General features: G+C 37.4%; 3 protein-coding genes across 3 annotated transcripts; 1 reads left to right on the top strand and 2 right to left on the bottom strand.

The window, feature by feature from the left end:
• Positions 1–13,849: 13,849 nt before the first annotated feature.
• LOC115995968 lies at positions 13,850–16,429 on the top strand. Its single transcript, XM_031235112.1, has 4 exons — positions 13,850–14,590; positions 15,597–15,718; positions 15,814–15,929; positions 15,996–16,429. Exons 1-4 carry the CDS (start codon positions 13,850–13,852, stop codon positions 16,427–16,429), a joined length of 1,413 nt encoding a protein of 470 aa, XP_031090972.1.
• Positions 16,430–23,104: 6,675 nt separating this feature from the next.
• Positions 23,105–25,103, bottom strand: LOC115997305. Its single transcript, XM_031236841.1, has 2 exons — positions 24,991–25,103; positions 23,105–24,074 (listed from the first exon to the last, which is right to left on the bottom strand). Exon 2 carries the CDS (start codon positions 24,014–24,016, stop codon positions 23,276–23,278), a length of 741 nt encoding a protein of 246 aa, XP_031092701.1. The 5' UTR covers positions 24,017–24,074; positions 24,991–25,103; the 3' UTR covers positions 23,105–23,275.
• A 20,064-nt stretch (positions 25,104–45,167) lies between these two features.
• LOC115997559 (novel plant SNARE 11-like) lies at positions 45,168–54,483 on the bottom strand. The gene is made up of 10 exons (XM_031237140.1): positions 54,348–54,483; positions 54,077–54,169; positions 50,834–50,927; positions 48,342–48,379; positions 47,660–47,748; positions 47,206–47,285; positions 46,529–46,585; positions 46,157–46,249; positions 45,989–46,063; positions 45,168–45,579 (listed from the first exon to the last, which is right to left on the bottom strand). Exons 1-10 carry the CDS (start codon positions 54,422–54,424, stop codon positions 45,490–45,492), a joined length of 786 nt encoding a protein of 261 aa, XP_031093000.1. The 5' UTR covers positions 54,425–54,483; the 3' UTR covers positions 45,168–45,489.
• Positions 54,484–67,102: the final 12,619 nt, after the last annotated feature.

Genomic DNA, 67,102 nt, shown 5'->3' with positions numbered 1-67,102 from the left:
TTTAAAAAAAAAAAAAAAAGCTATTTAGTCTTCATTCTTCCCGAGTCTTCCCCACTCTTCCCAACCATTTTTCACCTTCCCTTACAATTCTTTAACAATTTCCGAATTCCCTTTCCCTTAAATAATTTAATCCCTTCCCAATTCCCATTACTATTTTTCCTGATTCCCCATCCCCTTTACATTAATTATTTAATTCTTTCTCATTTCCCCACTTCCCCACTTACCTTTCCCCTATAACTTTCTCATTTCCCTTTACAACTTTTATTATTTTAATCATTGATTTCTCATTCCCAAACCACAAACTCATCTACTGACTATTCATCTTCTTCTTTTTTTTTTTTGAAGAAAGTCAAGAAACTAACTACTCATCTTAATTTGCAAGCTGCAGTCGCTAGTCATACCTGAACTGTTTGTGTTAAAACTTTATTTTTTATTAGAAAGTGCTAAAACTTTAATATATATATATATATTTACATATATTTGCTACAAATTTTTACTTTTAAAAAAATGTAAAATAATATTTTTTATTATGGCGGGCCCCCGTGGGTACCCGCGGGGGCCCGTGGGGGGCGGGGCGGGTGGGCATTTATTAGGCCCGTTTTTAGGCGCGCTTTGACGGGTTTTGGCGGGCCGGGCCCCGCCGGCCCGTTTTGACAGCTCTAGATAAAACACCCTAAAATGTGCCTGAAATAAGGGTATCTCGGAGTCTTATCAAATTTTTCACACTTTGTTTCTTGCTTGTCCTCAAGCAAGACATTTGACTCTCTAAGCTTATAAGTCTCCGAGATACTCTCTCATGCAAAACAAAGCTTTTGACAAGTCAAAATAATGGTGTCTAAGACTGTTGAAACGGGGGAAATCATTTGTGTTATCTACAAAGGATTTTGGTCAGATGTCAGCAACTCAAGAAATATTTTCGGAAAGTAAAAACCTTTCGTAGATAAAACAAATAAAACAAGGGATCACACTTCTCGCACCATACGCAAGCATGCATTTCCAAAGTTTTGGTTCACCTTCTTATTTAAATAGGGCCTCTAGCCGATCCTACTAGTGGGAACGATGTGCACTAGCTAATCAACTTTCCATCTTTATACGCCAAAGCCCAACGTAAATGTAAATGAGGGTAGGGGCATGGATCACTCACCGCTTTTGGCTTAGCGCGGTTCCTCTTTCTTCTCACTTCTTAGGATAACGTCATTGAGCCACCCGACTTCACATGGAACTCCATGCTTTTTCGAAGGTCAGTGCAATGGGTTACTCGAATCCTAGCGAAGCGGCTCACCTTAGCTCTATTTTCTCAATTCTTGGGGTCTTTTTATGTGAACAATCGACTCCAGATAAAGCTTTTTGCTTACCGAAGACTATGGTTTGGACACAACCCAACGAATTGGCTTACCTCAATTTTAAACTCTTTGGTGATTGGCCCGAATTGGCTTACCTCAATTTTAAACTCTTTGGTGATTGGCCTTTATTGGCTTACCTCAATTTTAAACTCTTTGGTGATTGGCCTTTTGCCTTTTCGATGTCTCCTCGTGTCAACCCCTCATGCCTTTTTCTATTTATGATCAAGGGTTTTGTTTTCTCATTAAGCTTACCATTAGGCTCACCTTTTGCCCATGCCCTACCAAGGTTAGTTCAATTCCGGGCCTTGCTAGTTTTATCTTTCTAAAATTAAAGAGTGCACACTCCCACTTCGAAAGATCCTTGACTAAGGTCCTACGTAAATAAGAGGTGAACATCGTGCAAGCAGGCAAGAATATAAACTTATTTGGCTCTAAACACTCTCATGGGTGTGAAAAGTAACTTCCTCAAAGATATTTCGAGAGTAAAAATTTTTGGGCATCCAGTCAAAATTCTCCCTAGATAATACAAATAATAACTCTCTTTTCAACACTGCAAATGCACCCGCTTATCATTCCCAAGAGCTTCAACTTCTAATACTAAGCATGTAAGCATGTAAAACACGAAGTGCGTCCTTTCCACACTTTAAAGTAAACATCGTCCTCGATGTTTCCATACGTACAAGATAAAGGAATGAAATAGGGATTCTAAGGGTAGACAAATAAAGATCCTTTTCATCACTTTGGAGATTGCTCTGGGATAAAGGGTATGCATCAAACTATCCTATTAATCATGGTAAACTCTAGTATACCCATACACAAAGCTATAAAGAAAATATTTCCACACTTTAAAGATCAAAACGGGGTTTAAAATTAGAAAAGGGATAAGAGGATAAACCAAGTATGCATCCCTCTTTCCACACTTTAGCTTCCAGCATAGGCCTGGTCCCGTTATAGATACTCTATAAGAAATGGAGACATAACATACAAAAAGGGTTTTCGGAGTGCTATTCAATTATTATAAGCTGATAAAAATATAAAAGCAATAAAAATAACAAAAACTTAGATAATAAAGCATATAAATAAGTAGAATTATTCAAATAGAAATGCAGAAAAGTAAAGCAGTTGGAAATTAAATAACATAAAGCAATAAAGATAAGTAAAGCAAAGTAAAGAAATAAAGAAAATAAAAGGCGGAACCCCGCGCATAGGGATCCTATTGTTCAAATGGGGCTAGCAACCATAGTAACCAAAGTCAAGGAACTCAGTATCAAGTGTCAATGGGTCAGGATCGAGAAAAATCGAAGGAAGGTATCACTCATCACCGAAGGGATGGAATTGCCTGTCGAATCTAGCTTCAAGAGCGGCAATTCTCCTATCATTTTCTTCCACCGCCCTTCTCATGCGGTTGAGGTCTTCGGTGTGGACATCCTGTCTCGTGGAGATGGATGTGAAGTGGCCTTCTTGCCATGTATGCTGCTCACGCCAGTAGTTCATCTGTTCGTCATAGAGCTGCCTATGAAAATTCTGAGTTGTGTCCCAATCCATTGGAGTAGGGGCTTGCTCCTGTGCAGCATTCTCCTCCTCATTCTCTTCCTCGTCCTCATCATCATCCTCATTAGAAGCCTCTAGATCAGGTGCATCATCACCTCCAAGCTTTAGTTCAGCGGCAAAAAACTCACCCACGGAGAAAGAAATTGTGCAACCCTCAGATCTCTCCCCCATCAACCGGTTCAGTAGGCCCAACCCGATGCACAGTTTAGTAACAAAAGGTCCAATAAACACAGTCTGAACCTTAGGCTTTTGCTGGGTTTGGAGCCACTTTCTAGCTTGAATGCCCATGTTGATGCCAACATCATTCTCCATGCACCACATGTAGAATAGATCTTGCTTGTATACCTTGTTGCGGTTTGTGGTTCTTCCTGAGAGATTTATAACGAAGGCTAATCCGATAGCCTTCAGAGCATTGCGGGTGATGAGCTTTGCCTTCAAGTTTGAAGAGTTGTATGGGGCATTGTTTGTGATGCTTCTCCAATATCGTCTAGCAACTTCGTCTGAATCAAAATCTTCCTTGAAATCTCTGAAATATGGCATGGACACGCTCACTGCATCATGAAAACCGAGTGTAACACCCAAAGTGTTGACAGACATACTGTAATGGTTGCCGAAAAGAGTGAATGAAATAGACTCTCTTGCATTGTTGGCTTCCCTTCTGATTTCCAAGGTCGCCAAGAATTCATAAGTGACAGGCGCATAGGTGGGTCCTCTCCACTCAAACAGATAGCGGAGCTGTGGGTGCCTAAGAAGCCTATTTACTTCGGCCAAACAACCAAATTCTCTTAAGACATTATCTTCGAAGTGACGGCCAACAGAAAGCTGCTTTCCTTTATAGTTATTCACTGTTTCGAGTTGGACGGGTGTCAAGTGCCGTAGTGACCTTGACCCCGGCTCCTGCGGAGCTGTAGCTTGTTGTCGTGTCCTTGATCGACTTGATTCTCCTACATCATGCTTTGATTTCTTCGCAATTTTCTTCGAGCGTCCCATCCTACAAATTATAGAAATTAACATTCATGGTAATTGGCTTTGAATAAGTCACCATTATTTTTGTGTAAAATTCCTTGTCAAGTGAATAAGTCACCATTATTTTTGTGTAAAATTCCTTGTCAAGATAATAAGTCACCATTATTTTTGTGTAAAATTCCTTGTCAAGATAATGGATTTCAAACATATAGGGCTAAGAATTTTTCGAAAATTTCACCATAGTTTCCCTATATTTTGGACAATTCTAGCATAAGAATATCAACAATATGATTCCACTATCACACACATGCATAAAATCATCATAAGATATATCGATTTAATAGTCAAATAAGAAGTCAACTACAAAAGTCAAGAATTTTCAAAAAGTCAACTTCATCTTCTTCCCCAAATTCAAAATTAGGGTTTGAAATTGAAAATTCAATTTGGGCAATGTAGCATGTGAAAAGTCAATTTGATGGCATATAATAGTTATACAACAAGTTTATTCATCAATTCTAGCATCAATTTCATAATTTCAACAAGAAATCTAACAAACCCATTTGTTCATCAATGGTGTTCACACTTGAAGTTCAAAAATATATAACAATCCATCAATGTAACCATCAATAATGAAAGAAAACATCAAAGGATAGTTCTATGAAGCATTATAAACCAATTTAAACTTTCAAAACATTCAAAATCATGCAAGGCAAAGTAGAATAAATTTCTCATTCAAGCTCTTCCAAACTCATGAATATTCAAGGATAAAGAGTTAAAAAGATGAGAAATTACCTTGATGTTGATGTATTTGATCTTCTTTGATGGTAAAAAGTAAGAGATATGTTCAAACCTTGAGTTTGGTTCTTCCTTGCGTGGAGAAGAGAAGAGAAAAGTGGTGTTTTGGGGCAAAATGGCGTGGAGTGGCCGAACAAGGGTTTTAAACCCGTAGGGGGCTTCCACGCCGGTCACACGCGTGTGACCGTGCGTGGGAGCTCTCTGTCTCGCTCCCACGCTTGGCTACACGCGTGTGAGCGTGCGTGGGAGGCTACTGCCTCGTTCCCACGCACGGCTACACACGTGTGAGCCTCGTGTAGGTCCTCTGCATTATTTTCTCCCGATTTTTGGCCTTGCCTTCCATACCTATGTCCAAAATTAGCCTTTCCAAAGCAATTTTCAGTCCCAACTCCTACAAGTTAGTCCTCAAAACATGGTTCCAAAATGATTGTAGCAATTTATTAGAACAAAAGCATTAAAAATGAAAGCATAGAAATAATGTAAAAACATATTATTAAAACCTTGGGTTGCCTCCCAAGAAGCGCCACGGTTTACGTCATTGGCTAGACGCATTATACCTTGGTTTGAATTCAGCCATATTCCTTGGTGGTGGGTAAGAAGCATTTTGGTACCCACGTGTTCTTCCATGTAAGCTTATCATTTTTCCACTTTGGTTTTGGTTTCATTTTGGCTTTGACCTTTGTCCTTTCATCCTCATCAGGTTCTTCTTTCGCACTTTCTTTTCCATCATTTGTGGCTTGTCCATCGAATCTCAGGGTAATTTCACCTGAACTAACATCTATTCGTGCACGACAGGTAGCCAGAAATGGTCTTCCAAGAATTAAGGATTCATGGGGATCATCATCACCCATCTTACAAACAATAAAATCGACAGGCACAAGAAATTTTCCTATTCTTACTAGAACATCTTCCGCTAAGCCTTCAGGATACCGTGTGGTTCCGTCAGCTAAACGTAGAGTCAACCTCGTCGGTTTTAAGCATGGTAAGTTCAATTTCTCAAAGAGATTTGAAGACATGACATTAATAGAAGCACCAAGATCAGCAAGAGCGTTTCTAGGTTCCATGTTCTGTATAGAACAAGGAATCAACAAAGCTCCAGGGTCACCCTTCTTTCTGGGGTTTCCCTCAGTCAAGCAAGCCGAAGATTCTTGGCTTAAACAAGTAAAATTATCACAAATGTCATTCTCAAACAACTCACGGCATTCTTTGTTATTGAAAAATTTTCGGATAAAAGCATTAATTGTACCTTCTCGAGCCGTTTCTTTCTCTTTTGAACTTTTGATGTTGTCTCGTGGTAGCTCTTTTTCTTTCAGGCATTCTTCCAAAGTGGCTTTCTCCTTGTGTTCTTTCATTGATATGGTGCATGAACCGTTCACATTCTTCAATTCGAGATTGGGACTACAAGAGGTAGTATTGTTCCTTTGGTCATCTACCTTACATTGACATGTTTCACAAATAGCATCCATTGGATCACATTTCACATGTGTTTCTTCTTTGGCATCAATGGCGTTGACTCTCTCTTTCGGATTGTTTTCAGTATTACTCGGGAGTTGTCCGTAGTGGCGATCTGACATCATCTTAAACATTTGAGAAATTTGATTCTCAATTGTTTTAAGTGTGGCCTTAGACTCTTGTCGAATACTAGAAATTTCTTGTCTAATCTCTTGAATAATTTCTTGTTTCAGATTTGCCCGATCATTTTTCAGTTCCATGATCGTCCTTGTAAGTCTTTCATCTACTTCACGGATATCATCCCTCCTTTGTTGAGCAAAATCAAGTTGAGAGTCGTATTGTGGCCTGAACTGGGTCATTTGATTTCCATTTCCTTGGTTTTGATTGTACATCAGTATGTTCTTGTCATTCTGTCCACATGCAGGCTTGTTTCCATAGTTGTATTGTCTTTGCGCTTGATATCCATCATTGTTGCTATTGTTCCAACCTTCTCCCTGTTTCCAATTGTTGTTTGATCTTTGGTTTTGTCCATAAGCATTGAAATTGGAGTTCCTTTGATAATCTACCGCCTCAACTTGTTCAGATGCAGACGTAGAAGTGCAAATATTGGTGACATGAGGTCCTCCACAGATATTACAATAAAGTGTCAATGCCATGCAAGGCTTGGGCTTTCCTTCCATTTTTTCTACCATAGCCTGTAGCTTTTTGATTTCGTGATTCATTGCTTCGATTTTGGCCTCGCTCGCCACTCGATTATCAACTTCATAAAGTCCTCCATGATCTCCTCTTCGTTCATACCAACAGGATGTGTTTTTGGATATTCTCTCGATTAGTTCCTCAACTTCTTGCAAAAAGCTAGGGAGACAAAGGCACCGCTGGAGGATGAGTCAAGCGACATTTTCCCTTCATCTGTCAACCCTCCATAGAATGAGCTAATCATGTTCTAAACTTTGAATCTTCGCCAAGCCTCTCCCAAACTTTCAAGTCTTCCTTGTTTGAACTCTTGTATCATCCTTCTAATCCTCATAGTTTTTGTAATGGGAAAGAACTCGTTCATGAATTCACAATGCAATTGTTGCCACGTTCTGAAATGATTGTCGTCTTGGCTTTCCAACCATCGTGCTGCCTCTCCTATAACTGAAAATGGGAATAATTTGAGTCGAATTATTTCCTCGCTAACGCCTTCTTGTCTGTACATCCCACATGCTCGTATAAACCTTGTGATGTGTGCGTTGGGATCTTCAGATGGTAATCCCGAATATTGACTATTTTGAACCAGTGTGAGAATAGTTGGATGCACGTGAAAGTTGACATTCTCCATTGGAGGTACATAGATCGAGTTGTGCATGTTAAAATCCGGAGTCATGTAATCTGCAATTGATCTTTGTGGTTCTTGAGGATTTCCATAATATTCCTCTTCACGATTGTTCTCTTGGTTATTTGCTCTGTTAGCTTGTGGTTCTTCAATGATTGGTTCTTCATGGTGAATCGGTACTTGTGGATTAATTGGAACTGGGGGTGGATTTGGTATTGTTGTGCCTCTTCCTTGTGGATTTCTTGTTGCGCTTGATGAAGCCATTAGTGATCCTTGGGTATTTTTCCTTCTAGTTGCTCTATTAATTTCAAGGATGTAGGGTAGTAAACCTTGATTTCCTTTTGCTCGCGTGTGCATTCGCCTAGTAAAATTATCAATGAAACGAAAATTTCCACAATTGACTAGAAGTAGTCAATTGGGTTAGTAGCAAAAACAAGTAAAAACAAAACAAAATTAAATGGAATGGATTAACATTTCTCAAATCTAACATTCATGCAATCAAAGTAAACAAAAACATATGACAACCTATTGCCCTCCCCGGCAACGGCGCCATTTTGACATTGGAGTTTTATGAGTAGGGTTGAGATGTCAAAAGATATTTATGATAAAACGGAAAGTCTGTGACTCCCCGAGTGTCGATCTCGAAGGAGGGACGTGGAGGTGTGTCAAACGTTCTGAAGTTTACTTGATTGGATCATGCATAGGATTCGAGTGTGGTGAAAGGTGGATTTGTGAGTGAGAGTAATTCATTGGTTGGTTTGAGTGCAAGAGAGTAGTAAAGTAAACTAAAAGTGATTTTGTGAATATGTAAAAGGGGTAGGGATTGGATAGTGTTCATGAATATTGCATAGTGCAGTCTCTAAGGTCAAGGATTAGGATTGCTAGGATATTGTCTATTCAAGAGTGTGTTGTCTTAGTCCTTTTCCACCTTGTGTACTAAGGCTTCTTTGACTTAGGAATGCCTTCAAGCATCCAAAGTTCTAAGAGGAATTTTATCAAACACTTAAGCTACACACTATCCTACTATTCTTAAGAAGTCCATAGGAACTTTGATTGTGTCAAGCTTCAAATCCTAACTCTAATCAAAGACATGAAAGAGTCAAGAGCTCAATCTCTCATCTAGATTGGCCAAATCCAAACAAGATCTCATCAAAACAACAATCAAAAGACAAGAATAGATAATCCATCAACACAAACTCATAGATCCAAGATATAGAAATAAGATCATCACAAAAGCAATATTCAATCACACAATCCAAATCCCTAGACTAAATTAGCTACTCATAATATGAAATGCAAGCAAAAGCTAATTTAATCCAAGAACAAGATAGCTAAAATTATAGAAATGAAATAGAGATCACCTAGAGAGAAGAAGATCTTCAATCCAAGCTTGTTGTCTTCTACAATGGAGATTGATCTAATCTAGAAAACTAAGAAAAATGGAGAAAGTTCTCCAAAGGAAAAACTAAGAAAAGGAAAAGTAATTTTCTGGGCTCCCCCTTCTGAAAATTCATCAAAGGGGTTTAAATAGTCTCCGAAATGACAACCCTAGCTGAAATTCGCGCATCATCGTCTCCACGCCTCTCACACGCGTGTGAGCGTGCGTGGGAAGCTTCTGGAAAGTTTTCACGCCAGCTCACACGCGTGTGGCCTTCTAGATTTGTCCTCCGGGGCTCCGCTCTTGCCTGGTTTGCTCTTTAAGCTCATCTTTTGGTCCTATTTGCTCCCGAGGCTCCTGTTTTACTTCTTTTAAGCTAAAATAGCTTTTGTGCATCAGTTAGTGATTTTCAAGCATTTACGCACATAATTTACCAAGTAAGGATGCTATAGACGCGATAAAACACCCTAAAATGTGCCTGAAATAAGGGTATCTCGGAGTCTTATCAATGTCACAGCCGCCACAAGACTTAAGGAATTCCCTAGATATCCAGCTTGGCCCATTCTGGCTCACTTCCCCGGTCTCCGACAACCGCTCCGTGTAGGGAATTAAAGTCATCCTGCTCTGAGTTTATTCCGACTTATTTGGTGGTCGGCACCGTATCAAGCATAAGCAGCCTGTACACACACCCACCTTTTTGTCTATTGCATGGGGTTTTCCATGATCGCTGTGTATGCATGGAAACTACGAAACTTGGTTGTTGTAATCCTCGCATAATCTTCCCCAACTAATTATCACACTAGGGGAGATCATATATTTTTTTTGAGAGGATGGGGTGACCGAAAATTTTCAAGAGGTGCCACTTTACCCGACCAGGCCATCCCGATTTATTGTTCAGTTACAAACTTCTCCTCTTCGCCAGCTACCACCCAGCTCAAACAGAGAAATGAATTGGTGAAAGCATCTCCAAGCTTTCTCTGTTCCAAGAACCAACGCGAATACCTGCTGCTACTTAAGGGTTTACGTTCCGATCATGCAAGGTTGGACAACTTACACTAAAAAACACTCCTGATTCACCCGAGCATGTGCATTTCGCTGTCTATATTGTCTACTTAGCGATACAGTGAAATTGTGCTGTAGGCGGATACAGACATTTACCCTAGGGTACCGTGTCACCTTGGGGGATTCAATTGCATGCATGTTACTAAAATTCAGCTTGGCAGCAAAATCTAACGGCAAAGCTTATAGAGATTGGTATTGTAAGAGGTGATTCGTCACCAAAGAATCCCGGGCAGTCATAGAGCCACGAAAATATTCCATCACTGCTCCCATCCGCCGCCGAATTTCCCGATCCTATGGTCGAAGACAAGCATAACCTTGGCTCATAGTGATCTGAAACTCAACAGAGGCAGGCTCATAGCCTGATGCGCTCAAAGCTCCCAGACTATCCCGATCAGGTGTGCTCAAAGTCGTCATCACCAAGTGACAATTCTAGTCATTATGGTTATGTAAAGCTGACCACTCTCTCCTTATCTCAAGTGGCCGACCAGAGTACAACCAACAGAGGAGAAGATTTTGTGCCCATGGCTCCTTATCCCTGTATTACCACCTGTAATGTAATCTCCTCTAGCTCTGATCTTCCCCAGTTAAGTGGGTTAACCAGGAGAATCCCTGCCACCTATCAACGGGAAAATCCTCGGGCAGTAGTTTCATAATCTCCGTCGAGCACCGAGATCTACGCGGATCTAGAATGAGAGTTGCCCTCACCACTCCATCAGCATTGAGCCCGGCCACCTTTACATTTGTTCTCACTATTTAAGCTCCCAAGTAGATTTCTAGAACCATCACCGAGCCTGCCTCTTATTGCGGACCGATATGGATTGATAGCCCGAGCTTAGACCGTTTCATGAGATTTGGGGTAGGCAAGTTGTCTTGCAGTTTTCGCTGTCTATATCCTTCCTGATTTTGTTGAGCAAAAGGTCAATGGCTACTGGAATTCGGAGGGTATGATTCACCAAGCCGCAAGCCAGTGTCAGTACTTGCCGACGCTTAAGAGTTCACGTTCAGATGATCATCGTTGCGCCTTCTCATCTAACCAATGACAAGGACGAACGCTGGTGGTCGGCAGTCTTCCGGAGGCATGTAGATGTGCGTCGGTCTCGATCAATCGACCATATCCGAGGTAGTGGCCTAAATCCAAATATACGTGCTCGCTCATTAATTAAGGCTGGCCGATTCACTTCGACTTGCAGCGCAATGTCATCTACAATCCAGATAGACCGCTTCCGGGCATGTAGCAAGCTCTGAACAAGTCTCCAGACCTCCTCCTTGGCGATCCCTTGCAAATGGAAGTTAAGACTGCGTGCAACGTATTCCGATAGCTAGTTAAGTGAAACGACGATTTCCGAGTTTTACAACGAGTATTTCCTCAGGCAATTCACCTTTTACCTCGTCCTTAATTGGAGAGATGAGTAAGCAGATCCTATATTCCTATGTACTACTTCCCGAGCTTGCGGTTGGAGCCAAATATTGCTTTGATTCCCGAAGAATGAACGTCGACCATCAACCACGGCGGACCTGGTTCAGTTCTGATCCGGTGATTTGAAATCAGAAAGCTCTGCTTCAACAAACCTGCAGCCTCTTGATCATGTGGTCATCGCAAGAAGGGACATTCTCTACATAACTCATGTGTTCTGAACAGAGTCGTAGGCCTATTATTCAAATTTTTTAATTTGTAAATTATAATAGTAGCTTCAAATTGTAAAATGTATTAGCTTAAGTTGTAGGCTAATATATAGAAATCTGTAATAGCAAAATAAATTGCACTAAGTCCGGTTAGGTTGGCCCGTCCACCACCAGCATTATAAGTCCGGGATTGAATCCCAGCATAAGTCCTACGAAGTAGGCATTTAAATCTGGCGAAGTCGGCATTACCACCCGAGACCATATCTCCGCATCACGCCATACAGTAAAAAAGACAAGAGCCTCCAGACCTCCAAGCACAGAAGATAAAAGACAAAGAGCTCCGGGCCAATGTGATAACAAGATTTAGAGACAAAGACCTCCGGACCGCTATAATCAGATGACAAAGACCTTCCTGATCGGCTAGATTAACGCCATGAGCATAAATCCCCGATCCCATGGATCGGGTCCAATCAAAGCGCTCCCAGTGGGCCTAAAACCCCTGATCCCACGGGTCGGGACTGATCGAGGTGCTCGTCATGAGCATAAATTCCCGATCCCACGGATCGGGTCCGACCAAAGCGCTCCCAGTGGACCTAAAACCCCCGATCCCACAGGTCGGGACTGATCGAGGTGCTCGCCATGAGCATAAATTCCCGATCCCACGGATCGGGTCCGATCAAAGCGCCCCCAGTGGGCCTAAAAACCCTGATCCCATGGGTCGGGACTGATCGAGGTGCTCGCCAGGAGCATAATTCCTGATCCCCTAGACTAGTTCCAATCGAGGTACTCGCTAGGGGCCTAAAATTCTTGATAAAATCCGGACCCGCCACGGGCCTTATGTTTGACTACTTGGGCAATTATAAAAATCGATCGCTTGAACGGTAGCATTCAATCCCTCTAATCATGTTAGATGTTCGATCCCTTGATCGTAAAGTTTAAACCTTGTGAATCCCCCAACGTCCTAAAAGTTAGGCAAATCCACCATCGATACTCTAAAAATGGTCCGATGCATCGGCACCGTGAACTCGATCAAGTCATTCCCCGATCACCATCAAAAGTGAAAACGCACTCGGGAGACCATTGTATCTATTCCCTTATGCTGGCAATTCTTACAACATAGGGAATGGGGGGCTACTAGTAGAATTATAGGGCAATTCCTTTGTCCTATGGAGCTCACTTAAGCAACTCCCGACCGCAATGCGCTTCCCGAGAAAAGTGACCTCAGTAACTCTAGCACACCATAGCATACTTCCCGAGCATATTGACCTTCACAGGCCCCGTTAGACTTTCGGGTCTCCCAGCGTCCCCCCACTTGGGATTCTCAGGTCGTAAACCGAGCATAAAAGGGGAAAAATGCACCGTTCGAATAACTTCAGGTTTCAAAACCCAGTCATAATGATTAAGTGTGGTGATCAGATCCAACCAAGCGCGATCGGTTAAGAGCGATGTTGTGACCAAGTAGTCTAGATCAAGGGTTTAACCGAGTTTAAAACAATTATGACCAATTAGCCCGTGTAAAGGGCATTGGGGAAAAGCGATCCCACCAATGATCGGTGAGATCAATAGAGGTCTTTGGACTGTGATTAAATCCAATCCCTCGATTGGTAAGACTTGATCGTTGGATCTCATTTAAAAATCCAATCTCCAGATTGGTGAAACTTGACCCCTAGATCGATAAAATTCGATCTCTCAATCGTAACGCAAATCAGATCTCTCGATCGGTAGAATTCGGACGACCCTTGAAGTCCGAAAGACTGTGCTTAAGGTTGTGCTCTTTTCCTTAGCTAAGATTTTTTTCCACTGGGTTTTTTCTTAGCCTAAGGTTTTTAACGAGGCAATCAGCGTAAGTCACAAACTGTGCAGTCAGGTTTTCTAGACCGAGCCCTTCCTCATGCGCTCAACGTCAGGGCACGGACTGGGGGGACTACTTGATATGGAATATGCCCTGGGATTACTGCTATACGTATTTAAGATATTTATACAGTATCAGGTACGGGTTAGGTGCCTATATAAAGGACCATAACCCTCCATGGTGGAGGACTTTTGGCTCATCTACCTTCTTTCTAAAAGATGGAATTATAAAGGCTTTTGGAAGGGAATTTCCCGGATTTTTTCCTCGATTCTTCACATATTTCTGTACATATTCTATACCTACGGGATATACGGAATAATTTAGTCCATCACTCTTCATATTTAAGTGGTTTTATTTATAGCACTTCACCGTACGATTGCTTCCACTGTGCATTTCAAGTTGAATTTATTCATTTGAATTATATTTGTTAAAGTGTTATAATATTTTAAATTTTTAGAAAAGTCTATTCACCCCCCCCCCTAGACTTTTCCACCCTATCGGGACCAACACAAATGATGCAAAGCCCCAAGCAAGGTGTGCAAGCAGTTACTCAACCCTCACATCAAGGTCTTTACATGCCTAACCCTTACTCTTTGCCACAATCACCTTGTAATTCACCGGGACCTCAAAGCATAGCTATGGTTGCTTGTTGTGCTATTTATGGAGAAAACCATGCCTCCCAATCGTGTCAATTGTTGGATCCAAGTGGCCAAGGCTCATCTTCAAATATGGAACAAGTTGATGCAATCGGGTATACTAGGCCCCAATGCCAAGGTTTTCAAAGTTATGGTCAACAACCACGGAATCAATATGGTACTTCATGGAACAACCAAGGAAGAAACCTAACCCCGGGCTTTCAAGGGAACCAAGGAAATAGGAGTGGTAATCAAGGAAACCAATCATGGAGAGGTAACCAAAATCAAGGCCAATGGAACAATCAAAGTGGTCAAGGGTATGGAAACAATCAAAACCACCAAGGGATATCTCAAGCAACACAAGATCCGAATATGAAAACCTCCATGAGCATGATAATGAATCAAATGAGCAAGTTGCAAACCGAAGTGGAAGGTCTTCGAGCTCAACAACAAGGTGGAGGTACCCAAGGTTCTAACCAAGCCTCTTCTTCTTCTGGTGGTAAACTACCGGCCAATACCGAAAATTCAAGGAATCATGTGAATGCCATAACCACTAGAAGTGGGAAAGCCTTGAAAGATCCACCTTACCCAGGGCCGTTTCAGTCAAAATGGGGTCCTGTGCAATATTATAATTTGGTCCCTCTTATATATATATATATATATATATATAATTGTTTAAAAATTATGTCAAAAACATAAAATGTTCAAAAATAATATACCTAATATCTCACTTAAAAACTATCATGCGTTGGTCATGCTTAGATGCAAAATCATACACCAAACTTTGATATCAACCTTTTACAAAATATCATTTTCAATTGCAATTGAAGCTAATCCATTGACTCTCTCTTACAATGTAAGATACTTGATCGCAAGTAAAATTTCAACAATTTCAACATTGAAAATCTTTTTTTTTGTCAAGGCAGTAGTCAATTATTCTTTTCTTTTTACGCTTCTCGAACCCAAACCAGATAGATATTTTCTAGAAAATGTAATTATAAATCCTATTGATACAAAAAAAAAATTATATAAAATGATAGATATATGAAAATCTTATTGATGTTAGTTGTTCAATAAATAGTTAAAAATAGATAAAAATTATCAAATTATGTATTACCGCAATTAATTGATGCTTTGTAATTTTAATGTTTGAGATTTAAAGAGTTGAAGAGATGCCAAAATAAAATTTGCAAACTTGTTTGAAAACCAAAGTTATCAAAAAATTGTGGACTACTTTTGATCTTCAAATAACTTGCCAAATAACTTGCCCTTACATATGCAAAAGTTATGAACTTATTCCAATTTATCTCTATGCCACCATTCCATAATCATACCCAAATTGCCCAGCCTAATTCTAATCACATTCAAATTGCCCTGCCTATTTCTAATCATACTCAAATGAACAACTTCCATTCTTATTTATATCTGATACTTTCAAGTGATTGGGCCCCAATTTTCATGTAAAATTTTTACATAAAAAATACTACTATATCTAATATACATATATTCATTTCTTTTTATAGTTGGGTCCCCCAAATTTTAGGGGCCCTGTGCAGTGGCACTGGGAAAACATGCCTAAGGTCGGCCCTAACCTTATCCATCCAATGATCAAGTACTTGAGAAGGAAGTTGAGAAAAATGAAAGTGACCAAGGGAAAGGAGAAGTGGAAGTAGAAAACATTCTTGAAAGTAACAATGAGGAGGAGCATCTTATTCAAAGAGACAAGGCAAAAGAAAATGCTCCAATGTAAGGAAGAGAACAATACAAGCAAGAAGAGTGCACCAAAAGGCAAGAAGATAGATGACTTAGTTATTCCTTGTAACTTATTACCATTTTCACAGAGATTGTGGAGATCAAAGGAGATTGGGAGAGAGAACAAGTTCAGAGATATCAATGCCTTTTGTGGATGCAGTGACTCAAATTCCTTCATACAAGAAGTTCTTAAAGGATATTCTGAGTAACAAGAAAAGATTATAGAAGAGTGCAGTTGTAGATCTAAGTGAGGGGGCTTTGACATGTGCAGTTCTCCAACATAAATTGCCTCCTAAGTTGAAAGATCTAGGTAGCTTCACCATTCTTTGTATCATTGGTGGCTTTGTGGTGGGTAGTGTTTTGTGTGATCTTGGAGCCAATGTTAGCCTTATGCCATACTCCCTTTGCAAGAGGCTCAACCTTGGTGAGCCCAAGCCTACCACAATGACTCTCCATATGGCTGATCGCTCTGTTAAGCACCCGGTGGGAGTTCTTGAAGATATCCCGGTCATGATTGACCAATATTTTATTCCTGGAGACTTCGTGATCCTAGATATAGAGGAAGATACCAAGGTCCCCATTATCCTTGGTAGGCCTTTCCTAGCTACCGCCAGAGCCATAATTGATGTGAAAAGAGGAAAGCTAGTGATGGAGGTGACCGAGCATAAAATCGAGTTTGACATCTTCAAAATGGCCAAGCACTAACCCTCCTACTTAGACGAGTGCAATATGGTGGAGGTGATGGAAGAATGCGTTGAAGAGATGAGGATAACAAGTTTGAGGAGATAGAAGAACCCCTTGCCACATTTGAACCAATTGGGGATGAACATGCTCCTAAGGTAGAACTCAAGCCTTTGCCTCCCAATCTCCAATATGTTTTTCTTGACTCTAGTTCTTTTTACCCCGTGATTGTTAACTCTTCCTTGCAAAATAACGAAATGGAAAAATTGCTTGATGTGCTCAAAAAACATAGAAGGGTGATTGGGTATTCAATTGGGGACCTCATTGGCATTGATCCAAAATATTGCATGCATAGGACCTATCTAGAGGACAATGTCAAGCCCACCAAGGAACCTCTAAGGAAGTTAAACCCCAACTTGAAAGATGTGGTCAAAAAGGAAATATTAAAATTGTTAGAGGCCAACATCATCTACCCTATTTCAGATAGAAAATGGGTTAGTCCCATCCAAGTTGTACAGAAAAAAAGCGGGATAACGGTCATTGAAAACGAAAATAATGAATTAATTCCTACTAGACTTGTGATTGGGCACCGGATGTTCATTGATTATAGAAAGCTAAACACGTCTACTTGGAAGGACCACTACCCTCTCCCCTTCATTGACCAACTACTTGAGAGAATGTCAAACAAAAAATATTTTTTCTTTTTAGATGGTTTTTCAGGGTATTTTCAGATTTACATTCACCTCGATGACCAAGAGATGACTACGTTCACATTCCAACATGGCACCTTTGCATTTAAAAGGATGTCATTTGGTTTGTGTAACGCGCCGGCTACATTCTAAAGGTGTATGATGGCAATTTTCTCCGAGCTAGTGGAGGAGATCATGGAAGTGCTCATGGATGACTTCTCCGTCTACGGGAAGTCATTCGATGAATGCTTAACAAATCTTGATAAAGTCTTAAGCAGGTGCCAAGAGGTGAACCTTGTGCTTAATTGGGAAAAGTGCCATTTCATGGCCACCGAGGACATTGTTCTTTGGCACAATGTGTCCGAAAGAGGGATAGAAGTTAATCCAGCCAAAGTTGAAGTGATTGCTAAGTTGTCACCACCGACTACCGTGAATGGAGTGAGGAGTTTCCTAGTGCATGCCGGTTTTCACAGGAGATTCATCAAGGATTTTTCCAAGCATGCAAAGCCACTCACATGCTTACTTGCCAAAGATGTTCCATTCCATTTTGATGACTCCCGCGTGGTGGCATTTGATAGGCAAAAGGAGGCTCTTTGCCCCGACTGGACCTTGCCGTTTGAGCTAATGTGCGATGCCAGTGATTATGCAGTTGGCCCAGTATTGTGCCAAAAAAGAGACAATGCTATTATGTGATCCATTATGAGAGCCATACGCTGGATGAAGCCTAAGTGAATTATTCAACAACTGAGAAAGAGTTCCTAGCGGTGGTGTTTGCCATAGACAAGTTTAGATCTTACTTGATTGGGAGCAAGGTGATTGTGCATATCGATCATGCGGCATTAAGGTACCTATCCCAAAAGAAAGATGTCAAACCAAGATTGATTCTTTGGGTCCTCCTCCTTCAAGAGTTCGATTTAGAGATTAGAGATAAAAAGGGTTCCGAGAATGTGGTGGCGGATCATTTGTCAAAACTAGAGGGCCGAAAAGAAGAAGAGATACCCATTGATGATTCTTTCAGAGGGAAAACACTTTTCATCTTGAGTGAGCTTGGGAAAGATTATGTGCCGTGGTTTGCCAATATTGTGAACTACCTTGTGAGCGGCTACAACCCCAAAGATTTTAACTACAACAAAAGGAAAAGGTCCTTACATGATGTGAGGGATTACTTTTGGGATGAACCTCTATTGTTCAAGAGATGTGTTGATGGAATTGTGAGGAGGTGCATCCCTGAAGAGGAGTTTGTAAGTGTGTTGACCCATTGCCATTCTTCGCCCTACGGGGGGCATATGAGTGCCGACCGCACCGCATTGAAAGTTCTACAGCCAGGGTTGTTTTAGCCGGGCCTATTTGCTACAGCTAAGGAATTTGTGCGCACATGTGACAATTGCCAAAGAACCGGCACAATTTGTAGACAGCATGAGATGCCGCAGAAAGGGATTCTTGAAGTTGAGATTTTCGATGTGTGGGGGATGGATTTCATGGGTCCATTTCCCTCCTCATTTGGAAATGAATACATCCTTGTTGCGGTAGATTATGTGTCGAAGTGGATAGAAGTAGTGGCAACTCCAAGGAATGATGCTAAGACCGTGTTCAAGTTTGTCAAAAGGAATATTTTCTCATGTTTCGGCATGCCTAGGGCCTTCATAACCGATAATGGAACTCATTTATGCAACAAGCTCTTGGAAAAAGTCCTACTCAAGTATGGGATTCACCACCGACTCTCTACACCCTACCACTCTCAAACATGTGGGCAAGTAGAGTTGGTAAACCGAGAAATCAAGTCAATTCTAGAAAAAGTGGTGAGTCCTACAAGGAAGGATTGGTCTCTCAAATTAGATGATGCGTTATGGGCTCTTAGGACCGCTTTTAAGACCCCAATTGGTGTATCTCCTTTCAAGCTTGTGTTCGAGAAATCATGTTATTTGCCCGTTGAATACAAACACAAGGTTTATTGGGCGGTTTCAAGGTTGGATCTAGATGACAAATTAGCAAGGGAAAAGAGGTTAAGAACTAAAGGTATCAACTCCCCCACACTAGAACTCTTGCTTGTCCTCAAGCAAAGACAAAGAATAATCACAACCAACCCAGTGGGGTAGTTCAAGTGGCAAGTGAGCTCTCTTTGTGGGGAGGAATTTCAGGAGAACCCGGGTTCAATTCCTACAAGTGACGATTCCCCCTGGGCCAGCTCCCGTGCCTCTCGGAGCGAACGTGGGTGGACCCCGGACCGTTAAACGGACAGAGAGAAAGACCCTAATCACAACCAAGCAATGAACATTTATTTCACTTCCTTCCTGTACAACCAAACATCCACAAGCAACTCATGATAACCCAACCAAGCATCCACAAGGCCAACATGATTCTTGTAGCAAGTTGGGTTGTCATGAGTTGCTTGTGGATGTTTAGTTGTACATGAAGGAAGTGAAACAAATGTTCATTGCTTGGTTGTGATTATTTTTTGTCTTTAATTGAGAACAAGTAAAAGTTCTAATGTGGGGGAGTTGATACCTTTAGTTCTTAACCTTTTTTTACCGCATATTTTGACCATTTTTTTCTAACAAAGTGTTTTAACTTGAGTGGAATCTATGACTTGTTTGTGTGGTTTGGTCTTCTTAGATAAAGTGAGTCACAACGAGCCAATAGGAAGCTTCTTGGAACATATCGGAGCAATTTTTGAAGCCAAGATCTCACTCAAGGAGGATAGGGCGGAACGCGAAGCGGAAGGAAAAGAAGGCAAGAAGACTTCGCACGGCCGTGTGAGTGGCCATTTGGCCCCGAAAGATTCCTGCTCAGCAACGGCACCACACGGCCATGTACACGGCCGTGTGGGAGGTCGTGGATTTCGTCCTCTACACAATATAAAAGTTGTTTTTCTGCATTTTGTGTCCAAGTTCGAACCCTAGATAGCTTATACTAGTTTTCTCTCATTTCCATAGATCAATATAGCCTAGCCTAGCTTAGATTTACATTACTTTCATATTTTTGAGCTTTGTATTGAAGATTTGGAGTGGATCTCACCAACTTCTTCCTTTCATTCAATAGCAAAATGGTTTATTTCTTCATCTCTCTTCTTTACATTTATTGCTCATTTATGATTTCCTTACTTGGAATTGCAATGTTTATCTTCCAAATGAGTGAGTAGTCTTTTATTTGGGTTAGATTAGGGGGTTATTGCTTCTATTGATGCTAGATATGTGATTATTGCATAAATGAGATGAACAACCCACCTAGGGTTCTTGAGTTTGAGTTGGGTCTTATTTCTATCTTGCAATAGTTGATAGGTAGGAATTGTAATTTGTATTTGGAAAGTTTTTCATCTCAATGGGAATTAGATGGAAGACTTGAGCCTTCCCAATCTCAAACCCATTTTCCCTTCTATGGAAACAGGGGTAGATTGGGGCTTACATTAGCTTTTGGTCTTCAAGAATTTTGTTTGATACACCACGGAAGTGGGCAACCCTTGTTCTAATCCTTGTTGAGACTTGGATTTCTTTGTGCTTGCCTCAAGACCCAAGGTAAAATGTTCTTCTCCCAAACTTAAGTGTTAAAGCATTGATAGAGTAATACCGCTAATTTAACCCATCTTTTCCCATTAATATTTCCTAGATTTAATCTTGTTTTTCCCTAGTATCCAAAATTACCAAAATTATCATAGTTTGTATATCCTCGATCCAAAATGATTTACTTGAATCCTTATGGATTCCAATACCTTGGTGTCTAGAGTATAGGTAACCGCTCTTTACGCACCATAGTCTCAATCTCCAGTGGAACGACATTACACCCGTTTTCTTATCACTCTAGACACTACATCACTTTTTCACTTTCTCATCACTTTTTCACTTTCTCAAATACAGGGATAAGCTCTTTCTACTTGTTAGCACTGTTGCAAAAATCGCCGCCTAGGAGCTAGGCGCTCCTAGACCGAGGCGAATTGCTCCCTAGGCGTCCGCCTAGGTGGCCGGCCGCCTAGCGCCTAACTCGACCGACTGGGCCGAGTTATCGGCCGACTAGGCCGAATTTAACCGAGTTAACTCGGCCAACTCGGCAGAGTTAGCCGAGTTAACTCGAGCGAGTTGGCCTTGTTAATTTTATTATTATATTTATATATATTTAAATTTATTTATTTATATAAGTAAGAGAAGTAAGAGAGAGAGAGAGAGATATATATATATATATATATATAATATGATATAATATATTATATACACCCACACACATGAATTAATTTTTTTGTTTTTATAGGTTGACGCCTAGAACTGCCTAGGCGCCGCCTAGACCGCTTAGGCGCTAGGCGCTAGTTTACCGCCCGACTAGCGCCTAGCGCCTACTGCAACCATGCTTGTTAGACATTAAGGTGTATTCATGTTGAGACTTGAGAGAAAAAAAAAAGTCAATCTGAAGGTCTCTACACAATAGCTCCAAGAATCCTTTTTCTCCCCTTCAACTATGGCATAGGCAATAGGGAATAGAGATTCATTCCCATCAATACCAATTGCAGTAAGTATCATCCCCTTGCTTTGTCCTTAATATGACAACCATCTAGCCCAATAACCTTTCTACAATACTTGAAACCATCTCTATAAGCCTCCCAACACATATACATTCTATGAAATCTCTTATTTCCTCCCTCATACTCTAAATCAGATAACTTAACAAGACAAGTGGACCTTGGATTTGTTTTTTGTATCTCTAAACAGTAACTCTATATTCTGTTGAAGTTATAAAACCATGCACCTTAAGCACTAAATGTATGCACCTTAAGGTCTAATTTCACGCAAGTAAGGATTGAGAGGTTTAATTCACAGTGATGCACCTTATGCTTTGAAATCACGCACCTTAAGCACTGAATCTACGCACCTTAAGGTCTGACTTCACGCACCTAAGACTTAGCAGTTGTAATTCACAGTGATGCACCCTAAACTTTAAATCTACACACCTTAAGGTCTAACTTCACGCACCTAAGGCTTAGTAGTTGTAATTGTTAACTCTTTTTTTAAGTCAGTCTATAATGAAATTAATGCACATTAAGCTTTCAATCTTTGCACTTTACAAGTATTTCATTGTATTTCTTTATAACTATAGGTTCCCGTCGCAAAAGATCAAGGAAATCAGATGTGGTCCCTGTTGAAGAGGGTCCTAGTTAGGTTGCAGTTGTAGGTTGAATGGGCAAAAGCAAAGAAACAACGCATTAATCGGAGTGATTTGTCAATGGTTAAATCAAGGTCGTCAATGCATCAATTTTTGTATGTTGTTCAAGACATGAATCAAGCTCAAAGACATGTAACTCCTTAAGTCCATTTAACGCTTAAGGTGTGGCAATGTAAGAGTGATATAATTTAAGCTGTAAATTCTTTAGATCATATATTTAAACCTTAAGGTGTGTATATTTACTTTCTAAGGTGAATATTATTCTTAATACTAATGTTATGTGTTCAGAAACTTGTTTAAAACAGCGATAACAATTGAATGAAGAAAAATAGCCTTGATCGAATATTTCCATCGTAGGACAATCGTCGTTGTTCTTCAATTTAATAACTTGTTTGAAACGTCAATAGAATGATGAAAATAGTATACTTTATAGGCAATAATGGAGATTAGAAATTAATAAAGATTAGAAAGCAATGGAGATTATGAATCCATAAAGATTTAGGAAAGATAGGTGCGCAGAGAAACTATCGAAGGTTGTTATAACAAAAGGACAAAAAAAAAAAATCTTAATTAACCGTTCATGTTAAATTGGCGTAATGGATATTGTCCGTTAGATCAACACTTAACTAGGGCTTAAATTTAATCGAAGCAATGGATACTGTCGTTAGATCAACACTTAACTAGGGCTCAAATTTAATTGGAGCTATGCTTTGCATGGGAGCACCCATATATATATATTGAACATAAAATTTTGTAGATCGATAAAGTTAGCATTCATTTATATATAGGGACTTCATAACCTTTTATATTCATTACTCTTAAACAATAATATTATTCAAATAAAGTCACAGTGAATATAAATATCTGTGCAAAAATTTGTGAGAATCTAAGCATTACTTCTCGAAAATCTAGTCTTCTCAGATTTGAGTGTTCAACTGCATCTATACAAGTCTTAGCAAGAATCAGGCTCCCAAGTCTTTGATCAAATGAGACTTGGTTCCCATAAAACAATTGCAATTCTCCACAGAGGCATACTCTAAGAGCTTTCACTTTGATCATTCAAACTGGAACCATCTCTCATTTCCTTAGGAATACCATTCTCGTCACTGAACACATCATATTGGCTTCTGATGGTGATGTTCTGTGTCGCTGCACTATTTTCTTCTCCTTCTTGATCTATAGCCGGTTCATCTTTATCTTGCGAAACATCTTTCCCATCACTTCCCCTGTAAGATGTCACAGTTTCAAGTAAATTTTCAGATACTTTGCTAGTAGAAGACCCTTGGTCGTTTTTGTTAGTCTCATCTGAGTATGCTATTTCAACTCTTTTGCCATCTTCGTCGTTTTTGTTAGTCTCATCTGAGTATGCTATTTCACCTCTTTTAGCACTTTGCAAATTGCCCTTATTGCTAGAAGACCCTTGGTTGTTTTTGTTAGTCTCATCTGAGTATGCTATTTCACCTCTTTTGCCACCACCCTGCAAATCAACCTGAATGTTCTCCCCTTCCCCTTCTGTGCTGCTCGACGACTCTCCTTCCCCGTTACTCATGTCTAAGTTTTCTCCTCCAACATTCAACTGCCCTGCAGTCTGTTTGCGCCCTAAACTATGTACACCTTCATCCACACTGATTTTGGTTCTCACACTACCATGCTGCGGTTGTGTTATTTGATACACCAACCAGATGCAAACAACCAACCCCACTAGAAACTGAGGAACACACCCAGTCTTTAGTCCATTAGGTCTCAGGTTTCGACTACTAGCTACTATGTTCATCATGGTGTAGAACACTTTCTCCGAGCTAGAACACGAAATTTCACACTTTACAACCTGAAATCTGTTTATGCAACGGACAATGCAGACTGAATTTAGATACTCCAACTTCCACAATTTGTTCTTATGTAGCATTTAATAGTATTATTGAACACAAGGAATTCCCAGAAAAAGCATTTGAAGAACAAAACATTCATTTAATAAAGTTTTTTAAATAATTTGTTAGAACAAGATTAATTATGTTTACTGAACTTTCATCATAGCTAACAATACTTTCTCCATGCTAGAACATGAGCTTTTTTTTGTCACTCAGACTAGTCCCCATTCGCACCGGGCCGACCCAATTAATTAAGGGACAAAGTGATAGTCAGATTGGTTTTTACATACAAGAGGGGGTTCGAACTCCCGACCTCTCTCAAGGATAAGAGTGTCATGATTTAGATACACCATCTTCGACAGTTTGTTCTTATGTAGCATTTAATAGTATTATTGAACACAAGGAATTCCCAGAAAAAGCATTTGAAGAACCAAACATATTCATTTAACAAAGTTTTTTAAATAATTTATTGGAACAAGATTAATCTAAGCTGGAATCGCAAAACAAATTGATCATCAAACTCAATTACATTTAATTCAATCAAATATAATAAAATATAAGTTGATTCATTCCTCTGGTCTATATAACAGAAAGGATCACAGAACAGACAATTTTTCACTAATACATCACCCAATTTTAATATTTTATAAATATTATCCAGAACAAATCAAGGAAAACAAAAGAAAAAAAAATTAAAAATTTATCAAAGATTTCATAATCATAAAGAGGCTTTGAAAATTGGCAATTGCAGTAAATAATCATGAGCATATGAAACCATAAAGATTAGGGGATGATTAATCCCATGACGCATTAAACTTCTGAATCAGTCAAAACTTCTTAAAACGATCAAATGAATTAACGAGGAAGAAATCCAAGAATTTACCTTTAAAAGTTAGGCTAATCTTCTTGATTCTTTACTTGTAAGAACTGATCAATCTTTGAAAAACTGGTTTTGTTTCTTCACATTTCTTTTTCATTTGAGCAGTCTCTTTTATTACACTCTGCCTGTCTTTGACTCAAACGTTACTTTTTTACTTCATTGAGGAAGAAAATGTTGTGGCGGTTGGTTATAATGGCTGAATTTACCATCGTACCCTTCCTGAAAATATCGGGTTCCGTTGCAACGGTGTGTAACGTGGCGCCTGCTTTTGAATAAGAAAGTGAGTGAGGGTATTTTCGAAAGAATCGAATTCTTTCGCCGTCATTTCCATACATCAACAGCATATTCATTTTTTTCTCAAAAAAAAAACAGCATATTCATTTTGGGCTTCTTGTAGTGCGCCTGATTATTTGGCTTTGGCTGACTATAAAAGTTAGCAATGATTTAATATCAACAATATCCTCGGAGTATTAAAATTTTTTTAAATTGATCATCGTTTTTTAATTTGGACGAAATATACTCTTAATTATCAAATTTATTCCATTATTAGTCCTTCCGAACCTATCTTTAATTAAACGTTAAGAGCATGGGTAAAAGCGACCATTTATAGCGTTGGTTCACTACCCCAGCTCTGTCGTTGTCGCCACCAACTCCTTCTCCGCCGAGGACGACCGCTGTTCCAGCCCTTACAGCGCTGCCTCTTCTAAGGACATCCACCCTTTGTACGTGGGCAAGTCTCGCAGCCGATACCTAGTCGGCTTCGACATTATTGACCACCCTGTGTTCCGGGAATTGGCGGAGCGCTCCAGCAGCTACTCCGACGAGTCTATCGCTATCAGATGCGAAGTGGTGTTGTTCGAACACTTGTTGTGGATTCTTGAAAAAAAAACAAAAAAAAAACAAAAAAAAAAAAAAAGCATTCTAACATAAAAGGCTGGCATTTATTCCAAATTTCAACAAATATTTAGCCACAAGGAAAAGATCCAAACGCCATTGAACATCAACAATGCGAATATCAATACTAACCAAAAGAAGGTATTCTAAAGCCTTCTAATAGAACATACAATCCAGGACCTCATCTCACTCTGCAACTCCTTTTTCAATCTACCTTCATTAAATTTGAATCACAACTTCAACAAAAATGCTTTTGCAATCACAGAACCAGCCAACTCATTCAATTCTAATCCTCCAACACTAATCCTTCCAACAGCTTAATAGCTCAAAAGTACAAAAAATTCTCTCAAACTAGCATTACCATCTCCCTTCCCCTTCCCCTTCCCCTTATCCCTAATCCAAACATCAACTAAGGGTGTGTTTGGTAACCTGTAAAATGACTTCCAGAAAATGTTTCCGAGTTTTCTGTGTTTGACAACGTCCGGAAAATGTGGTCAACGGAAAATGTTTTCCGTTGACCAAGGAAAATCAGTTCATTTTTTCGGAAAATGACTTACGGAATTTTTTTTCGTAAGTCATTTTACGCAATCACCATAATAGCGGTTTCGCATGTTTTCGACCAAAACCAAGTCATATCACCCATGACCATGGACCAAGGAGATGGGGAAACCGCCTGAAACCTTTGCTACATTTTTTTTATTTTTTATTTTTTTTATATATTCTATTTTTTTTATTAAATACCATTATTTTAATAACTATTATAATTTTTTATATTTTAAATAAAACAATTACAATGTTTAATTATACAATTCTATCAATTTTCTAGAAAATGAATCAAACACACAAAGACAGTTTTCCATAATACATCCAAACACTGGAAATGAAATTGTTTTCCAGAAAATGACTCATTTTCCATAAAACATTTTCCAGAAGTCATTTTCCTGCTTTCCAAACGTTCAATTCCCTAAATCTCCTATCGGCTTAATAAGAGAGATCTAAAAGTGGATGTTAGATCCGACAAATCAGAGAGGCGATTGGACTCGTCAAAGCCGCCGCCGCTGGGTGAAGCAGCGCTACCGGTCTAGGAGAGAGGAGTGGTCAAGCTAAACCTGACGGTACTTCCAGCGGCAGCCTCTTTCCGACTGGTCGACGTCGTGGGCTTCAATCTTCACTGGCGATAGGGCCCAAGTTGGAAGAAGGCAAGCGCATATGCAATAACCTCGCTGCAACGGAGTGCACACCTATGACGGCTACGAGAATGAGGACTGCTTGAGGCGGTAGAGGAGCTCCACCACGACAGCATTGTTGGTCATCACCGTCGCTAATACAATCGTCCTTCAATATCAAGTGTTAGCTCAGAAAATGAAAAGGACAATTTTACCTTAAACTTAGACGCTTAAATAACCTAAGATGACGGAATGATCAACATTGAAAAGATTTTTATACTCAAGCGTCAGAATTGTCCAAATTAAAAAACGAAGACCAATTTTAAAAAATTACAGTAGGCGGAGGACCAATGTTGAATTAACTTAGTTAGCAATCATTATTGTGTGGTCATACTATTAAATAATATACATTTAGTATACAAATAATATATTTGTACGTTTTGTATATTAAAAATGTACATTGTAATTAACGAAAGTATATTATTTGAGTACTGAAAGTATATTATTTTGTATAATGTATATTAGTACACGAATAATGTACTTTTAGAGTTTTAGTATATTAAAAATGAACTTTTTGTTATGGTTCACACAACAATTTGCTAATTTGCCAAAAATTAGGGATATGACAAATTCAATTGTTATATCATGGCTCAAGGTCCATTATAGGTTAACTGCAAGCACATAATCTGAATATTATTTTGGAACAGGGTCCACAATACAAAATGGATTCTGGTCCATTGTATACTTTGCCCCTACAAAATTGTATTGGTCCATCCATGAACCTAAACTTGGTTAGTGTAGGAAAATAATACATGCACTCCCATTTCCCTCCCAACTTTTATTCTCACACACAAAATCTTGATGTAGATGTTTATATTAAGACTCACATAAAAAAAAAATCTTATTTGTCCGCAACATTAGGGAGTAAAATTTAGGGAATAAGATCTGAGAGTCCATGTAGTAAAACCCGTTAGTTTAATTATATTGTGGACAATGGTGTCTACATTTCAAGATAAATCATCAATAAATATTTATTTTTAATATATCAAATGTTCATTTTTAATATAATGCAAGTTTATTTTAGATAGTATACTAAAAATTACTTGTAACTTTTTAAAAATAAACTTATACGAGTAGTATACTAAAAAATTAACTTGTATGTCAGTAATTCATCTTACAATTTGAACCATGATCTATAATATAATGATTGGTTATTTTGGAAAATTATACCATGGATCGGACTAGGGTCCAGCTTTCATTGTGGACTCTGGTCCAAAATGGCATTCAAATTGTGTGCTTGCAATCGACAAATTATGTAGCTATAAATAAATTGAAGATACATAATATGTTAACTGCATGTACGTCTGATTGTAGCATATTTTTATAACAATTCAAATAAATACCTGGAGTATTGGGTTATCGATCCACAGCGAAGCGGGGCGCATCGAACACTAGTTACTAATATACTCATGTGAAGCTAATCCTAACGAGAATGGTGGTTGAACGGTTGCAAATGTTGTAATGAAATAGAATAATGAAAGCTAGTTGATGAAAACAAATAGAGAGAGAGAGATGGGATTTCCGGGTTTAGGTGTTTAGTCTCCTAATGCCAAGCTAAGGTGATATATGTAATTCGGGTTCTAACAAATGTGGATGATTGCTTTCACAAAGGGGAAGGAATTACTCCCATAATTCAAACCCACAATATAGAACTTTGGAATACTCACTCCCATGAGACAACCACAATAACAAATTAAGAACAAGCAACCCAGATAAAATCCCTTAACAAATTTGCCCTCTCCCAAGGTGCAAAAGTCAAGTGCAAGAGTGAGTGCTCTAGTATATGCCCTAACTCCCATCAAGACACAACTATAGCAAGATACAAGTAATTTAGGCCTTTAATCACAAGCATCACAATAGAAATCACAATTGCATCATAAGTTATAAAACCCAAATATAAACATATCATTAAACATGAAGAACAAGGCAAATAGGATTCATAAACACCTATCACCCAAAAATCCCAATATTACTTTAGCCAATCATGGCTAGGATTGAATTTAAAGCTCAAGTAATAAAGAGTTTACAAAGACTAAGAAAGTAAAGGAAAGGAAAGGAAATTCTCCCAAAAATAGCTTTCCAAGCTTTCCTTCTTCCTCCCAAAGCCTTGATAACTCCTTGAGATGACTATCTTCTTCTCCAAAGTGGTGGATCTCTCCTTCACTCCCTTGAAGAGACAACACCTTTCACTCACTCCTTTTTGCCTCCTAAAAACGCAGCTTCCCCCTAGGGTTTTGGGAAAATGAGCCTTATATAGTGGGAGCAAAAAAATAGGGGCAAAATAGGCTTTTCCGCCACTGTACTGCGCAGAATTCTCGACGTGTCGAGACAGGGGCTCGACGCGTTGAGCCCTCGATAATTTTTCGGATAATGCTACGGCAAATTCTCGACACGTCGAGCCTGAATGTTGGCTCAAATCTTCACGCCTTGAAGTAATTTGTCGCGACGGGCGGGATTTCGGACACGTCCAGCTCTAAAATCAGCATTCTTCATTCGTTTTGACTCCAATCATGCCTTCAATCGTCCCTTTGCTTTGCGTTCGATCTAAAATGGCTTCAAAATACTAACAAACGCCTTAAAAGCACCAAAATCAAGAATAAACCGTGTCTACACTAGAAAGCAAAGAAACACGAATTGGAGGCGACAATTTAATACATTTAAGCTCCAAAGTTGATCTAAAACACTTAGAAAAATATGCACAAATGAGGTCATATCAACGTCATTTTTTTAACTACAAGCACATAATATGTTAATTGCCTATACGGCTATACATAATATGCTAATAGTAGGCGGCACATAATTTATTAAATGAATGCACATAATATTTTAAGTGCAGACAAATAATCCGAATGTTATTTTGTAACAAGATTTACAACAAGGTGGACCTTGATCAATGGTATAACAATTTGTTATTTTACAACTGAGCTAGGTATACCTTGACCTACAATACTACTCTCTCCTATTTTATATGTTAGGTTCATTAATAAGGTTTGATGGGAATTATTTACCAGTTAATTTTTTATAATACTCAATTTTGTGTTTGTATATAAAATTTATATATGTATAAACTAAATTAAAAGTATTATTATCAACAAAAATCAACATTTAAAATTATAAAAAAAATACTAAAGAAAATAAGTAAAAAAAGAGAGAATTGATTTAACTTTTTGTTTTTAATTTTGAAATATTCATATATTTTTACATGGTAATATCTATTTTGTACTTTTTCAAACATTTTCAGTCCAAAACATCTAAGCCTCGAATTGAACCTATGACCACTTATTTAGAATGGTTACCGAGATGCCATTACACTACATGATAGTTAGTACAAGTAAAATGAAACAAAAAGACCAGGGGTCAAATCTCACTAATGCCAGTGTGGAGCAACCTCTCAAAGTGAGGAGGATTCCTTATGAACAATAAGCAAACGTTTAGTCTCTGTGTTCAACTGAGTTGCTATAATTTACATCCATTCAGTTGGAGTTGGGGATTCAACTTTTGGATGAAAGTAAAATGAAACAAATGAAATCAATAGAATTGCAATAAATTTTTAGCCATTCAAAGTGATTACGACTAAATCTCCATAGCAGTAAAATTAAAGCAGTTAAAATTTTAGTCATACAGTGAGATTAGAGTGATGAGCAGCGAAATTGAAGCAGTTAAATTGTTTTTTTATTTGAAAACGAGTTAAATTGTTTTAATTGCATTATTTTTACTATGATGTAATGCAGGTTTGTTTGCAAGCTTTTAGCTCGTAGCTCGTTTGATAAACGCGAAGCAGGAATAACAGATATTGTAAAGAACACAGATATATGGAATAATGGAAACTATAAGAAAATGTTTTATATTCAACCAACCAAATCTTCTATACAAAGTGTACAATATATAAGATGTATCATAATCCTTACAAGTTACAATAATATCAAAATCGTTATAACTGTTACAAATATAAATAATAATAATGTCCAATAAATAATTAAAGATTTATAACACTCCCCTTTAGACATTATTTTGTCAAATTCAAGTCTCGTTAAAAACATATCAAGAAAACTTAATGGGGAAAAATCTAGACAAGAAAAATAGTACAAGAGATATAGATAATATATTTTAATATATTCATGTCTCGTTAAAAACTTCACTAGGAAAACCACGTGAGAAAAACCTAATTGAAGAAAAGAGTACATGATATATATAAAAATCAAATATTGTATTGGTTGCCTCATTAAAACCCTTACACTAAGAAAAATCCCGTGGAAAAAAATATTTAGTTAAGGAAAAAGAGTACAACCATAATCTTCTGGATTTAATCTTCAGGATTATAAGAGTTGTTGGTCTTCTAGACTAATAATTTATGTGTATCAAGATGCTGTTGCTCCCCCTGAAGACAACAACCTCTTGATTGCTTCTTTAAAAACCTTAACTTAAGAAAACCCCGTGGGAAAAACTTAGTTACGAAAAAAAAGTACAATCATAAGCCTTCGCGGCATAATCTTTAGGATTTGGGATTTGTCTATACAAGTATTTATTTGTAACTTTTTCCCATTAATATTATTATATCATACTCATGTATACCTCGTTAAAACTACACTATAAAACCCAATAGAAAAAACCTAGTGAGGAAAGAGTACATGGTATGTATATGTTGCAAAAGTACAACTGTTAGTCTTTTAAGCCTCAATCTACATGATTTTTAAGTCTAATTCTTCTGGATTAATTATTTGAGCCAATCTGCAGAATTTTTAAGTCCGATTAATTGTTTGCAGGCCTTTAGCTCAGCTCGTAGCTCGTTTTATGAACGCGAATTGAAGCAAGAACAACAAAAGTTGTAAAGAACAAAGATATATGGAAACAAACTATAAGAAAATGTTTCTTATTCAACCAATCAAATCTTCTATACAAAGTGTGCAATATATAAGATGTAACATAATCCTTATAATAATGTCAAAACCGTTATAACTATTAACAAATATAAATAATATCCAATAAATAATAGATTTATAACAGACTTTTACCCCTTCAATTAAAATTTTCCAATTATTTCAATCATAATTCAATCAAATGACCCTTTGAAAAAGTAATCAAAGCAATGTTTCAATCACTCTTTTTTTTTTTTTAGTACTATCAACTCTGTTACAATGCAGTACTTGTTCATATCTACTTTCTCAACCTACTGAAGCATAAAGAGTCAATATCACATCCATTGACGCTCAAACCCACTCCTTCCATATAAAAATGCAACCGGGTGCCACTAGACCACAAGATCTTGACTTTAATCACTCTCTTAAATGCACACTAATTAAATTGTTCAAGGATAATCTCAAACATTAGGGTCCATAACTTAGTATGGGTGCAACACTTAATAGGGTTAGGATTGGTTAACTAATTAAGATTTAAAAAAAAAAAAAGAAAAAGAAAAAAGAATCTAATGCATTTTATATGCTTATGTACGTACCCTCATTTGAAAAGGGACAAGTGTCAAATTCTCATAATAGTATTAAAAATGCATATTTCTATTAGGACACCGAAAAAAGGGGGGAAAAAGTGTAATCAATTCATTTAGCTAATTTGTAAACCACCGTGCAATGTACGGTATAAAAATCAAAAGATGTTATTATACTAATATATGAGAATATGGTATAGATGCAAAATAATGAGGATATCATGTCATTGAGGCATATTAAATCCAATACTAATTAAAAAATTCAATCAAAATTTGCATATAAAGATTGACTTAAATATAAACATATGTTGTTTATAAAATGTAAATTTTGCACAATTACATTTTAAAAATACTATTTATAAATTATTAAATACCTTTTTGTATATCACATTTGTAGTCAACAACGCACATTGTCCATCTTCATTACATACAAGTACTTCTAAGACCATATGGACTATTAACTCTAGACACAACTGCATAAAGTTGGCTGGTAGGGATTATTTCCCGACCGACCATATGCTATCCCGGTCTATTTTTACTGACCGGTCTTCTCGTTCTTACCGGTTAGTTAGGTCAGCTCGATCTGCAAGAACCAGTCCGAGGCCGATCTAAGTCCCGACCTTAAAGCTCGGGATGAGCGGACCGACCACTGTCCTCTGGCATCTTTCACAGAGTTCAGCCCCTTTGGCTTCGCGACATCTGGCCTTGGAGCATAGGACCCGCCTTTAAGCCCGTGCATGCCTGCCACACGGCCGCCAGGTCGCTAACCTGGGTACTGTCCTTGATAGCCTATATATACCGTATTTAATGTTGTGAGTATGACTTTTCGGCTGTTTTCTATATAATAGTCAACGAGGGTATAGCTACCTTGTACCCGAACCGTTTAATAAAGAGTATTTTTTGACCGTATTTGCGCATTTACTCTATCATTATATTGGCCATATACAAAAATTGGTTTCTTTAAAATCAAGCCAACATTGGATAGCGTTTGACCCTGACTCATATTTATTATCATCGCATAAGACAACATCAATGGGAATGATCTTATTGAAAACTTAAATGACAATCTTGGATCTGAAGGTGCCAATGACAATCTAGCAATCAACACCTCTGTACTAGCATTATGTCCAATGTTGCAAAAATTGTGCCTAGGCGCTAGGCGGCGGTCGGCCACCTAAAATTTCAGCGGAATCACTTTAAGGGCGCCTAGGAGGCCTAATTTCCCTCCTAGACGGCCTAGGCATCAGCTAGGTCACGACGGACTAGGGGCCTAGGCGGGCTAAGCGAGCATTTTTAGTGAAATAACTCTAAATTGTTCAAATCGGTTACAAACTCAAAAATATGTAATTAAAAAAATTCAAAATCATGTACTCTACATGACCATCATTTGCTCAACCAAGATCTCCATCACCTCTAGATGCAATCCAAGAAGCAAAAGATTCAAAATTTTCTAAACCTTCAATACAATCTATTCTTTGCCAACCTCAATACTTTATAATTACTCCACAAATAAGAAGAGTTAACATTTGCACCAACTATATATTGTCTTGTACCTTTTGGTATAACATGGAGTTTTTGTCTAAAATCCACACCAAGAATCACTGTTTTTCCACCAAATGTCGTAGTTGAATTTAATAGATTACTAATCCTTAATAAATCCCACATTGTTGGATCATAAACTTCAAAGCAATGTTTATGCATCATATGTGCCTTATCCCAGATTATCAAACTACACTTTATAATCAATTCAACAAAGGTCACTAACTTGCGATATGCTTCAGGTTCAGTCTTCGGTCATATTTATGGGAATGACAAATCTTGAATGTGCAGTACGTCCACCTGCATAAGCAAATAAGCAATACTACTTGATGCAACATTCAAGACAATTTGACTTTTCGAACGGAGAGAAAAAGGAAGTGTTTGCCAAACAAATGTTTTTTCGTAGTAATATTTCCTAATTAACATAAAAAAATGTTGTATGGACAATCTTACCCCCTCACTCTTTACCAAAAAAGAAGTTAGTATTACTATTACAAGGGCACTTTAGTCTTTATATCACTTCTTCCCTTTCAATTCTCATATCTACCAAACACTTCTATTCCTACCTACTAAACAATGAAATTTTAATTCCTCTGTACTTACCTGCTTACATTTAACTTCTTGTCTACTTTAAGTAGCCATTTTGTGGTACAAATATATATGGGTGAACTTTCGATTCGGGTCGGGTGAAAGTAGATTTGGGTTATTCGTAGTTAGATGAAGAGATTGATATATTGTATGCAAAAAATGGATAATGGGTGAATGAGAAATTGGCTCTCAAAGTAAACCCATTTGAGATGGAAATTGCATGTGGGAAGACTTTGAAGTAAGCTTTTGTCCCACATTGATAAGGAAAGTAGGTTTGCACCACTATTTATGCAAGAGTCTTTTTAAGGCATATTGACTTGTATAGCATAGAGGCTCTCTCTCGCACGCAAGGGAGGTGCAAATCAAATTCCAAAATGAGCCTGAAAAAGCTTGACTCGTATACACCTACACCTGCGGGTACGAATGTCGTCAGTCGTCAGGGGCTAAGTTATGCCACTCTTGCACGTAACCAACTTCGCGTTAAAGTGATCTCCCTGATCTCTCGCACTTTCGCAGGAGACTCGCGGATGGGAAGTTTTAAAGTGATCTCTTGCACGCGATTGAAAGCGACCTCGCGGATGGGAAGTTTTAAAGTGATCTCTTGCATGCGATTGAAAGCGACCTCTCGCATGTAACTTTGAGTGACCTTTTGCAGGAGAATCGCGGATGGGAAGTTTGCGTTAAAGTGATATCTCGCACACGACTGAAAGCGACCTCTCGCACGCAACTTAGAGTGACCTTTCACAGGAGTTTCAGGTCAAATGATTCACTTCCGTAGTGACTGCTCAAGAGACTAACTCTTCACATTACGGAATTAATTTAAGATTAATTCCAACCATTATTTCCAAAGTTAATCTCTTGTTAGTGGCAGAGTTAATCTCTGTTAGTGGATGGCTATTTTGGAGGTTAAACCATGGTTATATACTCAGGTTGAGCAGTAGATTTTATACAACATTGAAAATCAAACTTTCAACTTTGAAACTCTGCTCTCCCTTCCTTCAAGTGATCTATGCTCATCCCATGTTCTCGTTCGCCGGGTTCTAAGTTTGAGTGCTCAAACATTAGAACCGTAGTATGTTTTGTCCTGGGAAACCTAGACCACAATGATCCTAGCACATTGGGATGTAGTAAATAAGGTTTTAAAGAGAGAGTGCAACTCGAATCGTACTTTCAACCTACCCAAAAATTCTCCTTCGTCATCTTGTTTTTCCCAGAAAATATTAACCTTTCATAGGTTTATTTTTCTCCAATTTTTAAACCTATCGTGGGTTAAGTTTTCTCCATTTTTCAGGAATTTTCAAAGCTGATTCCTACATAATATGCCAAAATGGTTTACTTGTGGGTGTGTGTGTGTGTATACACTAGTTTTTCGCGCGCATTGCGCAAATAGGTTAATGCCCAATGTTTATTTTTTAAAATAAGTACTTCAAAGTATATCAATACAAGATTATATAGGAGATGTTAATGCATATGTAATTGAATATTGAATTTGTTTATTTAAATCGGTAATTCAAAGTATATGTATGCAAGATAATATATGAGAGGTTGATTATAGTTGTCACTAAAATAAATGTTTGTAATTTTGTAAAAAAATTAATCTAAATACTTAGTCTAAAAGTGATAGTATTGTTATAAATATTTTGTTTATGACCATTAACACTTAAACTCTTCATTTTCCTTCCATTTAATCTCATGTTTATGTTAAAGATTTGAAAGGTTGGATGGAAGTGTATATATTAGTGTTGAAGGCTTAATGAAAGATGATTTTGGTGATCTTGTTCTTCTTCTTCTCCATTTTTTTTCCTTCTCTACACTGCATTATCATATATAATCTACAAGGAATTACTGGGTAATCACCACGCAAGAACTGAGCTAATTGATAAGCCAAATTACAACACGTTATCAGCACGAATCGCCGACATACTCCCCGGTGAATGGTATGCTCGGATTGTCTTCCTAATATATCATATTATATTTCCTCGATAAGCATGATATTGCTATGTTCATATGATTTGTATATGTGCCTGCAAATTCTTGAATATGGAACCTTAATTTTGTTTTATGTGGTAAAAATGTACATATGATATATTAGGTATAAACTTGATGTTTGGTATGCCTGATATTTGATTAGTACCATTCTCTAATGATTAATGATTAAGAACTATTTTGGCACCATTGTTTGAATGAGCACCAAACAGTGCTAAACCATTACGGAAGGTGAATAGTGCCAAAACTTGTGTGCTAAATCATTACAAAAGGTTGATAGAACTAAATTATTAATTCATTGATGTTGTTGCTAAATTACGTTTTGTAACAAAAAGAAAATGTTGATCATGACTATTTTGTAATTTATTGCTGCAAAATTAGCATGTTATTCGAAATGTTGCAATGCTTTAGAATATTTTTGAAAATGAAAGAATATGTCTCTTGCATGTATCCGAAAAGTCAATTTTATAGTTCCTTGTGCGTATCCGAAAGGTTAATTTTGTTTCGGATTTTACCTTTCGATTTCATCTCCTGAAGTTTGCTTTGCATCTAGAGACCCTTTTAAAATTCTTTTCTTACTATGAATATGTGATATTATTATGTTTACATGGAGAAGTATGAATGCATATGAAAGAATATGAAATATGTTTTGTAGATCATGTCTTCTATCACCAAACGAGAATTTACTAAGCTTGCACTTGACGGAAGCAACTATTTGACTTGGGCTCTAGACATCGAGATTCATCTCGCGTAAAAAAAAAGAAAGAAAGAAAAAACCATTTTTGCCAAGTCACAATGTACTAACGCCCAAAAGGCACAAGCTCTCATTTTTTACGTCACCACTTATACCACGACTTGAAAAATGAATACTTGACTGAAAAGAACCCTTGTGCATTATGGAAGTCCCTGAAAGACTGTTTTGACCAGCAGTCATCGATTGTACTTCCTCAAGCCCAATTTGACTGGTTTAATCTTAGGTTTCAAGACTATAAGTCAGTGATTGATTACAATTTGGCCCTTCATAAAATTATCTCGCAACTAAAGCTCTGCAAACAAGAAGTTTCAGAGAAAGATTTAATTGAAAAGACCATGTCTACTTTTCATGCGAGTGACCTTATAGTCCAGCAGCAGTACAGAACAAGGAATTATGAAAAGCATTCTGAACTAATATCTGCACTTCTTGTGGCCGAGAAGCACAACCAATTGTTGATGAAAAACCATAATGCATGACCAGTTGGGTCTGCCCCAGTGCCTGAAGCGCATCATATTGCCCATGGAAGTAATTCTAGGATGGGTCGAGGAAGGGGTCGTGGTAGAGTTCACGGTCGAAACAACCAAAGTTGTAGAGGTAAAGGCAACAATGACTCCTGGGTCCAAGATAAGAAACAGAGTGATCAAGGTTCATTAAAGTCACAAATTTGCTATCAGTGTGAGTGTACGGGGCACTAGTCTTATACGTGTCATACACCAAAGCATTTGGTTGAGGCATACAAAATGATGCAAAGGAAAAATGATTGATGATGATGATGATGCCCTTTTAAAATATGAGCTTGAAGACTTTGGTGATCAAGAGTGATTTGTTTGTGTTTGTGGGTTACGAACCTATGTTTTTTTATATCATTTGTATGACTTAGTATCTATTTTTTCTATTTTATCATGACGGATGGTTCACATTTTTACTCTTTACTTACTATTTTTTGTGCGAATTTGATAAGAGTAATGCAATAGTAAGTAAATAATAAATAACCAATGTCCGAGAAGTAACATTCCAAGGTGATCGTTCAGCCTTTTGACTGGAAAGTAAAAGTTAGTAATCTTCCGAAGTTAAAGTAAGTTACCTTCCGAAAGCTCCCTACTTCCCTAAAGTTATCCCTTTACTTCTCGAGTTTTACTTCCTAGAAGGATTTTACTTTTCAAAAGAAATTACTCCTCATGATCACTTCTTTGATCTGATTTCTTTTTGATTTTTACCTCTCAGATCTTACAGTATCGTAAAATCATTGTCCACACAATGGACCATGAACCAACATTGTGTTTGGTGGATAGTGCAACCACATATACTATCCTTACGGATAGGAGGTTTTTTCGTACCTTGAATAAATCAAGTAGTAATATTACTACCATTACTAATGATGAGGTACAAATAGTGGGCTCCAGAAGAACATCCATCATCCTCCCTAAGGGTACAGGGCTACTAATTGAAAATGCTTTATTGTATCCCCAATCTAAACGAACCTTGCTGAGTTTCAGGGATATTCGATCAAATGGTTTCCATATCGAAACCAAGACTAAGAACAATGATGAGCTCTTAATCACGACTCAGTTGATCTTTGGTAAAAAGCGAGAGGTTGAGGAACTTGCCTCCTTATCTTCCGGGTTATATTATACCTATATACAACCCAATAATTGATGTGTTGCATTAACCATGAAACTAAAAAATCCACATTCTTTTCAGTTGTGACATGACCGTCTAGGTTATCCTGGGCAGAATATGATGGGTCGGGTCATATATAATTCTGCTAGACATAACCTTTTAAGATCTCATGTACTTTCACCAATTATGTTTACATGTATTGCTGGCGCGAAAGGTAAATATATTGTACGCCCGTCACGTACTAAGGTTGAACATGAATCGCCGGGGCGACATTTGTGGACCAATTAGTCCACTTTCTGGGCTATTTAGATATTTTTTGTTTCTTATTGATGCTTCCACTCGTTGGACTCATGTTAGTCTATTGTCCACAAGGAACGAAGCTTTCGCTAAATTTATTGTGAAAATTATAGAGTTAAATGCCCAATTCTCATATTATCCAATTAAATCAATAAGAGTGGATAATGCTGGAGAATTCACATCAACGATTTTCAATGATTATTGTATGGCCTTGGGCATCAAAGTGGAGCATTGTGTACCTTATGTCCATACTCAAAATGGTCTAGCTGAATCTCTGATTAAACGTATGAAATTGATTGCTAAACCATTATTGCAGAAGTCTGGTTTACCGGTTTCTTGTTGGTGACATGCAGTATTGCATGCTGTAGCTTTAATACAAATCCGACCCACTACATATCATGATTATTCCCCCTTGCAACTACGACGTGGTGTAGAACCCAATATTTCTCATCTGCGTGTATTCGAGTGTTCAGTCTATACCCACATACCACTTACAAACCATACATCTCTAGGCCCGCAACGAAAACTAGATATATATGTTAGCTATGAATCTCCCACCATTATTAAATACCTAGAACCCATGACAAGAGATCAGTTTATTGTGAGGTACGCTGACTGCATTTTTTATGAAGATCATTTCCCGGCATTAGGGGGAGATCAAAGAACTTATTTAACGAAATGCCGAGAAATTTCATGGGATAAAAAAAATCTTCAGTACCTAGACCCATGTACCAGTCAAACTAAACTAGGAGTTCATAAAATTATTAATTTGCAAAATTTAGAAAATAACCTGTCAGATGTTTTTGTTGATAGCAAAGGAGTGACCAGGTCCCATATCACTGCTGTGAATGTTCCTTAGAGAGTAGAAGTCCCCGAGGGATCATGGTTGCACACTAAAACTCCCCATCGCCAGAAACGCGGGAAACCAGTGGTGCAAAAGATTTAAATCTGCGGAAGACGAGAATTGGTAAAATATCTCAGTCACTCCAGAAAAATCATAGCTTTCCTGAAGACGAGGAACCCAATGAACTTACACGTGCTCTAGATAATATGAACACTGGGAATGTGGAACATCCAGATCAGAATATTTTGGGAAATGATAATGATTAGGTTGATATCAATATATAAACTACCATAAATTTTGTTGATACAGGAGAAACATATAACAGAGATTTAATAGTCGTCGGTGACACGTTTGCCTATGCAGTTGCTTGTAATATTCCACATAATAATCTGGATCCAGAACCAAAATCAATAATAGAGTGCCGAAAGCGCCCTGACTGGTTGAAGTAGAAAGAGGCAATTGAGGTAGAGCTCAAGTTGCTTAATAAAAAAAAAAAGTGTTTGGTCCTACCGTACTTACCCCAAAAGATGCGATTCTAGTAGGATATAAGTGGGTATTCGTACAGAAGAGGAATGAAAACAATTAGGTGGTTAGATATAAAGCGAGGTTGGTAGCTCAGGGGTTCACGCAGTGACATGGAATTGATTTTGAACAGACATATTCTCCTTTTATTGATGGGATTTCATTCCGCTATTTAATATCACTGGCAGTAAACATGAAATTAGATATGCAGTTGATGGATGTAGTGACGGCTTACCTTTATGAGCCACTAGATGTTGATATATACATGAAAATACCTGAGGGTGTTCAAAATCCCAATACGAGAAGGAAATATCGAAACATGTATAGCATCAAACTTCAAATGTCATTATATTGCTTGAAGCAATCGGGTAGAATGTGGTATAACTATTTGAGTGAATTTCTCATGAAGAAGGGATATGTGAAAAATGATATTTGTCCTTGTATATTTATTAAGAAGTTATCTAATGGCTTCTATATTATATCTGTCTATGTCGATGACATGAACATTATTAGGACAAACAAAGACATTATGGAAGCATGTTTATACTTAAAGGCAAAATTTGAAATGAAAGACTTGGGAAAAATCAAGTTTTGTCTCGGCCTGCAGATCGAGCATCTCCCCAATAGAATTTTTATTCACCAAGCTAACTATGTTAATAAATTATTGGAGAAATTTTATGTGGATAAATCCCATCCCCTTAGCACTCCAATGGTAGTCCGGTCCCTTAAAGCAGACAAAGACTCATTTAAACCTAAGGAGGATAATGAAGACATACTAGGACCTGAAGCTCCTTACCTGAGTGTTATTGGAGCCTTGCTTTATCTAGCTAATTGTACTAGACCTGATATTGCTTTCTCAGTGAACTTACTTGCTAGATTTAGTGCCTCACCAAGCAGAAGACATTGGAGTGGAGTAAAGCATATATTTAGATATCTCCCAAGGACAAAAGACCTTGGTCTTTATTTTGAAAATAACCAGGACATTACATTGATGGGATATTCATAAACTAGTTATATGTTTGACCCTCATAATGCTAAATCTCAGACTGGTTATGTTTTCTTTTGTGGAGGTACATCTATATCTTGGAGGTCCATTAAGCAGACCTTAGTTGCTACCTCATCTAATCACTCGGAGATAAGTGCTTTATATGAAACCTCACGTTAAGGCGTATGGTTGAGGTCATTGATACAACATATCCATAGCTCATGTGGTACAATGAGCAAAGTTGATTCCCCCACTGTCCTATATGAGGACAATGCGGCATGTGTTGCACAGATGAGTAGTGGGTACGTTAAATGAGACCTTACCAAACATATTGCTCCTAAGTTCTTTTACCCACATGAACTCCAGAAGAGTGGTGAGATGTTCATTGAAAAGGTTCGTTCTAGTGAAAATCTAGCAGATTTGTTCACTAAATCCTTACCTACATCCACATTTGAGAAGTATGTTTATAAAATCGGGATGCGAAAGCTTAGAAGACTGTTGTCTTCAAGGGGAGCGGTAAACTCTAAAGTGTAAATATATAATGAATAGATGGTCCAGGAGACCTTTAAAATCTCGAAGATGATGCCCGGAAGGCTTGATTGTACTTTTTTTTCCCTTTAGCTAAGTTTTTCTCCTATTGGATTTTTATTAGGCTAAAGTTTTTAATGAGGCAACCGATGCAACACATATTTTATACTGCATGTACTTTTTTCTTCGACTAGGTTTTTCCCACAGGTTTTTCTAGTGAGGTTTTAATGAGACATGAGTATAGTTATTTAATGACCAAGGGGGAGTGTTATAAATATTTTGTTTATGGCCATTAACACTTAAACTCTTCATTTGACTTCCATTTAATCTCATGTTTATATTAAAGAATTGAAAGGTTGTATGGATGTGTATATATTGGTGTTGAATGCTTAATGAAAAATGATCTTGGTGATCTTGTAGTTCGTGTTCTTCTTGTTCTCCTTTTTTCCTTCTCTACACTACATTAAAGAATTGAAAGGTTGTATGGATGTGTATATATTGGTGTTGAATGCTTAATGAAAAATGATCTTGGTGATCTTGTAGTTCGTGTTCTTCTTCTTCTCCTTTTTTCCTTCTCTACACTACATTATCATATATATAATCTCCAAGCAATTACCGGGCAATCACCACGCGAGAACTGAGCTAATTGATAAGCCAAATTACAACAAGTACAAATAAATACTACTTTTGATAATAAAAATTTATACATTTTAAATCATATTAATAAAGAAATATGATTTACCAAATGCATGCATTTTTTTTGTAGCTACTAATTTATTTAATAATTTAATAAGAGTAATAGAGTGGGGTATTTGCTTTTCAATAATATACTCTAACATATTCGTAGTATATATTTAACAATTATGTCAACTCTGATTAGGATGGGGTTCGAACATAAGATATTTCTTATAGAAATTAATGGGTAAGTTAAAAGTTAACGAAATATTTCGTTACTAACGTTTATACTAACAGAATGTGGGGTTATTTAAGGGAAGAAAATAATATAATAGAGGGTAAAGAAGGAAATAAAAAGTTACTAAAATCAAAATAATATTAATCGTTCGTTTAAGTAAAAATTACCACCAACATTTTTTTTCTTCCGGTTAGAGCCCTAACTTTATTGACTCTTATTAAAATTGTAGATATTAAAATTATAGATGTAGATGTAGATATATATATTTTAAATTTCTACATTATATTATTTAAGGTTAGGTTTAATTGGAAATTTGATGTAATTTAATTTGAAAGTCTAATTGTATTTTTCAAATAGTTCAAAACTTTAGAAAAGATGAAATTTAATTTTCTATTTTTCCTATCATCAATATCTGAATATAGTAGAGAATATAATAAAACTTTGTCAATATCTACTATACTAATAAGAGCCAAAGAGAGTTAGGCCTAAAATGGGTAGAAAAAATGGCGGTCAAATTATTTAATCAAATGGATGGTTCAGATTAATTATTTAATCAAATAGATGGTTAAGATAATTCAGATTAATATTATTAATAGAGATTACCTAATTTAACCTTACTTTTATGATTATCCGTTAAATTTTCCGTTAAATATTCTCTTCTCCGTTAATATTCCGTTAACTTTTAACTTACCCTTTAATTTCTATAAGAAAGATCTTAGGTTCGAACCTCATCTCAATCAAATTTGACATAATTAAGTTTCTCACTCTATTTTACTCTTATTAAATTAAATAAATTAGTAGCTACAACAAAAAATGATACATATGTATTTCTTTAATTTAGAATTATGTGTCTACAATACCTTTATTTGAAAAAATTATTCATTATCAAAAAATTAAATTAAATAAGAGAAATGATTTCATTAGTTATATTGTCTTTATTTTCTCTCATGCAAAGATTCTTTACATTCAAATCTATCAATTGATATTCATTACATTGTCCATTATCTTATTTTTACAATATCTTGTAATTAAATATCAAAGTTATAGTACAAAATAATGTTATATATTTATTTACCAAGTATTTTATTAATATATAAAAAAATTTTAAAATAATTTAAAGCTTATTATATTAACTACTTGGGATTGGTTGACAAAGAGAGTACTCAAATAACCCAACAAATTGAAGCGGAATCGCTCTATTTTACTCTTATTGAATTAAATAAATTAGTAGTTACACCAAAAAATGATACATATGTATTTCTTTAATACCATGAAAAAAATAAAAAAGAATATTTCGAAACCAATCATATTAACTACTTGGTGGATTCGTTGACAATGAAAGTACTCAAATAACCCATTACCCAGCAAATTGAAGTGAGAAACTACCTTTTAATATCTTTGAATATATAATATTTTAAATTTTCAAAATTTTATTAATTTATTTAATTTTTTTTTCTTAAACTAGGGATTTCTTTATCCACAATAACTCATTCAACAATACTGGTTGAACCAAATGAACCCCAAGCAGAACACCTAAAGGAAAGGACATAACTCTTATATCATAATCTCATTGCATGACGTTGTCATCTATGCTATCAACAATAACCGAATTGCAAATAACACACTACCAACAAAAAGGAAGAGAACAAATAATAAAAATGAAGAAAATGACAATGTTACTCAAAAGAGAATTAAGAACAGTTAGAAAAATTCAAATGAAAAGTAGTATTTATTTAGACTATCATTTTTAGACCAAATATTTAGACTATCGATTTTACAAGGTTGCAAACATTTATTTAGTAATAATTATAATGAATTTTTTATATTATCTTGGAATCATATACTTTAAGTTAGATATTTAAATAAAAAAAATTCGACATTCAATTACCCATGTATAAACTTCTCCTATATAATCTTACATTGATATACTTTCAAATATTTATTTAAATATAAACATTAGGCATTAACCCATACGCGCAATGCGCGTATAAAACTAGTATATAGATACAAGATTAACTTGTACTTATACATTAATGCGATGATGAGGGCACAAATTTCATTTGGTTGATATATTTTACACGTACATTCAAAGTTGGCATAATCAAATGGGAACTGATCTGATCTATACAGAATGAGTAATAACGAACATTAACTTCAATTAGATCATATCAACCAAACATCATATCATAGATTATACAAAGCCACGTTGTGGTTGATTCTTGCTTCTCATATCCCTCATGTTTGATGAGAGCGAGCTAGCCCGAGCAGGTAGGTGCATCCAATAATGTCACAAGCTAAGTAAAAACTTACCAAATGATCGATAACCCAAAATCATTGTGCTTGTAACAATCAAGTTGCTGCCAGCATCAATTACGACTCCAGAGTAATCGTCGATTGGGAACTGGAGGAGCTAATCCCGGGATGTCACTGATCTCTTTGTTATGGGGTTTGGCAATCTGAACAAATTGGGAACCAATCAAATCTCGATCTAGAGTAAATCTTTCTTTTTAACCCTAGTCGACAAAGGAGCAAAGGGAGGTAAAACTAATATAGGTTGTTCATAACTGATTGATTGACTCAAACCAATAAGGTTGGAATTCGAACTCATAACCTTGTGGTTAAAGTTTGTACATTTAGCCATTTTAACTGGGTTACCCTAAATCTCTATCTTTTGCTTTGAGGCAACAGTGCATTGTGGGACTATGTTGTGTGTTTTGGAAAGCAAATAATGATATTTTCCTAAAACTTCAATCTATAAATTATACTCCGTAATAAACTTGAATAGACCATGTACCAAAGCAAATGGAAGGAAAAGTAAAAGCATGTGAAAAAAACATATATAACAAGGGCAAGGAAGCAACCAACCTTGACAATGATGATAGTGATGATGCCGATCACAATAATAAAGAGCATTGTCTTGAAACAATTGTCACTCGCAATCTAAAGGAAAGAATTCAATTAAGCACGAGAAAATAATAAGAATGAATTTACAACACAAGAGGGATCTGAAAGTGTGAGAAGTTGACCACCCACCTGCCTACCAAGTTCTCTCACAACTTTGTTAGCCTTCTTCATAGAAAAGTGGATTGAGTCTAGCTCATTAACAATCCTACTCATTTGTTCAGTCTGGCAAGAAGGTAGGAATTGAGAAAGGAGAGAATGATGAATTTGTTGAGCATATATATAATATATAAACATAAATATGCAATTCAACTATAAGCTTAGACTTTTGGTTGAGATAAAACACATATTTCAATTTGGTATTATAGTCAATTTCATACTAAGGGTCATGCGTTCAAATCTCTACGTCACCCGATAAAAAGATATCGTGATCCATGTATTGCTTGGAGCCCATGAAGGGATGTTGAGTATATAATATATAAACATAAATGAGAAAACAAATACCTGTTCCTTGAGAGCCGCTGAAGTTTCTGTTCCAACATCAATAGTCTCCTGGACCACCTGTGAAATTAAACGTAGCATATAAAAATCCTGCTGTGAAGTGATAAAGATCGATTCAAAATTTAAAAAACTAAGGGTATGTTTGGTTTGCTCTAGGATAGAATTGGAATGATTACTAATATTGATGTTTGGTTATGTATGACCTATAATGGGAATAAAGTTTAAAAATATAAAAACTAAAAATTAAGGAAATTGATCATAATATAATGGCATTCAAACCATCAATATGAACAAAAAAAATCAAAACAAAAATCTAAAAGCATTAATCCAAACTTAAAAATCATATATTACCAATAAGATGGAATGATACTTATTTTTAATTAGGGAATGAAGTTTTTAATTGAAGAGAGATAATCAAATCTCATAATTGTGTTTTAAAAAGTTGTCAATCAAACATTAACTGTGATTTTGATTCTCAATCCTAGTGTATAAACTCATGAACCACACACATCCTAAGTTAGAACCAATTAAGTAATTTGTAAAAATATATGGAAAACAAAAAATAGGAACATGGCAAGGAGCAATAGTAAAGTCTGGTTTTTCAAATGTCCAAAACCCGCAGAACATGGTTAGAATAGTGTGTGTATCATGCAAACATGTCCTTAGAATGAGCACCGTACCTTTTTTGCTCTATCAATGGCCTGATCTGTGTCATCCATCATTCGATTTCCATGATCTATTAGCTGTTGATTAGTCATATCTGCAATATAAAACATTAAAACTTGCAATTAGAGATCTTTACAAAGAAATAAAGAAAGGTTAATAAATTCAAACTAGCGCTTCAACTTCAGTATTTCAGAGCACAATTGAAGCCACCGAATTTGGAACCATGAGTGAAATGGATATGTATCCATGTACTGTTAGGCGGAAGCTGGTAAGGTCAAATCTAGCACTTGGTAACTAAGAGAATTATTGGGTAGAGGCTAGACGGGTCAAGTCTAAATTTACGCTTTCGCTACTAGCTGACTTTTGGCGCAGTGATAAGCCTTTGATCCTAACAAGTAATTTGCACTTTTGTTTCCATATGTTTTTAAGATTCTAACTACAATCTATCACAATGGAGAATACACATACTTGAAGCTAACAAGACATTGTCTTCGGCAGAAGTTTCTGAAGGGTCTTCAAACAGATCTACTCGCTTATTTTCAAGATTGGTTGCATATCTGGAGCATCATCCAAGAAAAAGGAAAGGAAGTATAAACAATTATGCAGGAGCAAAAAGCTAGAAAATATACTCTAATTTCTTTTTTTTGGTAAATTCACGGGGTCTCTCTCCGTCCGTTCCACCCACGTTCGCTTCGAGAGACACCGGAGCTGGCCCAGAGCTCACTTGCCACTTGAGTTACACATTGGGTTATTATTCCTACTTATTAAGAGTATTTATTTTGTTCAATTTCCCTGTTGATGTGTTTCTAAGAGAACCGAGCAAGTTAAGCACAATCTTCTCTCAAAATGTTTTGATGAAATCAATGAACCTCATAGACAAATTAGAATTCGGGTTAAGCCATCCAAGGCCCATATTTTTCCAACATAAATATGCATGTTTTTGGAACCGTAGAATTGAACAACAACATGGTACTTCAAAATAAATAAAGGAAGCCCGCATGACAGCTCAGTTGGTCACAGGAACCGTACGAGAGGTTGTATATTCTCAGATATTCTGTTGGGACGTGGGGGCCTTTGAGGTTGAGAATACAATCTTTTTGGGAAAAAAATAAATAAAGGAATATTGTAATAAGCAAAAAAAAGCACTTACTGCTTTTTCATGGCAACATATGAGTTCAACTCTTTGACCTGCATTGAATAAGTTTAGGTGAAAGAGAAAGCAATTTGGGCATCTAAATCAAAATAAACATTTTAAAACGACCGCACACCATAGATTGCTTTTTCTCATTCAGCATCTTGTTTGTGTCAGCATCATTTCGAAACTTTATCTCCTTTATTTCAGTATCGAACTCTTTAATAAGCCTGCCAAGTGAAAGCATGGTTAGTACGTGCAAGTCAAAATGCGTTTATCACTGCTTCAAAACATATAGACTTTATTTGGTAATATAGTTAGTTTATCAATCAATTTTAGTTTATTTGATCACTTTTTGCTGTTTAAATTGGTTAAACAATCAATATGAGTATTTGATTAATTAGTTTTTTGTAATAGCTTATTGTTCCAAAACATTAAAATCCAAAAAGTTGCTCAAAGAAGTTTTTTCAATCAGTTTTTTTTAAAAATTCATTTTAAATGTAATCAACTATTAACTAACAGCTAATTTACGAAATATCTCCCTACATAAGCTAATGGTTTCAACTAGTCAAACCTACTAACACAATTAGCTAACAACTATTTACCAAACACCCCATAGTAAAATACAATAAGGAATATACATGAAGCAATTTTTTTCTCCAGCAAATATCATATACCTTCTACAGCTGCAACTAGATAGATAGTTCATGAATGACTGATTGGAATTAAGATTTAAGATGGTCAAAAATAAAGTTCCTACAAAGTTAAATATCTCTCTCTAGTCAATATCGATGATATTGACCGAAGTTCTTGTTTTGCAAGAAGATGCAACAGTAAAAAGCAGACATTTCTTTGACACATCTGAAATAGTAAAATCCAAATTGCGTTACACGTTACAACAAACTAATTGAGATCCTGATGAAATACTACGCCATAGTACAAGGGATATCCAAAGAGTGAGAAACTCATTCCAAAGGAACATTGAAGTTCAAAATCACTCTCATCTTCATTCACGACCTTTTTAGGGCGTTTGCTATACTAGAATTGCAATTCCATTCCCTTGTAATTCTATGGAATTGCAATCCCCTCCAACCATGAAATAGAAAATCCTAGGCGCTCCATAAAATTGGAATTCCACAGCAAATGATGACAACTTTGCCATTATTATTATTATTATTATTATTATTATTATTATTATTATTATTATTATTATTATTATTATTACATAAGGGCATTTTAGTCTTTATAATATTTTTGCTCTTTCAATTCCTCTTAATTCTATTTCTGTCCATCAAATAATAGAATTTGAATTCATACTTTATTTACGTCATATTTTCCCACAAAATTACAATTCCTTTTCCCCATAATTCTTTCCTTTTAACCAAATATAAATCAAATTATCCAAAAATAAAAAAGCTCAAAACCAAGAAGCTATTTCATCTTCTGCTATGTTTGCATCGGAAAAAGACCCTAGCATTAGACCTGGTAATCCGTGTATACGGAATTTGTTAGTGGTGGATATGATAACGATACAAACACGATAAGACTAAACACGGACACGTCACATTAAGGTTGATCAGTTACAATTCTTAACACGAACACGAACTCAATTTTTAATCGAGTTAAACAGGTTGACATGATAGACACATTTTGTTAATAGGTTTCGGGTCGTATTGACATGATATGACATGAAATTCATTTAAACCCGCTAAATCTATTAATATTTAAAATTTGAAGTAAAATTATATTAAAAAAAGAAATAAAACTTACAATTCAATCCATCAAACAAACTAAAAAAGGCATAAACTTTTGTGAGACAATCTCACCATGAGACGGGTCGGGTCAAGGTGCAAGTGTAACATTTATATGAACAAATGTCATACTTATATGCTCAAATGTAATACTAATCAGGAATAAAATTTTTGTTACTTATAAGGATAAATGTAATATTTTTAAGGAAAAATACAATACTTTTACATTTTCATTTAAAAGTATTACATTTTTCCACAAAAGTATTATATTTGCCCTTATAAGTAAGGAGCACTTGTCGACATTAATTATTATGAAAAATGTATTACTTTTTCTCCTATAAGTAACAAAAATTGTATTCTTGATTAGTGTTATATTTGAGCACATAAGTATAACATTTGCACATATAAGTATGACATTTGCATGGTGTTTTGACCCGACCCGACCTGTCTCACGGATCTTCAATCATTATTGCATGGACCATGGTCCACACAACTGTGTGGACCAAAAATAAAAAGTACATTATTTTTGTACTGGAGGTATATTATTTTTATACTGTAGGTACATTATTTTAAAGTACATTATTTTTGTACTGAAGGTACATTATTTGATATATACTGTCAAATAATGTACCTACAGTACAAAAATAATGTACCTTCAGTATAAAAATAATGTNTTGACCTGCATTGAATAAGTTTAGGTGAAAGAGAAAGCAATTTGGGCATCTAAATCAAAATAAACATTTTAAAACGACCGCACACCATAGATTGCTTTTTCTCATTCAGCATCTTGTTTGTGTCAGCATCATTTCGAAACTTTATCTCCTTTATTTCAGTATCGAACTCTTTAATAAGCCTGCCAAGTGAAAGCATGGTTAGTACGTGCAAGTCAAAATGCGTTTATCACTGCTTCAAAACATATAGACTTTATTTGGTAATATAGTTAGTTTATCAATCAATTTTAGTTTATTTGATCACTTTTTGCTGTTTAAATTGGTTAAACAATCAATATGAGTATTTGATTAATTAGTTTTTTGTAATAGCTTATTGTTCCAAAACATTAAAATCCAAAAAGTTGCTCAAAGAAGTTTTTTCAATCAGTTTTTTTTAAAAATTCATTTTAAATGTAATCAACTATTAACTAACAGCTAATTTACGAAATATCTCCCTACATAAGCTAATGGTTTCAACTAGTCAAACCTACTAACACAATTAGCTAACAACTATTTACCAAACACCCCATAGTAAAATACAATAAGGAATATACATGAAGCAATTTTTTTCTCCAGCAAATATCATATACCTTCTACAGCTGCAACTAGATAGATAGTTCATGAATGACTGATTGGAATTAAGATTTAAGATGGTCAAAAATAAAGTTCCTACAAAGTTAAATATCTCTCTCTAGTCAATATCGATGATATTGACCGAAGTTCTTGTTTTGCAAGAAGATGCAACAGTAAAAAGCAGACATTTCTTTGACACATCTGAAATAGTAAAATCCAAATTGCGTTACACGTTACAACAAACTAATTGAGATCCTGATGAAATACTACGCCATAGTACAAGGGATATCCAAAGAGTGAGAAACTCATTCCAAAGGAACATTGAAGTTCAAAATCACTCTCATCTTCATTCACGACCTTTTTAGGGCGTTTGCTATACTAGAATTGCAATTCCATTCCCTTGTAATTCTATGGAATTGCAATCCCCTCCAACCATGAAATAGAAAATCCTAGGCGCTCCATAAAATTGGAATTCCACAGCAAATGATGACAACTTTGCCATTATTATTATTATTATTATTATTATTATTATTATTATTATTATTATTATTATTATTATTATTACATAAGGGCATTTTAGTCTTTATAATATTTTTGCTCTTTCAATTCCTCTTAATTCTATTTCTGTCCATCAAATAATAGAATTTGAATTCATACTTTATTTACGTCATATTTTCCCACAAAATTACAATTCCTTTTCCCCATAATTCTTTCCTTTTAACCAAATATAAATCAAATTATCCAAAAATAAAAAAGCTCAAAACCAAGAAGCTATTTCATCTTCTGCTATGTTTGCATCGGAAAAAGACCCTAGCATTAGACCTGGTAATCCGTGTATACGGAATTTGTTAGTGGTGGATATGATAACGATACAAACACGATAAGACTAAACACGGACACGTCACATTAAGGTTGATCAGTTACAATTCTTAACACGAACACGAACTCAATTTTTAATCGAGTTAAACAGGTTGACATGATAGACACATTTTGTTAATAGGTTTCGGGTCGTATTGACATGATATGACATGAAATTCATTTAAACCCGCTAAATCTATTAATATTTAAAATTTGAAGTAAAATTATATTAAAAAAAGAAATAAAACTTACAATTCAATCCATCAAACAAACTAAAAAAGGCATAAACTTTTGTGAGACAATCTCACCATGAGACGGGTCGGGTCAAGGTGCAAGTGTAACATTTATATGAACAAATGTCATACTTATATGCTCAAATGTAATACTAATCAGGAATAAAATTTTTGTTACTTATAAGGATAAATGTAATATTTTTAAGGAAAAATACAATACTTTTACATTTTCATTTAAAAGTATTACATTTTTCCACAAAAGTATTATATTTGCCCTTATAAGTAAGGAGCACTTGTCGACATTAATTATTATGAAAAATGTATTACTTTTTCTCCTATAAGTAACAAAAATTGTATTCTTGATTAGTGTTATATTTGAGCACATAAGTATAACATTTGCACATATAAGTATGACATTTGCATGGTGTTTTGACCCGACCCGACCTGTCTCACGGATCTTCAATCATTATTGCATGGACCATGGTCCACACAACTGTGTGGACCAAAAATAAAAAGTACATTATTTTTGTACTGGAGGTATATTATTTTTATACTGTAGGTACATTATTTTAAAGTACATTATTTTTGTACTGAAGGTACATTATTTGATATATACTGTCAAATAATGTACCTACAGTACAAAAATAATGTACCTTCAGTATAAAAATAATGTTTTTTTTATTTTTGGTCCACACAGCTGTGTGGACCATGGTCCATGCAATAATTTGCCACGGACCTTTCACACAAGTATGATAAAAAAAATAAAAAATTCATAACAATTCATAAATTATGTGTCTATAAATAAATTGAAGACACATAATTTGTTACATGCAGACACATAATATATTAACTAAATGTTCCTAATATATTAACTGTAGACACAATGTAATAAATTATAAATAAATTCTATTAAATAATTTTATTTTATTAGTTTGTACATTTTTTTTTGGTAAATTTACCGGGTCTTCCCGCGTTCACCCTGAGAGGCACGGGAGCTAGCCCAGGGGGTTCTCTCGAAATTCTTCTCCACAAAGAGAGCTCACTTGCCACTTGAGCTACCCCATTGGGATGTACATTGTGCAAACTTATACAAATAACAAATATTTTATCATAGTTTTTATTTAATTTTTGTGTATTTTAAAATATGTTACGAAATAGATTAAAGATAGAAATATTTTCATATATTGTTTCATATTATCTATTTGTTACAAATGACCTTATGATCTAGTGACACGTGCCTGAGCACATACTACATACATTGTAACAGAGTCAGTAGTACTCAAAAAAATATTATCTATTTGTTTTAATCTTATTTATTTATTAGATTTTTAGATTAGAAATACTTTCCTTTTATATTACATAACTATGATTTCTTGCGGGTTATAAACATGTTTGTGTAAACGAATTCTTATAAATTAGTTAACACAATAATATTAACCAATTAAACGGGTTTGGATTAATCAGTTAAGACACTAAACATAATGCATTCACTAACTCATTACTCTCGTGTCCAGTTTCATATCCTTTTAATGGGTCCCCAGGTTTACTTTGCATCAAGAAAAGCAGAAAGCCAAAAACTTGGATACATTACCTTCATTTCAAAATAATGTTTGCAATGAAATAAATACCTTTTACAATCTCGCATCTTGTCCGTAAGATCCTCCAGTTGCCTACTCTGCCTATTGGCATCCTTAATCTTCTCCAATTTCTGAAACCCATTCCTGCATTACGATGAACAAAATGCAAAATTTTCAGAATTTATTTATTTATTTTAATACCAGAGTGTTTGAAACCAGAATAGCCTTAATTACAACATAATATGCATTCTTTAAAAAAAAAATAAAAAAAATAGCAGTGATCACATTGCATGTTAAATATTAACAAATAAAAAACATTTACGCGAGAGCTCGAAAAATATCCGAAATCTGTCCCTCGATTTCTGCAAGCTCTTCGCTTATCCCTGATAAGGAAGCCATTTCTCAAAGCTCAAGCTTTTCCCTTGCAGAATGTTCCAAACTATGCAAAAGCAATGAATCTGTACAAAATTCTCGAGAATTTTTTTTAAATAAAAATAAAATAAAAAGTAAAAATCCTTCTATTGAGACAGAGATATGTTGTTTTGATTGGATTTAGGAGAAGAGATTGAAGCAAAAGGAAAAACTTTCCGATCAATCACCCAGCAATGTCGTTTGTTGAGCAGGTGGTTATGATCGATTATTGCAGAGAGTTAAGAACGGAGACCAAGTAAATGGTCTCGTGAATTTTTCATTTTGCATGCAATTTTTCATCTTTTTTTTATTTTTTTGCGTTTAATATATTTATTTACCCATCACTCTCTTTTTACATGTCTCTTTTTATTTATAGGTCGATTCAACTCTTTTTTTTTTTTTTAATTCTTATATTTAATATTTTTTTATAATTTTAAATTTATCAATATTTAATCGTATTTTTATTTAAATTTTAAATATATAAAATATGTATTTTTTTTGAGCACTATTGACTCTGTTCGTAATTACTTTTTCAATCTACTGAAACACAAATAGTTAATATCTTTTATTCCACCGAGGCTCAAACCCACCCCCTCCCATATGGGAGTGCAATCAAGTATCACTAAATCACAAGGTCTTGACATAAAATTTGTATTCTAATACTAAGTTAAATAGAAAAATACTTCCACTCTTACAAAAATTATACAAATTTTGATGCTGTTTTTTTTAGGGTCATGAGGTGTGCTAAGCAGGTCCTAATTGTAGAAAGGATATTTATGCCTGTACCATAGACTAATTCTCATTCGTATCGGGCCAGCCCAATTTAGGGACAAAGTGCCGATCAAATTGATTTTTCTATATGGGAGGGGTCTGATGCTCTTTAATGTAGTTATTTTTGTGTTGTTAATTTCCTTTTTCAAATTTTAAACTCACTACAAAGACTTACATCATACAATGAATTTGTGTGATTCGTAAATGTAAGTGAGTAAAGTAAGATCCAATTAAGTATTATAAAAAAATTAAATTGTGTTATAAATATTATTTATTGTGGACATTATAAACATTGATTGTGTATCAGACTAACAGTCATAACGGTCAAAGTTTTATATTTATCATTATTGCTTTTTGTTACAAATGTATATTATATATGATGGGGGAAAAGCTAAGGCTCGGTACTAGAAGCTCGACATAAGTGAAAAGGAACACCGGTGAGGTGCAGAGAGAAGATGGCGAGCTTGGTGGACTCGAAGGAATGTACGATGAGGATCGTTCGGTGATGAGTCGGTTGACCGAGGGTTTGTTATAGAGGTGACGAGGCAGTTGAAGATCTTAGACTCAGATTGATTGAACAGTGCTATTGAAACAATTAATTACCATGGAAGAAAAGGCAGGCTAAAGATAAAGGAGAGGAGTCGGTCCGGATCGACCTAGGTAGTCCGAGAAAGGCGGTTAGGAGAGCTTCTTAAAAGAGTCAGGCTGCAGGAAGCGGAAGGTATGAAAGGAATATCAAAGTAGATTAGGAAAGTATCCAAATGTAATAAGGAAAGAATTCCTAACTTGAATATGGTAGTTTAGGGTTACTAAATGGATAAATCCCTCCTAACTTGTATAAATAGGGGTTTAAGGCCTTGAGAGAGGCATAAGCGATTCTCTGTACTCAATAAGCAATTTATAATACAAAGACGACTGAGAAGTCACTCTAACTTCCGATCAAGTGTTAATCGATTTTCTGGTAGTGTTGGCCTGTCGTTTGACCATCCGTGGTGGATAAAACCAACATTGGCGCCGTCCGTGGGGATCGATCAAAAAGTTGTGTGGTTCTAACTGATTGAGAAGGTTGAAAGTACGTAGCGATGGTGACCACCAGAAGTCGTCAAGGGCAAGCTAGGATGCAACCTCATGTGCAAGTGAATGGTACTGTGCGACAAACTGTTTCTCAGGGAAGGTACCTGCTAGAGCAATTATCCCGACCCCGTACTGGTGATTTGCGAGAGCAGCTTAGTCACTAGAATTCTCGTGCTCAAAGTGAGCAAGTGCGAGTGGAGGACCCTGTTGCTGAGGGGGTCCGAGTTGAAGAGGTGTCTCCACCTCCTCCACCAGTCGCACCTAAGCGACCTGGAATTCTTGAGGCACTCACCCGAATGGTAGATCTATACGAGCGAGAGTTGCTTATTCGTGAAAGGGGTGCGCCCCAAGGAGCTCAGTAAGAAAGGCCCGTTCGGCCAGTGGAACAAGAAAGGTTGGCCGTTTTGCGCCGGTCTCCAATTCAAGAGCAGTCGAGATGCTTGTGTCGGTCCACTTCCGATAGGTTAGCAAATCAGGGCATGCGGGGCAATGAAAATCTGAATGCACATGAAGTGCCAAGGGAAGTTGCTACCATTGAGCCTAGAAATAGGCGCGAGCGAAGGTATGACGATGTTCAAAGACAGATCAAGGAACACTCGGTTCATGAGAGTAGTGGAGAGTCCCCGGTTGGACATTGGCGAAGGCCGAATGAGGTCGTTGCACTGGCTAGGCAGATTCATGATCTGCAAGACCAAGTGAACGGAAAGACGAATAACGCTCAGCCTTTTCTAAGGGCCTGCCCATTCTTTCAAGAGATTATGGCCTACCCAACTCCAGCGAAGTTCAAATTACCTAAAAATTTAATATATGTTGGGACAGGTGATCCTAAAGAGCATTGATGAGTTCCCAAGCTCGGATGCAAATACATGGAGCTGAAGACCCTTTAATGAGCAAGGCCTTCCTAACTACGTTAGTCGGTGCAACACAGAGGTAGTGCATGAAGTTGCCTGAGCATTCAGTGAGCAGTTTTGGGTAGTTGGCCGAACTTTTTCTAACCAATTATGCCGCCAATTTGCGACCTAAGAAGAAATTCATGTACATGTCTGGAATCAAGCAGGATCCTAACGAGCCCCTTAGGTCGTTCCTAGCTAGATGGCAAAAGGAGGTTCAGGCGGTCGATGACCTAGATGATAACACGATGGTAATTCTATTCATAGAAAACTTGAGATTAGGAAAGCTATATACTAATCTCCATACTGATTGGTAGACATCGTACGCTCAGGCTATCCAGAGAGCCAATCGGCATGCTGACGCAGAGGACGCAATCAAGCATAAAAGAATCCAAGAAGGGGGATCGTCTCGACCCAATAGCGTCCGGGAAAGTTTGATAAAAGTCGGCTAGGCCGCCAAAAGACTGGTCGGAACCCTGAAAGATCGGGTGTCCCACCATTTCGACAGCAGCCGGTCGCGGAGCAAGAAGTTCAGGCCCAACCTCCGCCACCGGAGGTACGACCGACTGATACGCTCCAAGCCGCTGGCCAGAGTTTAGGAGCTGGCAAGTATTGCCGGTTACATCGATCGACCACTCATTCAACCGAGGAATGTGCTTTCTTAAAGAAGGAAATGGAGGCTATCATCCAAAAAAGTGCGCCGACTCCTCCTAACTAATGGCGTTAAGGTCTACCATGGCAACGCGAGAACCCGAGCTAGTCTAGGGTGGGTAGTCGTGGCAAAGGAAAGCGACCTGCTTCGAGGGAAGAGGAAACCAAGTGGAAGCATAAAAACGTCATTCATATGATCGTTGGAAGTCCTAAAGGGGGTGACTCGTTCAGATCAAGGAAAGCTTGGGCTCGACAGCTTTATGTCGGAGCTATTTATGGGCAAAAAGCTAGCGCGAAAAGGGTTCCATCACTTTTACATATGAAAACCTATCCTTAGGGGCTGGGCTGCAGCGGGATGCCTTGGTCATAGCTATGGACATAGTCGACACCGTCGTAAGACGGATATTGGTGGATACGAGCAGTAGTATCAATGTGCTATATCTTGATACTTTCAAGAAGTTGGGGTTGGATAGAGATGTTCTTAGGCCGGTCATGACTCCCTTGGTGGGGTTTACGGGCTACTCAATTGAGGCAGAGGGTTCCATAAAGTTATTGGTCGAGCTCAGTACTTACCCTGATGTCAAAATCATGGAGATGGAGTTTGTGGTCGTTCAGTTGGAATGTTCTCACAATGCGATCCTGAGAAGATCGGGGTTAGAAGATTTGGGGGCTTTGATATCTCATAGAGAATATACCCCGGGTATACAGCCCTACGTATTTTTATACGTATGTTCTATATATTGTACGGGTATTAGGCATATGAAAGGGCCTTAGTCATTCCTTTGAGGGGATCTTTTTTTCCTCTCCACAACCCCCTCTCTCTAGAGATGATCTTTATAAAGGCATTTAACAGAAATTTAATAAAGGTCTTCTTAAAGCCTAGTTCTATTTTTTTCTCTCTTTTGTTCATACGTTTTCCACATAGTCGTATACATGCCAACTACATGAGGGATTAAACACTATCAATATCTTTGCAACATTTGTGCATGAAATTCCGAACACCCACGGGGGTCGAGGTGGTGCGGAGTGACTGTTATTTGCAGTCCTGTCGCCAAATAGGATAGTCCGACTTGTGTATCCATACCATCACCAAGAAAGAGAACATAGCGGAACATACTTTGGAACGACCTGAGCCAGCTGTCGAGTTAGAGGAAGTACAGATTGACCCGATCTACCCTGAAAGACGGGTAAGGATCGAAAAGGGCCTCTCGGAGGATATCAAACAATCGGTTATTATTGATGTTATTATTATTATAATTATTATCTTTATTATTATTATTATTATTATTATTATTATTATTATTATTATTATTATTATTATCTTTGTTGTATAAATATACAAATGTTATATGGGATGATTGTATTTAGTGAAGTTTTTGTATTTTGTTTTGTAATCAAACTATGTACTAAAACTAAAGAAATGAAAAAATTGGAGAAATGGAGAAGGAAAATTGGAAAACTGGAGAAATGAAAAACTGGAGGAATGGAGAGGGAAAAATGGAAAACTGGAAAAATGGAAAACTGGAGAAATGGAAAATTGGAAATGGAAAAACAGAAAAAATGAAGTAAACGACCTCTAAGTATCCTAAGTGGTTGGCTAACGTGGTATTGGTTCCAAAGCCGCCTACATGGAGGATGTGCGTTGACTACAGCGACCTTAACAAGGATTGCCCTAAGGATCCGTTTCTGTTGCCGATGATCGATCAGATGGTTGATGAGATAGCTGGATGTGCCTTACTGAGTTTCATGGATGCCTTTAGGGATTATCACCAATTTTCATGCATGCGGTGGATGAAGAAAAAATCGCCTTTGTGACTCTAGACGGGGTATATACTGCTACAGAGTCATGCCCTTTGGCCTCAAGAATTCCGGTGCAACCTATACCCGAATGGTGTCTCATTTATTCAAAGACTTGTTCGGCAAGTCCATAGTTGCTTATGTTGACAACATGCTGGTGAAAAGCCTTACAGAAGAAAGTCACGCGGACGACCACGCAGCTAGCTTCCGAGTCATGGAATAACACAATCTGAGACTGAACGCCAAGAAATTGCCTTTGTAGTGCAAGTGGGAAAGTTCCTGGGTTACATGGTAACTCGGCGAGGGATCGAGCTAAACCCTGAAAAGGTTAGGGTCGTCCTTGATATGCAGTCACCTAAGACTATCAAAGAATTACAGCGCCTTATAGGTCGGTTGGCAGCACTCAGCCAATTCATATTGAAATCGGCCGACCGATCCTTATCCTTCTTTGATACTCTAAAAACTAGGGAGGGATTCGTTTGGTCAGAGGACTGTCAGACTGCCTTTGAGGGTCTCAAGACATATCTTCTTTCCCCTCCATTATTGTCTAAGCCAGTGGAGGGCGAGATATTGTTTTTTTATTTGGCTGCTTCTCAGCAAGTTGTTAGCTCGGTTCTTGTTTGAGAGGAAGACAAAGTTCAGCATCCAAAATACTATGTGAGTAGGGCTTTGAAGGCTGCGGAAGTTCGTTACTCGCCACTTGAAAAAGTGTTCTACGCGTTGGTAATCACGGCAAGAAAACTGGTTCCTTATTTTCAAGCTCACCATATTCGAGTGTTGACAGATCAGTCGTTAGCTAGCGTGCTTAGAAACCCGACTTCCTCTGGTCGGTTAGTTGAGTGGGCCGTAGAACTTACTCAATATGGAATTGAATACCAGCCATGCTACCAACTTTATAGTCGAATGCATAGCCCAGAACTCAAAGGACGACTCTGTGACCATCCCTGAGCTTGAGGGGTGTTGAGAAATGCATGCTGATGGTGCGTTAAGTTAGAAGCACCATGGGGGGTCTGAAACTCATGATCTCATTTAATGCTTTATGCAATAACTGAGATGAAACGTCTCTTCAGATCATAAGGCTTCGTCCTTTAACTCATTTCAATCATTCTGAGTTCATGTCGAAGAGTGGAGAATCTTCCCTCGGTAAGAGGTTTCGTAAGGATATCAGCAAGCTGATCATCAGTATTAACATACTCTAGTTTGATATCCTTTTTCTCTACATGATCTCTGATGAAATGATACTTAATATCAATGTGCTTAGTCCTCGAATGAAGCACAAGATTATGAGTGATTGCAATAGCACTTCTATTATCACATAAAATACTAACTTCTCGTGATGACACTCCATAATCTTTGAGTTGTTGCACCATCCATAGTATTTGTGCACAGCAGCTCCCAGCTGCTATGTATCAGCCTCAGCAGTACTCGTGGCAATTAAGTTCTGCTTTTTGCTAAACCATGAAACAAGTCTTCCCCCTAGGAATTGGCATGTCCCAGATGTACTCTTACGATCAGTCTTGCATCCGGCAAAGTCTGCATCTGAATATCCAACTAAGTCGAAGGATCTACTCCTCGGGTACCAAAGTCCAACACTTTGCGTCCTTCTTTCTTGTGTCATTTTCTATTTTGCAGGCATGGACAAAGGGAAAGGAAAGAAAACTTGCTCCGATGACAAGCCAGCAAAGAAGAGGTTTTCCTTTCGCCTTATGAAGAAGGTAGGTGATGAGAAGTTGAACAAGCTGAGAGCATCAAGAGGTCAACCTCTTGAAGGTGACACCTCTGATCTTCCACTAGAGCTATCAGATTCGGAGGATGCCCCACAGCAACCCACCTTTTTAGTTCCAGGATTCTACTCTTCTAGACTTGCTCCCTCACCTACTGAACCACTAGCTCCAACTCGAGCCCTATCTGAGAAATGGCTTGATCAGGACCTCATACGAAGACGCTCTGCATCTCGCTCAAGCATTTCCATTGATGGGAAGTGGACTGAAATCCAGTGATGGTACAAAGAGAACCATCATGGGGCTTACTCTCCTCCCCCGAGACAAGAGCAACCTCGAGTTGAGGACCATGACGAGGACTATCAGCGTTATCTCCAGGAGATGCCTGAGGAAGAGCCATATGAGATCCTCGATGAGTCGTCTGTCCAGGAAAATCAACCTGGATATGCCCTAATGCCTCCCTCATATGATCATGATGTTAGGGAGCGGTACCGCTTTCACGAAGACTTGGCTCTTAGTGCTCGACCGGATCAAAGCCCTCCGACCCCGGAGAGCAGTCAAGGCCAGAGCCTACTTTCCACTGCCAACAACAAGCAGGCTAAGGCAACGACAAGACGAGGAAGTAACTGCAATTCCTCGAGGTGAAAGTTGGACTTGGTGGGCTGGGATATCTCTCTATTTGATGCTTGTAACTTGTGGCTCTTATTTACTCAATGAAATGAATCTTTTATTATCGTATCTATATCTTTATTTGGTACATCAAGACATACACTGGCTTATTTAATCCATATCAGACTAAAAGAAAAGTCTATTATGGTGTGACAAAATCCTTGTTCTATAACGGAGGCACACGAGTCCTCCTACTCTTGAAGACTTATGAAGAACTCTCTTGTTGATCGAGTACTTAAATTTTCACGAAGACTACTTATGGATTAATAGAAGGAGGGGGAGATGTTGTTTGACAGTTCCAAAAGCCTTGGTCGAGTTCTTAATGACCGAAGACTTATTCTCAAACCATCTCCCCGAGGAGTTGGTGATCAACTTGGGGTAACTTTTATCCGAAGACTGAACTGGGAGTTACAACGGGTTACTAAATGAAAGGATGATGACTGTTTCTCTCAAATGAACGTGGAGTCGTGCATCAACACGTGTCATTTTCTTATTAGCGTAAGAGATCGGAGCATGCGCTCCACTATCGCCTTGAACTGACGAACTGTCAAAGTTGAAAGGACTTGCATTTATGGAAAAGATAGAGTAATGAGTACATCCTCTCTCTCCGCATTTAATGCAAGTTTTCACAAAGTGGGAGAAGTGCTCTTTGCGTCCTAGCTAGTCAATACGGGATGTTGCCTTATTTGCCCTTCTTATCAGGGGCATTAAAGGTGATTGTCTTATATATATAAATACTACCCGAATCCATATCCTTCACCTGACCCATTTTCTCAAACATATATAAACCCCTCCCTTACCTTAACCCATCGCTTTTACCCTCACAAACCAACCATCCCTCCAAAATCTTCCTTCCTCCCGAAGTTTCCTCTCTAAACCCAAATCTTCCTCCACATTCATCCATGGCAACCAACGACAATACATCCACTTCCTCATCCGATGAAGCACCTAGTGTTCCACTAGCAACCAAACCCGCAACTCAACCAAAGAAATCATTTTTTGTGCCACCGCGAGTGATAACCAGTTCTTGTAATGATGAGAAAATTCTAAACTTCTTTCTCCATCGACTGGAAGGACAGGATGTCAAGAACAGTATGGTGAAGGCAGGATCTATACTTGACACTGATGGTTTTCTATCCAGGGTTGTTGATAAAGACTTTGGAAACAAAGTAATGCAGTGCCTCAAGGATAACAACTTGTACAAGTTTGTAGCTTTCAAGCATGATGCTTGGTACCCCTTGGATGTTACTCAATTCTACATTAATGCCAACCTTCATACCTCTAGTGGAATCGATGAAATCTGGTCAATGGTTCATGGAACCAACGTGACCATTACTCATGAAGATGTACGGAGTGCCTTTGATTTTCCTATTCACGGAGATGACTATCACAAAGATTGCTTAGGCAAGGAATTCAATCGCAAGAAGTTATGGAAAAAGATTAAGGGTCATTCTCAGTCATCAAATGTGCCCTTTCCAATCAAGAAAAAGATGCTTAAGTTGGACTATGAGTTCACTATTGACATTTTGAACAAAATAGTCGAAAGTAAGCAATCTGGTACTGATGAAATCTCTGAGAAAAAGTTGAAGATGTTGTGTTCTTTGATGGAAAATTACCATGTCGATTGGTCCAGGGTTATCTTTGATTTTCTAAGGGACAATGTGAGAACCAGAATCGACGAGGACTTCGGGTGGATCATCAAAGTCTTAGGATTCGGTTTTATGATTGGTGTGATACTGAAAAACAAAGGAGTAAAACGTCGTCTTGGCACCCAGACTCACAGAACTCATTATCACATGGGTTCTAACCCACCGAGATATCTCCAAAGGAAGGCCGAGGAGATTGAAGCAGCAGAGAAGGCTACAAGCAAGAAAATTGAATCCAAATCAACCAAGGACTCTGGTGAGAAAGCTGTTGCTGTAACATCAAAGTCTCATAACTCTGATCCCTCGATAAGTCCTGAAAAGAAGAAAAGAAAGAAGTCCTCTAAAGCAAAAACTTCAAAGAGTGCATCCTCATCTAGAGCACCCGAGCCATCATTAGAACAAGAAGACGAGCCCAACGAGAAGAAGATAGAATCCAAGAAGAAGAAGGCTAAGCAGTTGAAACGGCCAAAGAAGAAGTCCAAGAGAACTCATTCTGAGCAGATCCCGGCTGATGAACCAACTATTGTCTTACCAGCAGTCGAGGACCAAGGACGAGCTCTTGTCGATGATGACTCGAGAGCTCTACCTCCTCCCCTAATAAATATTCATCAAGAAGAGAGTGATGAGGATGATCAATTGCCTCTCACAAGGTTCATGAAGCCGAAGCTATCACCATCCGAACTCTCTGTGCCTGAGCCAATGACTACTGAGTCCCCGGTACCTGAACTCATACCCGAACCAGTGGTAATTGAGTCTTCAGTACCCAAGCCCCCTATTTCTGATGCTCAAGGCAATCTATCTCTTGTTGTCCGATCTCAACCTGGTCTGACTCAAGATGACTCAGATTCGAGCTCTACCTGGATAGAAGATGATTCTGGGGGGGAAGATGCTAGCCGAGGACGTGCTCTTCATACAGAAGTACCTGACCACATTTGACGAAGGATTATTGAGAGAGTACATCCACTAGTGGCCAATCTATTGCTTTCATCGATTACAATGTTTGATTTTCAACCTCTCCATTTGATTACATCCACCCCTACTCTTCGCATAGAAGAAATCTAGGAACCCAACGCTGAGGACGTTCCAGTTGATGTCCCCGAAGTATCAAGGGAAATCGAGGCCCCATCTGACGTTGTAACTCGTCAAGTTAATGTTGATGCTGCATTAGCTCAGCAATTAGCTCACAAGGAGTTGATTGAAAATATTGATGCTCACGGCGAGGCCTATCCAGACATGCCATCACATGAAGAAGTTCTCCGCCGGGAACTTGCTAGGATGTACAATTGGCAAGAATGGCGCATGTCTAGCCTACAAGTCATAGGCTCAACTATCAGTGTAATGGCCGAAGAAGAAGAATTTGCGCTCGATTGGATGGAAACAAGATCAGTGTTTAAGGCGACTCGACCTGGAGAAATCAACCGAGTTTATGCTGAAAAACTACAAGGCCGAGTTGTAAGATATGGGAAGACTGTGGATTTGAACATTGGTCATCGAACTCCTCGAGAATAGCAAATGTATGATGACATGCATATTGCAAAGATTCATAACATTACGAGAGTTCAATCCCCAATAAGGGATCAACGTCCTGGAGTTAGGCCGAGCCAAAAGCCTGAAGATACTACTGTTATTGCCGAAGACAAAACACTTTTAGAAATTGATTCAAAGTGTAATAATGATCCAAGTCCTCGAGGAAAGGATGAAGATGATGATAATGATGATCCTTCGGGTAATCCTACTCCTCCACCTGTAGATGCAACGAGGCAAGACAGTCGCAACCAGCCTCACGATAAGAAGGAAGACAGTCCAAAGAATGGTGCTACTGAAATTGTTGATCAAGATGAATCTCAAGGAGTTGAGGATCAAGACACTAATGTCATTGACACCGAACCATTAGAAAACACTATTTTGTTAAGTCAGAGTTCAGCTTGAGACGAAGACATGAAAGCGTCTCATGGTGCGAATCACGACGACGTAACTCCACTGCTCGATGAAAATTTGATTATCTCCTCATTGGATCTTGTTGATGTTGAAGTAAGGATGAGTTCTGGCTTCACTCAGGATGGAAATCTAGAAGCATCTTGCAGTTTAAGTCATAACGACTCTCCCTTACGAAAGGAATTAAGCGAGGACAACCTAGTTGACACCGCTGTTCACAATGATCTCACTCTGGTACAAGGTGAAAATCTGGAAGCACCTCCCAGTGAGAGTCATGCTGAACCAGCCGAGGCCTCGAGCCATTCAACTGAGGTAATCATTGACACTGTCTTTGCATTTTCTTCTTTGATGACTGCTATACAGGGAATTGCGAGGACTTAAGATACAAAATTCAAATCTATCAATGAGTCTATATCTAAGATCAAGAAGGATCTAAAGAAGCAAAAGAAGAGGACATCCAAATCTTCTAATGATGCTAGAATCACGAGTCTTGAACAGAAAATTGACAGAGTACTCTCCGAGAACTCGGTCTCCCTTGAATCTCTGAGAGAGACCTTAGCCGAAGTCAAGAGAATTCAAGACGAATTGGTGCTCAAACATGCATTCATTAAAGAACGACTCGACTTGTCATGCATTAAGTTGGAATATGTCACTGGCAACCAAAATCAGATGGGTACTTATCTCCTTGAATACCAATGGACTCTTAGGGAGTTTCAAGTGTGCGCTAATCGGCTGAGTGACAAGATTCATCAGTTGATGGACGTCAATGATGCCAACAATGGGGAAAGGAGCACTTGTAAGGAAATTCATATCCGAAGTGGTGATAAACATGATGGTTATGGACCAGGAAGTGATGAGCAAACCAGAGAAAAATTCTTGGCTCTTCAGCCTACCCCATCTCCATCACCATCATCCTCAAAAAGAACACAAGAACAATCCCCAAGAGGTCAAGCACCTAAAAAGACGAAGAGAGAGACCACACGAGGACGTGATGGACAGTTGCTCAACTATGTCCCATATGAAGAAGGGAGTGGAAAATGGTTCAAAGATTGCAACATTCCACCCTTCTGGAAATCCAAATCTGACAGGGACAAAGTTGCATATGTAAGGGATCAAAATGAACGAATCTTTGAGAAAAAGAAGAAAGATGAAAAGATCTTCCAAGAGCAGCAAGAAGGACAAAGACTCTTTGAAGAGTTCATGCAAAAACTTGAAAGTGCAAACAACATAGACATCAATGACGAAGATAACTTGAAGATGAAAGGAATTATACAAATCATGACTGCAACTCGCCAAAGCTTCTTTGATGGGATGATTGTGCCCGAATTGATCAAGTGGTGGAAAAGACGAATTACCAAAGCAAAGAATCTTGGAGAAGCCACTCAGAATTATCTTATGCTTAATGTGAATAACAAGTATTCATACAAGATTCAAGGCTTGAACGTAATTGAAGCTAGGAGAGAAATCAATGACATGCTTGATTTATGGAATGCCGAAGAATTGGAAAGACAA

Source organism: Ipomoea triloba, chromosome 11 (genome assembly GCF_003576645.1).
Source record: "Ipomoea triloba cultivar NCNSP0323 chromosome 11, ASM357664v1".
NCBI lineage: Eukaryota > Viridiplantae > Streptophyta > Magnoliopsida > Solanales > Convolvulaceae > Ipomoea > Ipomoea triloba.
Note: the sequence above shows the minus strand (reverse complement) of the source record. Positions and strands in the feature narration are given on the sequence as shown.

Coding starts and splice junctions, on each gene's coding strand:
- LOC115997305 (XM_031236841.1), bottom strand. CDS start 24,016: ATGATGAACATAGTAGCTAGTAGTCGAAACCTGAGACCTAATGGACTA.
- LOC115997559 (XM_031237140.1), bottom strand. CDS start 54,424: ATGGCTTCCTTATCAGGGATAAGCGAAGAGCTTGCAGAAATCGAGGGA. Junction 46,586..47,205: donor CCATTGATAGAGCAAAAAAG/GTACGGTGCTCA, acceptor TTAATTTCACAG/GTGGTCCAGGAGACTATTGA. Junction 46,064..46,156: donor TGAGAGAACTTGGTAGGCAG/GTGGGTGGTCAA, acceptor TCTTTCCTTTAG/ATTGCGAGTGACAATTGTTT.
- LOC115995968 (XM_031235112.1), top strand. CDS start 13,850: ATGATGCAAAGCCCCAAGCAAGGTGTGCAAGCAGTTACTCAACCCTCA. Junction 14,591..15,596: donor TTCAGTCAAAATGGGGTCCT/GTGCAATATTAT, acceptor GTACTTGAGAAG/GAAGTTGAGAAAAATGAAAG. Junction 15,930..15,995: donor GTTCTTAAAGGATATTCTGA/GTAACAAGAAAA, acceptor TGACATGTGCAG/TTCTCCAACATAAATTGCCT.